The following is a 61,418-nucleotide window of genomic DNA, read 5'->3' as shown; positions in this document are numbered from 1 at the left end:
TTTGTCACCATCGTGGCAGGTGACACAGGCTGAGCTCTTGGCTCAGGGTGGGGCTGGACCCACACCAGGACATTGCTCAGAGCAGGGACACCTTCCTTGAGAGCATTTCTGGATCAAATGGAAATTAATGGGCACGTTGTGGGGGAGGAACACCATGTGCTGCTACCGGTGCAATACAAGGAGCAGCCCCAAGATCCAAAGTGTTCCCATCAGATCTGCAAGAGCAGGGTTTCCAGCCAGACACCCAGGGAAACTCCCAGCAGCAAGGAAGAATGTTATCACCTGGATTTAACAGACTTTGCATTGAGCCTGGTTCAGACTGTTGTTCCTTGTTTCTCAGTCATTAAATTGAAAACAAATATGAAGTAGAAATTTACTTCTAAAATAGATCTCTCTTCCTTAGGAATTTGCTTCAGTGAGGACTGTGAGATATTCTCTCTGTAATCATTTATATTACAAAAATAGCTCTGTCCTATGTCTGGAAAGAGAAATGTGAGCCTGGAACAGAAATCTAGCAGCTAACTCAGCCCTACAGCTTGAAAAACCCAGTCACAAACAGAACGAATTACAAAAGCAACTGAAGAACTAAACTTCCCTATAAATACAACGTTCTCTCCTCGGAAGTCTGAAAATGCTCTGGGCTTTTTAGGCTGACCCAAAGCCTGCTGTGTCCAGGCTGTTCTGGGCTGGGTGCAGGGGGGGTTCCAGAGCAGCAGGGTCTCAGTGGGCTGTGCCCCCCCGGGCTCTGTCCCCCTGCTGGGGCTCTGCTGTGACTCACAGGTCACAGAGGTCCCATTTCATTGCAGAACGAGGTTGTTGAGAGAGCACGACCTCAAATGTGTATTTATAAAATCTGCCCCAGCAGCCCCCGAGCCCCTTCAGCACGTTCTGCAGGTGACACAGCTCACAGTGACACTGTGTGCAGCACCCAGGGCTCTGCTGAGCCAGACCAGTGCTGTGCTCTGTGCTGGAATGGAGCATGACCTCTCTGGGCTCGGCAGCTCTCTCCAGGACAGCTTTCCTGTGAGCAGAGCTGGGACTGGAGTGCTTGGTACAATAACACACGGTGCTTGCTTCCTCTGAGCCTGCATGCCCTTTGGCTGTGCCTTTATCTCTGTTTACTATAGAAAAAGCTTTAACAGATTATGCTGTGTCATTCAGTTCCCTGCCAGAGTGTATGTTAAAGAGAAACTAGAAAGTGTGTGAGTGCAAAAAAAGTAGCTGTAATTTTTTGTGGTATAGGCAAGGTCATTACAAATTATATAAGGCAAGGAGGATGTAAGGATCTTAGATCAAATTTAACTGCTTTATCTGGAGACTTGAGAGAAAAATGTGCTTTTACTGATATTGCCAATTAGGGAGCTGCCAGGTGGCCAGTTAATAACCCAGAGGTGCTGCAGGATGCAGAATCAGCAGAGGCTGTTTGTGAAGTGAAGCAGAGGAGAGTTTTCCAGGGCACAGCACCAGCCAGTTCCTCCTGGGTCTGGGAGAGGTGACAAGAGGGAGAGCCTGGGGTAGGTAATGCCAATCCATAAAAGGATAAGAGCTGAGGAGAAATGGAGAGAGGAAGGAGGGAAATGCAATGAAATCTAAAGAGCACTGACCACTGGCAAGGCAGAAGCCTGGAAATGGTGCTGTGACTCCGCCTCAGGCAGATGCACGGCTGTCCCTGGCGTGGATGGGCTGATTTAGAGGCAGCTGAGACCAAAGGCTGGGTGAGTCATGGAAATGGGTTGTAGCACCTTCCCTTTTTGTCAATAGCTGGAATCTGTGTCTGTCACACTGATGTCAGCCCAGTTCCTGCTGGAAACTGCATCATCACTGGCACAAGATCAGTTTGCTGTGACTCTCTCATGCCTCAAGGGACCAGAGCCTGAGACAGAGCTGCTGGAGCCCAGGCTTCTTGCTGATCCCTGAAGTACACCAGGAATGATGTAGAAGAAGGGGGTAACCTTTCTCTACTCCAAACTGAGCTGTCTGGGCATGATGCCCAGTGGGAATTTGGGAGAAAGGATTGAAGGGAACAGCACGTGAGCCTGGGAGGCAGCTGGCAGGGTGAGCTTGCAGCTTTGCCATCAGCTGGAAGCAGAGCTCAGCTCAGCTCAGCTCAGCTCAGCTCAGCTCAGGCATTCCCTGCCACTGCCCCTGCCACTGAGTCAGGCACAGAGCTAGAATAAATACAGGTCCCTATGGCAAAGTCAAAGCTAATCCTTCCTGCTGAAGGACTGGGGGGCTGCTCTCCTGGGTACAGGTTGTAGGAAGCAGTTCTGCTCCTGGCTGCCCAGAATAAACCTCCTGGACTTGCCTCTTCAGGGTACAAACCCAAGGCAGAAAAAAGCCTGAAAATCACACAGGGAAAGAAACTGAATTTCCACAAAGCCTGTAAAGGGAGAAACATTGCCAGAGATGGTTCTGAAGAGTTAATGGCAGATACCTTTATCAGAGGGATGCTGCTGTGAGGAACTGAAGGCAATTCTGTAATGACAAGAGAAGCTGGACCTTTACCAGCTGCCAACAGCAGTGGGGAAGCACCAGCTACAGTGGCTTGCCATTTATAAAAACATCTGGAGATAAGAAGCTTATTTTTAGGCAGAGTGGTAGCTGTCAATTCCAGCAGGCTCAAGTGTTGATAATAAGTATTTGGCAAAAGAGCAGCAGAGGAAGACACTTCATCTTGCCTTGTACAGCCTCTGCTCTTCTTGCTTCCCCCTTGCAGCAGAAAGAACTGTCAGCTTAGTGGGATTCAAATGAAAATGCTCTGCAATAGCCATCAGGTTGCCTGCCTTTGCTTTCTTTACCTTTTTCAGAGTGATGTGCTTTTCTCTTAACTTCAAGGCACAAGGAGACTGAAAGTCTTTGGGTAGGTTTGAGCATGGCATTTTGAGTATCAGTATGCCTGGTTTGGTTTGTCTGAGAAGCTGCTGAACTGATTTGCTGTGCTGGAGGTAGATTCTGCTACTTGCTGGGCTGCTTGTAATGATTTGAGTGCATGCTTTGGATGTAGCTGATGTTATTCCCAGTGTGTATTAGTAAGAATAGAAATCTGCCATAAAATCACATTCTGCAAAAGCAGTATTCATTTCCTAATTTTCTGCTCAAAAAACCCAGCATTTGCAAGCCTCTCCTCTGCACCACAGCCATTGCATGTGGGAAGTATGGAATGTGTCTTATCACACACAGAGCGTGCACAGCAAAGGACATCCAAAGGTTATGTTGTCATCATGTCAAATGGATCTGTTTATTCTGAGTGCTGGAGAAGCAGAGCTTAATCAGAGCATCAGCCATATGCAGATTTGAAATTAGATTTTACAATAACCACCTGTCTGCTGTTTTGAATCCTTGTCATATTCCTTGGGTTAGAGCTGTGCTTGCTTTGTGAATGTGTGTGCTGGGAGAAAATCAGCTAAAAGCCTTCAGGCCATGATGTAAAAAGCACTTAAATGCATGTATATGTATGAGTGTGCAAGGGGAGCACAAGTATCTTATGGCTTTGTGCTACAAGCTGCTACCAAGGCATGTGAAAGGGGAAAGAGGTCTTTCCTTTCATGGAAAAATCAACAGTATTGGCAGCTCCCCATATCAACTTCGTTTGCTCTTCTTTTTTTTGGCTCATAATTTTTATGTGTGTCAGCCAAAAAAGTCACTGTGAATTGATGCAGCATTTGATCTTTCTCTTCTGTAAAAGTTTTTAAAGGAGCAAGTGCAAACATGCACATAATGTTTGTGTAGTGCCTGCCACAGTTTTGTGACTCACAGCATTCTGCCTTTAAGGAGTCAAAAAAAAAAATCTGTCAGAAAGCTTAAGCCTCTCTCCTCATTATGTTTCAACACGAAAAAAAGAAAAGAAAATCTGTGTGTTTGGTTATTGCAAGCTGCATCAAGGCAATGGGGAAAAGAGCAACAATATTCAAAGTATAGGTTGACATTTTAAACACTGGCACTTGGAAAGAAGTGTAATTAAAGAGCAAAAATTGACAAATAACTTATACCACCACTTAATCACATGCTCAAAACTGCCTGAAACAAGTAAGCACTACAGGCTTTTTCTTGCTTATCATCTCCACTGTGATAATTATTCTTCTAAAGCAGTAGCTGCTCTCCCTGGGGAAAAAGAGAGTTCATTTTTTAAAAAATTCAGAGTATGGCCCTTCCCACGGAAGTCAAGGCAGGTTTTCATTGAATCCAATGAGAATTTAAATGGGCCATTAAACGAGATCAGTAATGCACGAGCTTTCCAAAGACATCCTGGCCCTGATGCTCCCTCCTTACCACAGGGAGCAGCAGTCACCAGTGTTCTCAGGCTGGCCAATATCTGAAGCTGTAGTGTCCCCTTCTCCAGAGCAGATGTTTCCACCACTCACCCCAGGAAACTGGAATGTGGTGAGTCAGAGCTGAGTGAGTCAGGGAGCTGCCCTGACCGTCCAGCTCGGCTGAGCTGAAAGCTGCTGCCCCTCTGCCTCTGTGCAGGGTTTAGTGTGAGTCAATGTCCCAGGAAGGTGCCAGAAGTGCAGCCTGAGAGCTGCCTGCAAAACCGAGGGCAGGAGCCTTTGTTTACACCGGGATGCTGGGAAGCCTCCAATTTGCGTGGCACCCAGGTAGTGACCCAGAGAAAAAAAGCTCCACCTTTCCTGTGCTTTCCCTTTCAAGAGTTTGACCTCAGCAGTGTTTTGCTACTCGAGTTCTCCAGTTCCAAGCACCCCGTGGTGGGATTTGCCCATTGCTGGACCACGTTCCCTCCCACCCTGCCTGCGGCTGGACCCAGCGCACCAGCGCAGGGCCAGGATGCTCAGTGTGCTCTGTGGGTTACAGGCTCACTCCTCGCTCCAGCTCGGCTCGGCTGGGAAGGTGTGAGTCTGTATGTTTTGTTCATCCAAGCTCACAAACCGGCCGCATCTGTCTCGAAACTCAGGTGCATCTTCCCATCCAGCGAACTGTCCGCGGGAAAGCGCTGCCGTGAAATCGCTTCATCGCCACCTCGCACCTGCCCAGCCGCCCCTCGCCGTGTCCCGAGGGCCAGGAGGGGCTCGCATCCCTGAATTTCCGCGGCGGGCCCTCTGGAGGTCAGTGTTCGCCCGCGCTGCGGCGGACCTGTTGCGGGCCCGCGGAGGCTCCGCGGGCAGGGCCGGGCCGGGGGGAGCCGCCCGCCCGCTCCGAGCCCGGCCCCATCGCCCCATCGCCCCATCGCCCGCGGAGCCGGAGCGGTGCCGGTGCCGGTACCGGTGCCGGTGCCCGCGGAGCCGCCCCCGTCCCCCGCCCGGGGCGGTGCCGCGCTGCGCTGCGGCGGGCGCGGCCGGGCGGCGGCGGGAGGTGCCCGCGGAGCCCCGCGGAGCCCCGCGGAGCCATGGCGTACATCCAGGTGCGTGCGGGCCGCGGTCCCCGCGGCATGGGGGGGCTCCGGGATGGGTGCCGAGCCCCCCGTGCTCCGCGCCGGGGGCGGGTGCGCAACTTCGGGTTAACTTCTGGGGAGGAGTTCCCGGCGGAGACAGCAGCCCCCGGCGAGGGGCCGGGGCAGGAGCGCGGCCGGCAGCTGTTGCTGGCGAGACCCCGGGGCAGGAGAGCATCCCCGCGGGGATGGCGAGCAGCCCGCGGGCCTCTCTTTGCCGGGAGAGCGGGATGGCCCCGGGGACGTGGAAGCGCGTCCCGATCCCGCACAAGGACTGGCTGGAGGGAGAGGATGCTGAAGCCCGCGGGCAGACCGGGATGCGGGCACGCTCCGGCGGGTGGGGGGCACCGGCGCCCCGGCTGCGCCGTGACGGATGGGCTCTGCCAGCGTTGTGGGGCTCAATTTCTGTCGGGCTGGTTCAGAGCCGGAGCGAGCCCCGAGCCGCCCTTCCCAGCCATTGCTCCGAGCGCAGCCGCCCGGTTCGCGATGAACCCGAGCGCGGGGGCATCTCCAGACCCCGCGAGCGATGCCACCCGTCCCGCGGGGCCGTGTCCCCCCGCCGTGTCCCCGCCGTGCCCTCCCGCTGGGGCTGAGCCGCGGATGGGAGCGGGGATGCTGCGGGAGCCGGGCTGGATGGACCCCGCCCCAGGTGTCCTGCGGGGCTCGGGGGTCTCCGGTGGGGCCGGGCCTTCAGCAGCACGGCCGTCGGGGTACGAGGTGCGGGTACCCGGGTGCGGAGCAGGACATCAGCGCCCCGTTATCCCCGCTCCGGCATCTCAGTCACGGTGGGATGTTGGGGGATGTGAGGCTGAGGGTGTCCGCTGCCCATGGAGCTTGTGAGCCTTGCCTGGGGTGGAACTGCGGGGGCAGAAGGCGGTGTGTGACCAGCGGGGACCCCACCCTGTTGCAGCATCCCTGGGGTACACGGCGGTCTGCTGTCGCTGCTCTGAGGAGCTGGCCGGGATTGGCGGCTCTGCTAACTCGGAGCAGCTCTCCCCCTCCCAGGGTCCCTGCAGCAGCTTGTGGCGATGGAGCCCTGCCCCAGCCTCGCCTTGCTGAGGGCTCACTGGTGGCTGGAGGCTCCCATCTGCTTGTTCCGTGCTCGGGATGACGTGGCAGAGCAGGATGGTGCCTCCCTGACCCTGGGGCTGAGCCCTTCTCCGGGGGGTGCTGAGCACATGGCAGCCGCTGTGCCGCGGGATCCCCCCTGTGCAGCCTGCCCTAAAACCCTTCCCTAGAGCCCTGCCCTAAAACCCTTCCCTAGAGCCCTGCCCTAAAACCCTTCCCTAGAGCCCTGCCCTGCCCCTGGTGCCTGCTGTGAGCGAGGTGTGTGGACAGGTGCTCGTGTTTGTTTTCCTTTCACGGGCCCCTGCATTCAGCCCTAGAGGTGCTGTTGACTTGTTTACCTCTCCAGCACTCCGACACTCCTGTCTGGTCCCTGCCCTGCCCTTTGGGCGGCCACAGCTGGCTCTGTCACTCGGGATGCTGTGCGTGCCTGGGGCTGGTGGCACTGGTGGCACTGGTGGCACTGGTGGCCGTGAGCGGTGGTGGCAGGAGCTGCCGTGTGTCCCTGTGCTCCTTTGGAAAAGCCCTCTCTGCATGACGTGCTCCAGCCTTCCTTCTTTCGTGTGGCACCGATCCAGCCGCCTTGTTTCAGAGCAATTTAAATCCCCTCCTTGCAGCTCTGCTAAACCGCTGTAGCTTTGGCTGCAACTTTGTATTAATAAGGAATGATAAAGCCCTTTTAACCATTTAGCATTTTCTTAAACAGTTGGCCCATGGGTATCTGTAATCACTGTCTTGTCTCATTGCACTGCAGCTCTTCTGGTTTTTTAACTGCTCCTAAGAAGTGGTAGCTTTTTTGACAAGCACTGGCTTCCAAGAAGTTTTAAAGGAAGGCTTGCACCAAATTGTGGTCCATAGGAGAGCTCTTGGAACTAAAGGCAACTTCTGCATCCCAGCTTCTTTAGAGAAAGCTGCTGGTATCATGTCATGAACATGAAGCTGGAACCAGTTTCTACATTTGGAAGACTAGGATGGATTTTTTTTGGTGTTGTTTTGTTATGTGGTTTTGTATTGGTTTGGGTTTTGTTAAAGATATTCCCCATATACAAAGGCAGCCAGGACAAATAAAGGAAGCTTTCAGACATTATCAAGGGAATGCAATAGGTAAGGCATTTCAGCAGGTATCAGAAGTGCTAGTGAGTCTCCAAAGGAAATGGGTCTATTATATCTATCTATATATATATATATAGATATATGTATATTGTTCCAAGGGTGGCTTTGTGAATAAAAAACTGGTTTGTGATGCCTTCTTCCTTTGCTGTAGATTTTCTCAGTGGGGAGGTGGCTGCAGTGCAGATTTTTGCATGGGAGCATGGAACTCAAGCCTTTAACTTCTATCTTTGTGCTCTTCAAGTCACATCTGAGGATGAGGCTGAAGGTGCCCAGAGATGTGGGTTTAATGGAGAGTATTCAGTCTGTACCCCTTCCTAGAAATGTTGCTTTGAAGAGTTGGCATTGGAACCACGTTGATATGGGCTGAATGTGGAGAAAAGCCTTTTTTCCCACTGAAAAATTTGGGTATGGTTTACTGTCAGCAGCAAGTATTTGCTGCAATTAGAGGCAGGTTACCAAAGAAAACAAAATAAGTGGTTGCATATGATACCCATCAGCAAGGAGCAATGAGCAGGATTTTCATGCTTCAGAGTGGGTTTGGGAGTTTTGCTTGTGGGAAAGGAGGAGTAGAAGGAGCTTTGTAGGAAGGATTGGAAATGGCAAAAGCTGATGCCTGGTCAGACCTCTCCCTCCTCCAACATCTACAGGTACTGTAATACCAGAACTTCAAACTCATCCCAGGCTGGGGCATGTCATGGCAGAAAATGTAAAGTTGTTTGAGCATTGCTAACTTGTTTTTGTCTTTTTATTTTGTTCCCCTTTGCTTCATCCTGAATGTCTAAAAGGACAGTTGGAACCAATAAATGAGGTGAGTTAATCTGATGATTCACTCCCCGTTCTGTCTCCTTGCTCCATCCTGAGGGGATTGTCTCGTGTTTTCTGTCTCTTTACTGATGTCCTAGATATAAGTAATGTACTGCATTTTGGGCTGGTGATTTTTTGGTTTGCAGTGCCCAGATTTTGTTTATGGAAAAAAAATGTGTGTTTTGCTGTAGCAAAAAGCCATGTTCCAATGTCTTCTCTGCAGAGCAGTTTCCTCTGAGCATGGTCCACACATGAATACTGCAAATATCTCAAGTATTTTGGGGAAATTACTGTGGAGGATCTCTCAAATACTTTATTTCTTCAGTTTCTCAGGAGCATTTCAAAGTCACACACGGTTGTAGAGCAGTGTGACCTGGGTGCAGGTGCTGGGATTCCCTGTTCCCTCCATGTCTTAATGAGCCCTCCCACGAAGGGCAGGAGCTGGGGCTGGTGTGGGTGGGAAATGAGCTGGGGTTTGGCTCTGCTCCTCTCAAAGCAGAGCTCTGCAGTGGGGAAAGGCTGTGGGCATGGCATGGAAGTGGGACCATGGGGTGCTGCTGGCACAGCACTGGTACAAGTGGTGCTACCTAAGAAATGCAAGACTTTTCTGGGTCAACTATTCTTCTAAAAAATATAATTGGAGGTTCTTCAATTAATTAATCATGGTAGCAGAGCAGAAGCATGAGGATAGTGTGCTCTGGCTAATCCATTTTAGTATGAGTTTGTTGGGCTGTAAATGCTCCATGTGCATGGATGGTACAAATACTGCTGGTACATCCCCAGGGATGAAGTGTGTTCACATAGCTGTGCTAGTTAAATAGATCCTTGCTGGGTTAAACTGAAGCTTTCACTTACCTTCTGTTTTTAATTCCTTCTGTTGTGTGTTTGCTGATCTGTTAGATTGTTGATGTGTGTGGAGGAATATGCATGTTTCCACTCCAGCACATTGTTGTGCCATAGTGCTTTGCAAATCACCCTCCTGCCAACCTACATAATAATACATTGCTACTAGAAGGGAAAACACCTGCAGAGAATGCTTATTTTCCTGCCTTGTTATGGCATCAGTGGGGTTGGGCTGGTGACTGCAGAGCACTTGTCTGTTGGTATAGATGAAATAAATACAGTTCTTAATGTTCTGTTGCAGAAACACAAATACAGCTGAGTGTTTTTTCTCAATAGCTGTTGATGGGTTGCAATCTTTGCTCTGGTTTGGCTGCAGGGTCTGCTCGCTCGGATCTCGGATCTCTTGCTGTGCCGGTGGACTTGCAGGAATTGTTGTCAGAAGTGTTTTGACTGTAGCTGTTGTCAGACAAATGAAGATGAAGTTGAAATCCTGGGACCATTTCCTGCTCCAACTCCAGCCTGGCTGTAAGTTTGGATGCACGATTTCCTGGCTGTAACCAAGGGGTAGGACTGCTCAGCTGTGATGGAGTATTGATGTGAATTGCAATGGGACAGGCAGAGGATGAATTAGAGAGAGCATTCCTGGGGGTGAGAATGCAGACTACTCCTGGCATGGTGAAGAAGGGCAGCTCTGTTAAATATCAAGGTCAGTCTTTGTAAAAACCTTTCCTGATGGGTAAGACAGAAGTTGTTCTGTAAGCTGGCATAACAAGCTGATAACTGGTTTAGCTGTGCCCCCTTCTCTAGAGATGCCCTTTCATCTTCAGTCCTATTTCCTCCTGAAATGGACCAACCCTTTGGAGCACTTCAACTTGGCTGCAGTGCTGATGAGGTTGTTTTGAAATACTTATCCTAGTGTGAAGGTGGTTATCATACAGGCAGATGAAAGGCAAAGCTCCTATGAGTTCTGAAGGGGAAATTCATCTAAAGTTTCATTTAGCAGAACTTGATCTCCTGCATCACCACAGTACTCTTCAGAGTTTCTTCTCAAATCATGAAAGAACCACAGCACAGGTCTTATCTGGAGCTTTGACTGGTGTGTTTGCAAATCCACTAGAAAGGAAGTCAGTGAAGTCTTGCCTGTTTTACTCCCTCTCAGCCAGGAACCTGCAGCACAGAGGGGACCTGTGGAGGGAGCAGAGCTCAGAGGTGACTGTGGAGCAGCAGTGAAACCAGGGAGGGAGCAGAGCTCAGGGGTGACTGTGGAGCAGCAGTGAAACCAGGGAGGGAGCAGAGCTCAGAGGTGACTGTGGAGCAGCAGTGAAACCAGGGAGGGAGCAGAGCTCAGAGGTGACTGTGGAGCAGCAGTGAAACCAGGGAGGGAGCAGAGCTCCCTGGTGTTTCAGTGGTTGCCTTGCCAGCTGGGCAGGGCTGGCTTTGTGGAACAGACCATTGGATGGACACAGATTCAGTGTGTCCAGTTCAGTGCATCTTGTGATGCTCAGACTTTGGTACCTGGGCACTGAGGCTCTCAGGTTATTTTATCTACTCCTGTGAGTATGTGCTGTTATTCTGTCAGCTCTGTCAGTCTTGGTGCTGCAGGAAATAAATTTTTTCACCTTTAAACCACAGTCTTGTCCATGCAGTCTTTTGAATTCAGGTAGAACAGGATGGTAATGAATACTGAAGCAATAAAAATGGAGCTGTTCAAGATGTGTTAGAGTGGTTTTTAAATGTGGAGCAGCATATTTGAGAGTCTGATATATGCTCAGAAACTGATTCACCTGCAATTAACGGGGAATGGAAACAAAATCAATGCTAAATAGGAAAGCATCAGGCACAGGAGAGCACAGTGATGAGGCTGCAGTATTGGACATGGAAGGATTGGTGCAGGAGCAGCTACATCTTGGGAACAAGGAGCTGGGCTGCTGAGAGGCTGATCCAGAGCTTGCCTGGTGTGCTGGCAGTGGTGTGTTTTGGGGGCTGGAGTGGTTGTACCAGGTGAAGTTTTTGACTCTTGGACTCTTCTGTCTGGCTAAAGGGGTGATGTGAGCACTGGAGCTCTGTTCTTATTCTCTCAGATCTCAGATGTATGGTGGCTTTGCAGATGAGGGGGACTTTGCCTCAGGCAGAGAGCTTGGAGACCTTTGGACTTGTAAAATGCTCTCCAGCCTGTATTGCTTCCCCTGGTCCTGCTGCATCTGAAAGCCCCTGCAGTAACCTCTTGGAATGGCCAGAAGCAGAGGACAACACTCAGGTAAAACCAGCCCTGTGGCACTTTATGCTTCACCTGCAGATGCTCACAGCCCAGAGGGGCCCCTGTGACCCCAGGCCAGGCCATTCATCCATCTTTCCCTCCAGCTCTGGATGGTTTGGTGCAGCTTGGGAAGAGGAAAAGAAGGTTAAAAGCAAGAGCCAGATTTGGTATATTCTGTTTGCTGGGAAACCCAAGTTAGGAGACCAACCTTTTTTTGTGCATGTTTAAGGTGGAAATGATCCCATGTTGATTCAGAGTTCAGAAACCAAAGAATTCTGTTTTCATTGTGTTGACCTTATGTTTTTATGTCTCTATATGCATTTTTGGATGTAGGGAATAGGGAATGATCTCTGGAGTTAGATGTGTCAGCACAGTAAGAGTTTGGACTTGTTCTGTTGAACCTTTATTTTTTTTCTCCTATTTTTGAAGACAAGGCTTTTGCACTTAGTGGAAACCCCTACAATGAAAATCAGGTTTGATGTCACCTTATTTTGCATTTAGATGCATGCATTGAATTTGGGAGCAAATCAATTTATTGTATTCCCTGATTGCAACCTGAAAGTGTCTTAAAAATAGATCTATGTTTTCAGCTGAGATCTTTCCACCTTGCCTATTCTCCATGGGCTGAGACACTGGTGTAATGCAGAATGCATTTTGTGCCTTCCTGCCCTCTCCCCAGGAGAAAACTGTTTTTGTGCTCTGCATTGGTGAATGAGCAAACATTTAAATGCCCGTGGTTAATTACCCATCCTTTATATTTTGGCCCCAGGTTTTCCCTTTTGGCAGCTCTGAGACACCTTATTGTCCTGGAAATTAAGGAGTGGATGATAAAGCTGCAAGTTTAAGCCTTTCCTCTGGGAGAATATATATTTTTCTCATTTTCTGAATTTTTTGCAGTGGCAGCTTAGGGAAAAAAACCCTCTTCCTGCAGTGAGTCCAGTTGCATTGACCTGAGTGCATGGTAACTTCTTGTTATTTCCTGGGAACATTTGCACCCTGGTCCTTGCAGAAAGGGCCTGGGAATGAGGGTGGATGTTTGAGCTGCTTGTTATGGAATATTCTACACAAACCCCAAAGATAAACAGTGCACACTGTGAGGCTGAATTGAGATCAGGACACGACTCCTCCTTCCAAAGGTTTGGATTAAACAGAAACAGAGCTGCTTTAACCAGAGCCAAAGTTTATTTGAGGAAAAATTATTGTGGCTCAGTAGCAATTTCCTTACTAAAGGTCATCTGTATGTTATTAACTCACTATTACGTTTACCCATTGTGGAACATCCTTAATGCCTCTCTTCCTGATTCCCTTTTCACCCTGCCTGGTTCTGTGCATTTGCTTCTCAAACACAAGCATATCCAAATGCCACCTGTGATTGTGTGGACCTGCATTTAGGCATGAAAAAGCTATTTGTGTTCCAAGTACTGATTATATATCAAACTATGGTTTGGGCTGCCTTTAATGGGCTGCAGAGCTGTGCAAATATTGTGCACCTCTTTTAGCAGAGGGTTTGGTTTTGATTATTAACAGATTTTTTTTTTTTTTAGTGTGGATGAGTTGTGTGAGTGTGACCTGGTGAAATTTGCATGGATCCTGCTGTGAATTTTATGGGCTTGGATAAGAATTTCCAGTTGGTTTTGGGGGTTTGTTTGTTTTTTTTAATGCTTGTTGGGTTTTTGCTGCTTTTTGCAGAATATATCAATTGCTCTGCTCCAGTCATTGGTTACTAATGGAAATGATTCAATATATTTCATTTATATCCAGCTGAGTTGTGCACACAGAAAGGGTGGCTTGGAAGCAGAATTCCCCTTTGGTTTGCTGGTCTTGTGCTGATGTTTCCTTGTGATCTGCTGCTGTTTCCTGCCTGGTGGCCTGGCTGCTTTGCAGGATGCACCACGCTGCAGCCCTTGTGTGATTCCATGTCCAGCAGCAGCTTCACCTCCTGCAGCTGCTGCCTGCTCCTGCCCTTCTCCAGCCAAACCTGGCAGGTGCTCACTGCTTCCAGGGGAAATGCCCTGGGGGGAATGGTGCCTTGGGTTTAGTGTGTGACTCTGAAACTTCATATTAGGGGTTAGTGAGTTCTCTTCACAGGTGTTTAGACAAAACAATCCCTTCCCAGCTGGAGAATCAAGGAAAACTGTTTCCCAAAAAGCAGAAACAACAGCAAAGGGAAGGGGGCAAGCCAGGGGCAGAGATCTCACAGCCTGGGACTGTGGTTGGAGTAGGCCCCAAGATTGAGATGAACCAAAATTTATAAAAGTGTAAAAACTCATGGTCAGGATCCATCTGGGATTTAATTTGGGTGTAGCCCCAGCTGGGCTCTTGCACTGCCCAAGGTGTGTCCTTTCAATAAATTCCTATTTCATCCCTCTTGCTCTCTCTAGTCTCTGTTCCAGGTCAGCCTTTCCAGGCATCACCAACTTCCCTGCTCCCACCAAGATCACTGTCAGTAAAATTATTTCTGCTGAGAATCACATCTGGTTTGTAGAGTGGATAAAAAGCAGACAAATATTTAAAAAGTCATGCCAATAAATAGCAAATAATTGTGTCTGTAAGTTGAAGTTTTGAAACTTTATGGCAAACCTGCAATATTTTACCAGGAGGTGTGTGGTGGGTTGGGATATCTGAGCATGGTGATTTTCTGTGCTTGTTCATTCCTAGTGAAGTCTGTGCTCCCAAAGTGCAGCTGTGAATTACAGCAGGAAGCTACTGCTTGAGGTTTGTGGAGTTTTGATTTTTTCTTTCCTTAGAGAGAAGTATAATATTTCTGATCAACATCTGAGTTATATGTGCCTATGTCATGCTGTAATAATGATAAAACTGTTTGAGAGGCAGGCAGAAAGGTGAAGAATCTGGTTTTTACATAGGTCTGACAGCCTTTTATTGCCAGGTAGAAGAGGAGGTAGCCCAGAGGATGGAGGGATGAGCACCAGGATTAACCCCTGAATGCCAGAACAGCTGTTATTCTGCATCCACTCCTTGCATGGGCTGACTCATCCCCAGGTCTCTCATTCTAACAGGATAAGCAGCCAGAATGAGGACAAGGATGGAGACTCTGACAATGCACTGGGTGAGCTGCCTGCCCCTCTCCAGGACGTGTCCCCTGACAGGAGGAGCTCGTCCTCAGACACGCCGCGCTCCGCGCCCGGCCTCGCGCGCCGCATCTCAAGTAAGGTCACCCAGCACTGCTGCACTCCAGCTCCTGTGGGGGAGAAAATCAAACTCTTTTGTCTTTTAGACAGGGAACCGAGTCAAGTTGAAGGCACATTGATTAAAATCCTGTTTTGCAGGAGCACAGCCCTGTTTTTTCTTGCTGAGCGTGGTTATTGCACGTGCAAAGGGACAGGGAGGGGAAAAGGCAGGAGAGCTTTGCTTCAGTGCTGGTACAAAAAAAAAAGCCCCACTGTGGAGCTGTGCTGGCATTGCACACACACAGAATGTGCCCAAAGAAGCACCTTAGCTGCTGCAGTGGACTTTCTAACAACCACATTTGTGTGTTTCTCTTGTCAGGTCTGGAGTCGAGGAGGCCGAGCTCTCCACTGATTGACATCAAACCCATCGAGTTTGGGGTAATAGGAGCTAAGAAAGAAATAGTTCAGCCAACTATCCTGCGGAAAACCTACACCCCAGATGACTATTTTAGAAAATTTGAACCAAGGCTGTACTCTCTTGACTCCAATAGTGACGACATGGACTCCTTGACAGATGAGGAGATCTTGTCCAAGTACCAGCTGGGCATGCTGCACTTCAGCACTCAGTATGACCTGCTGCACAATTACCTGATAGTGAGAGTCATCGAGGCCAAGGATCTGCCTCCTCCCATCTCTTACGATGGCTCAAGGCAGGACATGGCTCACTCCAACCCCTATGTGAAGATCTGCCTCCTGCCTGACCAGAAGAACTCCAAGCAGACCGGAGTGAAGCGCAAGACGCAGAGCCCGGTGTTTGAGGAGAGGTACACATTTGAAATCCCCTTTTTGGAAGCCCAGAGGAGGACTCTGCTTTTGACTGTAGTGGATTTTGACAAATTCTCACGCCACTGTGTTATTGGCAAAGTGTCAATGCCCTTGGGTGATGTAGACCTTGTGAAAGGTGGACACTGGTGGAAAGCCCTTGTGCCTAGTTCTCAGGTAACAGAATTTATCAAACTATTGCCACAGTTCTGCTGTTTTGGGGGTTTTTGTGTACGTGTGGTTCCTTTGCCTGTTGGCAAGTAATGCTGCTTCTAATTAGTGATTGTCATCTTGTTAACACAGCATCTGCTGGGTTGGGATTATGTGGGCCTGTGCCTGGTTTTATAACTAACAGCATGAGGTAGAGGAGCTGTCTTTTATAGTCATGAGCAAAAATCCTATGCCAGCTTAAATGAGAACAACTCAAGACTGCCCTGGAAGTCTGCACCTTTGGGAAGGTGTTTCTGTCACTGCAGTGACCTGCACCCATTCCCAGGAATGCTGTGACACTGTCCCACCAGGTCACTGCTGTGCTCTGAGGACATGAGGGGAGCAGCTGGTGCCAGTTCAGCAGGGATTTGACTCAATAAAACATGTGGAAGATGAAATCTTTCTGTGGCATAATGCATGAGCAACAACCTGCACAAGAGTGGTAGACTGATTTTCATCAGATCCCTGAGGGAACTAAATTTGCCATAAATATTTGTCTGATGCAAGTGGGGTGTTGCATTTTGGGCATTTCAGCCATCCAGTGGGATGGGAAGAGGAGATGCAGAGTGTGTGTGCTCTCCCCTCTGTTCTCTGGAAAGGGCCAGCTCCTTGCAGCCAGGTGAAGGAAGGGCTGTTCCGTGGGCAGATCTGAGCTGGGCAGCCAGGAGTGGTGCTGACCTACCAAACTTGCCTCTAGTGGTGTCACACACACAGCCAGAGGCACAGAAATGAAAAACCAAGAACACAGTGTGAACAGCATCTCAGATGGTTTTTACTCAGGACAGGAATATCAGGTTGGTGTAACAAACTTGCCTCTCCCAATTCCTTTCCAGCTCACAAACTGCAGTTTCCAAGGAGTCTTTGCTGAATGAAACCCTGTTGGGTGTGTCACTTCTCCTTTGATTTTTGGGGTGCCACAGCCAGAGATACTGGATGAAATTAGCATGATCATTTGCATGAAAATGAAATGAATGAAATGATCACTGTTTTACCTTGTGGGTTTGAGTCTGTTTGGAGTGGACACTTGTGATCAGCCACTTGTGGAAGGGAAATAGCCCAGGCAGTGTTTGGAGGTGCACAGCTGGGCTGTGACTCTGCTTTGCCCCCTCCGTGTGTGCTGGGAGCTCTTTGTTCTGCTCAGCCCTGCTTCTCTATCAGGGGCAGGAGAGCAACCTGGATTTCCTCTAACAGAATAGGAGTGTTGTGGGATCAGCTTGAATGATGTTCAGACCAGAAAGGGAAGTCTGGAAGTTGGCACAAGTCAGAATCCTGTGTCCCTGAGTGTGTGTTTCTGATGTCTTTGCATCCCTTTATCTCCTGTGGTTCCCACCATGCAGTTTTGCTTCTCTCCCCTCTCCCAGCTTTTGTGTGATAAATACTTCTCTGTATTTTGCATCTCTTTGAGTGGCATGGACTCATTCCACAGCTAATACAGCCCTTGATTAGAGAAGATCATCTCTGCCTTGGTGTGCCAAGCTTGGAGCCAGCTCTTCCTTTCCCCCTCTCCAAAGTTTCATTGAGAGCTGCTGCTGTTTTCAGCAGTGCTGTCTGCCTCACCAGCATTCAAGATAAATTATTTATGCAGAAGTTGGCTTTTCTGATATTTATAAAAGGAAGGAGAAAGACAAAACTCCATTTGAATGCACACGCTTAAAAGTCTTTTGCATTCATCCCCTTTCTATCAGATGGAAAAACTTAGGCAGAAATTCCTCCACATTTTGATCAGGAAAGTGATCCTTTCACACCTTTTTGCTGTTTTTACCTCAGCTGGCAGACTGCAGCTGTAAAGGGAACAACAGGACATCCAGGGATGATGTTTGGCATCATCTTCCCATGTTTTCTCAATGATAACATTTTAAAAGTTCATTGAGTAAGGCATATTTCATCCTAGTGGTGATTAAATTCATTGATAAAAGGATTAAGATAAATCCTGGAAGAAGTAAAACAATTAAGCTTATTGCTTAGAAAAAATACATTTTTGTGTCTTTTGATAACTGATGTTTGTGCTAGAAATTTCGGAGGGGTTTTTTAATACTAGTTGGAACCTTCTGCCTGTGGAATGATAGATTTGACGTGTTGACAATTTTTTTTACACTTCTCACTTTTTCGTTTGATTAGCTCAGGGACAGACAGCCTTTATCAGTTTCTTGTTGGATTGAACCTGAGCCTGCTGAGGAGTGCTTTGTGTTGAGAGATGGTGATAGACAGGGACAAAAAAAAAAAAATATCTACATGCAGTTTCATTTTATTTTGCAGAAGGTGTCCTTGGATCCTGCAGAGCACCACAAAGTGCTGTGGGGCAGTTCTGTGGTTCATTGCCAGCCTGGGCTGGCTGCCCTGGGGCTGTGACACAGAGCAGCAGCTGGCAGCACCCCACAGAAGAGAAGAGAAGGCTGAAACAGGTGGAAAAGCAGTAACAGGAGAGGGAGAAACACAGACAGCCATAGACATGAAATGTGCAGACGAAAGACACAAAATATGTGATTTTTTAATTTTTTTTTTTTTAAGCTGGAATTTATAGACAGAAACATCATGAGCTGGAGGGAGATGGAGGAAAGTGAATCCAGATGGCAGGAGCTGTGGAGAAGTTTTCTCTTCGTGCTGGTGGGAGTGGGAGGAGAGCAGGCATTGTGGAAGAGCAGAGAAAGGGGCCAGATGACACGAGCTGAGATGAATGTTCTGCACTTGCTGTCTCCCCCTGGAAGCATTGACTCAGTGCTGGTGCACTCAGGTGCTCTGTCCTTGTGCCACTGAGCTCCCTCATCCCAGAGCTGGAGCTCTGCCCCAGGGCAGGGTGGGGAAACCAGGAGTCCTCTGGTGTGTGCAGTGTCACTGGGGCTGGGAGCTGCCCCCAGGAGAGGCAGGTCCAGCTTCTACAGCCAGCAGCTCTGTGGAGGGGATGGATGTACATCTCATTGCTGGAGGATTTCATCACTCTGAGCTTGGATCACACATTCTGTGTTTGGGGGGCTGAGCCCAAAGTGGAGGCACAGGGGAGCTGCTGCCCAGGGCATCACCAGAGCCAGCAGCTAAGCAGAATAATTCCTTATTCCTGGTGGAAAATGTCAGTGCAGGTATTGCCAAATCCTCCATCCTTGCTAGTTCTGGGAGGTTTTCTCTTGCAGGGTAATTAATGCCTTTCTAAAGTGCAGGAGCTGCTCATGGAAAGGCTCTGGAGTCCAGTCCCCACAGGAACACTCTGCACTCCTTAAATATCCCCTGAAATGTGTGTGGCTCTGCTTAATTACCATGAATGAAGTTGGCAGGGCTCAGATTCCCATATTTCCCTGCTAAAGCTAATTCTGAAGCACATGTTCAGGACCCCAAGTTTTATTGACATATGATTCATTTCTCTTTTGGCAGATTTGAGTGGGCAGGAATAAATGTTTTGGACCAGCAGTAATGAGAGCTTGGAGATCATTCTGCAAAAGAAAAAAAAAATTGCCTAGTTGTGGTGGGAAAATAGCATGAAATTCCTTCTTCCCTCAAATTAAGCCATTTTTATAGTAGAGGGAGTGTGGACTTGCTTTTTTAAGTTCATACTATGAGTGCACTAGGATGCCCTGTCAGTTCTGGTGTTCAGGGTGGTGTGAGGTGTTAATGGGGCTGTGTTTGCTCATCAGCTGGATGTTAAGGTCACCCTGAAATTTTACCTGTGATGGCCTGGGCAGGGCCTGGCAGAGGGCAGGACACCCACCCTGTAGGGTTAGAGCTGTGGTGGGATGCTGTGATGGATGCTTGTCCATCATGGGAACATTTTTAGCTCTTAACTTGTGCCTTGTTTTCATATTTTGGCTTGTGTGGTTCTGCTGCCTTTTCTTTCACTCTGTATGTTTATTTTTCCTCAGTTCCATTTCAGTAGTTTTTTTTTCCCACTTTCCTTTTTGATTCTTTAAAACTCCAGCACTGAAAATTTTTCTTCTTGACTATTCTCTCTTTATCATTGTCTGTCTTCTTGGTCACCTCATCCTTTCCCCTCAGTGCTGTTCACTCCTTGCCCTTCCTGCAGGGAGCTGGGGTGCTGTGGGGTGTATTTTGTGGAGGAGGAGCTCAGAGGAGAGGCTGGTGGGGTCCAGGAGCAGAACCTCTCCATAGGATCTCTTCTTCCCAAAGCTTTTTGCACAACAGGGGCTTTGCCATGGCCTTTCAAACTGATGCAAAGAAGGGAATTTGTGACTCCATCATACAGCCAGGTGATGTCAGTTATGTAGGAAACACTGCTCCTGTTCATTGGTAAGTCTGTTTTTTCTCAGGTTCTGGTCCTTAACAGCTCAACCTTCCAAAAACAATGCTGTGTCACAGGGTGCTGTAGAAAACCTGTTAGAGCAAACTATCCTAACCCATCAGTTTTCTAATGTGCCTGGAGCTACCACCACAGATAACCCTGAGGAGGAAAATCAATCTGAAACTTCATTAGGAGAGATGTCAGTGCTGGTGTCATGTGCTCTGGCTCCTGTTGGGAAGGGTTTCAGCTCCAGAATTTTGCTGGTGGTGGAGCAATGCACAGGAGCAGTCTGGGGGCTGTGAGGAAGGAATTACCTGGTCAAACAGGATGAGTGAATGGCATTAATTAAAAGCTCATCTTCCTTTGGGGAGCCTCTTTGTGTTTTAGAGATGACAGAAAGGAACAGAAAAAAAAAGTTCAAGTTCAAAACTTCTGGGTTCAGCCCAGGCAGTACCTGGAGAAGGTTCTGGATGACAGGGGAGCCAAGGCTGCAAATCCAGCCTGGCAGGGTAATACAGCTGGGAGTGAAATGTTAATCAGGGCTTCAGGAGAGGCTCAGACATCCCAGGCTTGGTGTCACTCCGGCTCCTCATCAAACAGGAAATTGCTTTTCCAGGGTCATCTGGGAGCTCGGCAGGAATCTCAGCATCATCAGCATAACAATGGCAGCTGAAACGATGCCTTGCCTGCCCTGAGCAAAACACTGAAGGCAAAGCCAAGAGCACTGTAGTTTCCTGATGGAGAGACCTGGGAAAGCTCAGATTGAGGCACCTCCTTGCCCTGCAGTGAGCAGGGGGCTGGTGGCACCTCCTGTGCCTGAGCTCAGGGGCTGAACCCTCCTGCCTGTCCCTCCTGCCTGTCCCTGCTGCCTTGTCCCCCTGCCTGTCCCTGCTGCCTTGTCCCTGCTGCCTTGTCCCTGCTGCCTGTCCCTGCTGCCTGTCCCTGCTGCCTTGTCCCCCTGCCTTGTCCCTCCTGCCTGTCCCTGCTGCCTTGTCCTCCTGCCTGTCCCTCCTGCCTTGTCCCCCTGCCTGTCCCTCCTGCCTTGTCCCCCTGCCTGTCCCTCCTGCCTTGTCCCCGCTGCCTTGTCCTCCTGCCTGTCCCTCCTGCCTTGTCCCTGCTGCCTGTCCCTGCTGCCTTGTCCTCCTGCCTTGTCCTCCTGCCTGTCCCTGCTGCCTTGTCCCCCTGCCTTGTCCCCCTGCCTGTCCCTCCTGCTGCTTGCAGCACCCTGTGAATTCTCTGCTGTTTAATTCCAGCAGGTGCCTGAGGCACAGGGAGAGCTGGTGGGTGTGGTGGGGCAGTGCCAGCCTGGGTCCCTGCCAGCCACTGTTCATTTTCTGTGTCTGACATCCCCTGGGGCCCCAGGCAGCATTTGGAGTGTGTTTCCCTGCTCCTCGTGGCTCAGCCAGCAGTAATGCATTTAGAACATCAGGGGCAGCTGGCTGTGGCACTCAGTGCCTTGGCAAGGCTGAGTCACTTGTCAGGGAGGTGAATCTGGGCTGCAAACACCTGCTGGTGCTGCTGCAGATGCTGCTCCTCCCTGCCTCTGAGCATCCTGCCATGGCCCTCCCCAAAATAATTAACACCACTGTGGGCACTCTGGAAAAGCATGAGGTGCTGCTGAGATTTGTGAGATCTTGGTCTGAGACTGAGACTGCCTGCTGTCTTTGGTGTGTCACACAGAATATAGCATTTTGTATTTCTTCTTATGCAGATTTAGCCAAAAAGATTTTTCTAGAGGTGCCAAAATCTCTGTTAGGTGAGATCCTACAGAAAAGCTTTGCCTGTGGAAGGCTGGGTGGGTTGGGCAGCAGTGTGATGGTGCCATGTAGTGAATCCTTCCATAATCTCTGCAGGGATGGGGGCACCTGGTTCTCCTGCCAGTGCCTAAGTGGGTGCTCCAGATCCAGCCTGACACTGTCAGTGTACAACATCAGGCTTTTGTTTGTGAATGGATCATAAATGCAAATTATTGGAAGGATGGGGATCTGCTCTCCCTTGCTGAGCTCCTCTCTGGCCCAGGGAAAAGCCTTATTTCCTGCAGTTCTGGGATAAGGCCAGCAGCTTCCATCAATGGGCAGCTCCACAAGTGGTTATCCCAAATCTTAACACAGATTTTCAGCTCTCTGAGCCTGAGGTGACTGGGTAGGTCCTGCACCACTTCCCCATGCCAGCCTGGCACCTGGCTGTGCCAGAAGTTTGGTATTTGCAGCTGGAGCTGTTTGTCTTTCCCAGCAGGTAATAAAATCCCCCATCAGTTTCCTGATTTGTACTGTCCAAATGCACCTGAATTTCTAGGGATTAAAGCTTGAATTGAGCCAGACCAGCAGTGGAAGTGGCAGTAGGACTGTGTCTGTTGAAAATGTTGTGAAAATGTTGTTTATGTGTTATAAAAAATGAGCTGGGGTGGAGGGCTGACTCGTGTGGCTCCTGTTGAGGGTGGTGTGGGCTCTGTGCTGCTTCCACCCTGTCCTGGTAATAGGATTAAAAATCACTGACTGTTCTTGATGATGAATGTGTCTGCAGGCTGTTCCAGCCACAGGCCTGAGAGGAGCATTTTTTTGGCAAAATGAGATGAAAGATGGTGGTTTAAATCAATTAGGTGGTGTTTAGACCATCTTGGATGTGAAACTCTCAGATCCTTACATTGTGCAGCCACAGGTGTGTGCAGGTATGGCTTGGCTTTGCACAGCTGTGAGTATTGTGTGCATGTTGGGTCAGGCTTGTGTTGGGGAGTGACTTTCTGATGGAAAAAACTTCAAACATCATAATTGAACAGCACAGTGATGTGGGAGCTGGCCCAGGCTGATGGAAGAGAGGTGCCTTGTGGATGAGGCAGGAATATTGCAGCAACAAAAGAAAATGCATGTGGTAAATGTGAGTGTGTGTGCTCTGGAGTCACCAAACTGCCCCCAGTGTGACCACAAGATGCTGTGACAAAAGGAGTTTGAATTAAGAAATCAGATTTTCCTGGTTGGGTTTCCCAGCAGCCCAGCCTCAGTTTCCCTGAGCCACTGATGTCCTGGCCAGGATTGTGGCAGGTGTGAGGAAGGAATTACCTGGTCAAACAGGATGTGTGAATGGCATTAATTAAAAGCTCATCTTCCTTTGGGGAGCCTCTTTGTGTTTTAGAGATGACAGAAAGGAACAGAAAAAAAAGGTTCAAGTTCAAAACTTCTGGGTTCAGCCCAGGCAGTACCTGGAGAAGGTTCTGGATGACACAGGTGTGCCCTTCTGCTGGTGACAGCTCAGGCTGTGACTGCTCTGAGAGCCTTTTACTTTACTGTCCACCCATAGTCCCTGCTTTCTGTAATCCAACACTGGGGCCATCAGCAGAGGTTTGTTATGGCTGCAATACCACCACAGCTCCTTTTCCTCTGGGGAATGGGCTCTGGCTCCTGATCTAGGTTGGTTTTGGACTCTTTGGCTGAGTGGGATGAGGCACTAGCACCTGGCACTGGCAGGTGGATCCATTCCCTGCCTGCACTGGCTGATATTTCCAGTCCCCAGAGTTTCAGTGTGTGTACTTTGCACCTGGCAGCAAGAGCCTCTCAGAGCCAGGTCATGGCAAAGGGGCAGAGGTTATTTTGAGCCCTCCCATCTGAGGAGCAGTGATGTGAGCTCTCCAATTGCTAGTTTTAAACATGATAAAATGAAAGGAGAAGGGGTGGTGGCTGGAGGCTGTGCTGGTGAGCAGGGGCACAGGCAGGCTGTGCCATGCTCCTGCTGGATGCCAGGGGGATCTGAACTGCCTTGCTGACCCAGGGGTGCATTAACCACTGCATGTCTGAGCTTCCCAAGTGCCTGGGAGGAAGGAGAGTGTCTGTGTTCTGCACATAAGGTCAGAACTGCCTGGAGCCACTAAAAACAGAGCAGGTGGGATCTGCTGGCCTTGTACCCCTGCCAGGTCCTGTTTGCATGGCTGCTGGGGGCTGGGGGGGAATGGTGATCAGGAAAGATCTTCATCTGGATGGTTTCTTGTTTCTGCTGAGCACGAGGTACCACCAGATGGTTCTTGGTTGCAGCTCAGAGCGTGACTAAAATTCATTTTTCAGGCACTTAGACAAATGGGATTTATTTAATTTCTCTGCTTTCTCTTCCCCTCTGAGCTCTGTTCTAAGTCTCCACATTCTCTTTTCCCTGCAGAATGAAGTGGAGCTGGGAGAGCTGCTGCTGTCACTAAACTACCTACCCAGTGCAGGAAGACTGAACGTGGACATCATTAGAGCAAAACAGCTTCTTCAGACAGACATGAGCCAAGGCTCAGGTAAGGGAGTGCATTTCTCACATTACCCATGCACTGGCTGTGTGTGCCTCTAAAGCAGATCAGTGGGGCTGCAGCTTGTGGGGGACCCAGGGGGATTTGATGCTCAGTTCCTGTTCGTGCAAGGATGTCTGTCTTGTATGTATAGACAACAAAAATGAAAGTATTTGGAGCACTTACCCTGAGATAGGATGGTTTGACAAATGTAAAGGTCTCTGGGCCAGGCTGGGGTGAGGAAACAAGAGTTGTGGTGCCCTGTGAGCAGCTTGTGGCACTGCTCCCTGCTGGATCTGGGAATTCTGCTTTGTGTCCTCAGGTGCCTTTCCCATGTTCCAGTACTGCCACAGTACTGGCATTTTCCAGAAAGAACAGTATGCTTGGCCTCTGTCAAGGCTGACATTAACTGTGGTGTTTTTAATCCAACTGCCTGACTTTTGTCCCTGGGGGTGCAAATCCCAGCCATGTCCAAAGGCATTTCCCAGCACAGCCTCATGAGCTGCTGACTTGTGATCCCCTTGTGCTTTTTGCCAGATCCCTTTGTGAAAATTCAGCTTGTTCAGGGATTAAAGTTAACCAAAACCAAGAAGACCTCCTGCATGAGGGGCACCATAGATCCCTTCTACAACGAGTCCTTCAGCTTCAAGGTTCCCCAGGAAGAGCTGGAGAATGCCAGCCTGGTGTTCACAGGTAACTGTGGTGCTGGTCCTGCCTGGGCAGGGTTGTGGTTGGCTCTGAGGTGAACAAAGCACCATCTTCTTTTAATTTATTTTAATATGCTTCTGAAAGCAAGTGTTTTGAAGTATTTTTTAGTTTTGCTTTTTACATGGAAGATACAAGTGCCAAAGCTGGTTCAAGGAGCTATTCCAACCCATTAGTTTGTTTTCAAACATGTTATAACAAAAAGTGATGCTGATTAGCAATTTAAATTTTGCCCTTCATGCTCAGAAATTTCCTCAGCAGAACACCTGTAATTCATTACTGCTTTGCATGGATGTCACCCTGACTGCACCTTGCATGTGCAGTGATGGATTTGGAAGCTTCTACCAGGTGATCCAGTGACAGGTGTGAATCACTGGGTTCCTTGTTTTCCCCTTTTCCTGCTGGAAGCAGAGAAGGCAGAGAGAGCAGGAGGGTGAGGGGAGCCCTCTGCTCCTCTCCACAGTGAATGAGGTTAGGATTAAAGAGTGGATCTGGGTATTTTTTCTGCTGTGCAAAGGGTGTGTTCCCAGGTGGGCCACTGGGAATCTGGTGATCCATCACCCCGTGTCACACAGTCAGATTTCAGCACTGAGGCCTCATTTTCTGAGTGGCACATTGCTTGATTTGAACATTGCAATGGGCAATCCCAGCAGAAGTGTCCCCAGCAGCTCCAGAGCTGGGAAGGAGCTCTGGGGGGAGCAGAGGGGCTGGGCTGCCCTGGTGCCCTTGGGCTGAGGGGTGGGTGCAGCTGGAGCTGCTGCTGGGTCACCCTGGGGTGGGATTGTGCCTGGTGCAGGCAGCAGAGCTGGGCCAGGGCTGCTGGGCATGTTTGTGTGGACATGCACTGTCTGCTGTGGGGTCAGGGGCTGTGCTGAGCCACCTTCCCTTCATCCAAGTGAACAGGTCTGCTCCTGATTGTCAGCAAAATTAATCACAAACACCAGGGGTTTATGTCCAAAAAGGAGACAGAGGAGTCCTCTTTGCTTTATTCCAATAAAGGGACAGGCCATGGGGCATTCCCCTGGGATCTCTCCAATTTTTGGAGGATGCAGCCTCCCTTTTTTGTCCCATCTTCCCATCCCCATTTCCTTCTCTCCCCATTGTCTGAAAGCTTGAGAGGCACAAACACCTGATACCTGAAATTCCCCTCTAATGTACAACCCTCCCTTTTGATTTTTAATTCCTACATAATTCATAGTTTTTCCCCATTGCTCCTTTCATCTTCCAATATCCAATTCCATTTCTCAGCAAACCTGCAGTTTGTTTGTAAAGGCAAATCTCTTTTTCCATTCATCCATCAGTGGAACCCATCCCATTGTTTCTTTAGCCTTATCTCCCAGCAGATCCACAGCTGGTTTGTAAAGACACATCTGACATTCCTCTCCTGATGTTGGTGGAGGTGTCCCACAGTTCATTCCTGTGTGCATCTGTGGGTTCTGCTGAAAGGAGTTTCTGAAGTTCTGGGAAGGGGGTTGTGGTTCTCCCCACAGCTCTGTTTTGTATCTCTGCATAGCTGGGGTGTAGTTTTGTGGGTTTTTTTTTTAACTTAGGTGCTTTGGGTTTATTTTTTGCTGCATTGTGGTTCTTTCTATTGTGTGTTTTGTTTGGAATTGTTTTTTGTTTCTTTTCTCTTCGAATCCCCATCTCTAGTCCATTAGGTCAGTTAATTAAATTTGCTGTTGAGTCAAAGTCCAGTTGAAAAGCAGAATAATTCTGCTTGAAGGGTGGGTGATGATGCTTTGAATGGAGAGAGAGAGAGCTGTAAAAGCAGTCCTGGGAGCCAGGAGTGAGTAAGTCATCAATAATTTAAAGGAACCTTTATTGTGGGTTCATATTTTGGACCCAGTCTGCAGCTGTCTTTGCATTGGCTTGGCTTCCCTGGACAGCCCTGGAGCTCTGCCAGTTCCCATCAGCTGGGGCTCCCAGAGGGGCTGGCACCCCTGCAAAGTCAGGCACTACCCAGACAATCTGAGATTAATTTTGTTTTCCCCCAGTGTGTTTTTCTCTGTGCATCTTGAATCCAGCTGTGTTCAGTGCACTCTGTATGGATTTCTCCCCTGTCTTGCTGTGATTCAGCAAGGACTAAATCACTGTCCCTGCTTTTCTGGGGGTTCTCTGAGAGATGAACTCCAGACCAGACTCAGGGCTGGAGCACAGCTGGATTTGGGGAGGGGCTGGAGCACAGCTGGATTGGGGAGGGGCTGGAGCACAGCTGGATTTGGGGAGGGGCTGGAGCACAGCTGGATTGGGGAGGGGCTGGAGCACAGCTGGATTTGGGGAGGGGCTGGAGCACAGCTGGATTGGGGAGGGGCTGGAGCACAGCTGGATTTGGGGAGGGGCCCTGGGTGCCTCCAGCTGGTGTGCACAGAAGAATTCTGCATTAGCCAGCATTGGAGGAAGGGGTGTTTGGGCTGGTTCTCTGATTTTTCCCCTCCTTAGGCACACAAGGATTCAACACTGTAAATTTTTGGCATTTACAGACCAAAATGCTTCTCCTTCCACACTGGTGCAGGGCACCTTGTACTAGCTGCCTTCCTGCCTTCCCCTCTGTCCCTTCCTCAGCTTTTACTAACTCACATGTCCCAGTTCAGTGCCCAAAATGAGGTGGGATGAGCTCTGGTGGAAATGTCCTCTCCAGGAAAAAGCATCCAGGGTGGCAGTTGCAAGTATTGTCTGTTAAAGCTTCTCCCCAAAAGAGACTGAAACCAGGAAAGACACTGATACTCATAACAACAAGTCTAATGTCCTGACACAAAAAAAAAAAAAAAAAAAAAAAAAAGACAAAAAACAAAGACAAAAAAAAAAAAAAGAGATGAGTGAGGCAACAGCTGGTGGAGAGGATGTTTGATTTTCATTTAGTTCATCAAACATGTTGTCTAGGTAATGAGCAGCCATACACATATTGTAACAGAAATGCACTCTTTGGGCTGCTTCTTTTTTCCACTTTCTGGGGCTTTTTTGGCAACCTGACAGGTATCCCCCATGTGCCATCTTCTGGGTGTTCTCTGTTGTACTCCTGTGGACAAAGCTGTTAGTCACTCTGCTGGCAAGGGAAAGGTGGAGCACTGGCAGCTGCTGCCCTAGGTCATTTCCATGAATTAAAAAGAATATTTGAGATGAAGTGCAGCCCCTGTGCTTGGGAGGGCTGGGTGATGGGCACCAGAGACCCTGTGCTGTCCCCACTGGGGATTTTGGGCTGTCCTCTAAATCTCAGCCTGTCACAAGCTTGGGCTGTGCAGCAGGAGGGCAGGCAGCACCTGGAACCTGAGCACTGTAGTATTTTGTTAATGATTATAATGTTGTTAATGAGGGTTGTCAGTAATGCTGTTTGCAGTGCAGTAAAGCCCAGATGGCCCAATAAAAAGCAGCAGCACTCCAGGGCAAGCTGTGTCTGTGACTCCTTGCCACCTTTTCATCCCTCACCATAGAGACAACCTGCAGCACTCACAGCTGGGGCTGTTTGTGTCCCCGAGGTCCTTCTGGTGACTCTGTGTCTTTCTCCATTTCCATGAGTGTTTGCATGGCAGGGTCTTTAGGGCTTGTGACACAAGAGGGTCCCCAAAGAGGGAGAAATCATCTCCATGCTCTGGGTACTCTCTGTGCAGTTGTAGAGGTAAAATCTGCTTTGCCTTCTGCCCTGGCTGAGTGTGGCTGAGCTGGGGCTGCACTGGGATGGGTGGGATGCAGGGATGGGGCAGCACTGGGATGGGTGGGATGCAGAGCAGAGCTGGGGCAGCACTGGGATGGGTGGGATGCAGAGCAGAGCTGGGGCTGCACTGGGATGGGTGGGATGCAGAGCTGGGGCAGCACTGGGATGGGTGGGATGCAGAGCAGGGCTGGGGCAGCACTGGGATGGGTGGGATGCAGAGCAGAGCTGGGGCTGCACTGGGATGGGTGGGATGCAGAGCTGGGGCAGCACTGGGATGGGTGGGATGCAGAGCTGGGGCAGCACTGGGATGGGTGGGATGCAGAGCAGAGCTGGGGCAGCACTGGGATGGGTGGGATGCAGAGCAGGGCTGGGGCAGCACTGGGATGGGTGGGATGCAGGGATGGGGCTGCACTGGGATGGGTGGGATGCAGAGCTGGGGCAGCACTGGGATGGGTGGGATGCAGGGATGGGGCTGCACTGGGATGGGTGGGATGCAGAGCTGGGGCTGCACTGGGATGGGTGGGATGCAGAGCTGGGGCAGCACTGGGATGCAGAGCAGAGCTGGGGCAGCACTGGGATGGGTGGGATGCAGAGCAGGGATGGGGCAGCACTGGGATGGGTGGGATGCAGAGCAGGGGCAGCACTGGGATGGGTGGGATGCAGAGCAGGGCTGGGGCAGCACTGGGATGGGTGGGATGCAGAGCAGGGCTGGGGCAGCACTGGGATGGGTGGGATGCAGAGCAGGGCTGGGGCTGCACTGGGATGGGTGGGATGCAGAGCTGGGGCAGCACTGGGATGGGTGGGATGCAGGGCTGGGGCAGCACTGGGATGGGTGGGATGCAGGGCTGGGGCTGCACTGGGATGGGTGGGATGCAGGGCTGGGGCAGCACTGGGATGGGTGGGATGCAGGGCTGGGGCAGCACTGGGATGGGTGGGATGCAGGGATGGGGCTGCACTGGGATGGGTGGGATGCAGAGCTGGGGCAGCACTGGGATGGGTGGGATGCAGAGCTGGGGCTGCACTGGGATGGGTGGGATGCAGAGCTGGGGCTGCACTGGGATGGGTGGGATGCAGAGCTGGGGCAGCACTGGGATGCAGAGCAGAGCTGGGGCAGCACTGGGATGGGTGGGATGCAGAGCAGGGATGGGGCAGCACTGGGATGGGTGGGATGCAGAGCAGAGCTGGGGCAGCACTGGGATGGGTGGGATGCAGAGCAGGGCTGGGGCAGCACTGGGATGGGTGGGATGCAGAGCAGGGATGGGGCAGCACTGGGATGGGTGGGATGCAGAGCAGGGGCAGCACTGGGATGGGTGGGATGCAGAGCAGGGCTGGGGCAGCACTGGGATGGGTGGGATGCAGAGCAGGGCTGGGGCTGCACTGGGATGGGTGGGATGCAGAGCTGGGGCAGCACTGGGATGGGTGGGATGCAGAGCTGGGGCAGCACTGGGATGGGTGGGATGCAGGGCTGGGGCTGCACTGGGATGGGTGGGATGCAGGGCTGGGGCAGCACTGGGATGGGTGGGATGCAGGGCTGGGGCAGCACTGGGATGGGTGGGATGCAGGGATGGGGCTGCACTGGGATGGGTGGGATGCAGAGCTGGGGCAGCACTGGGATGGGTGGGATGCAGAGCAGGGCTGGGGCAGCACTGGGATGGGTGGGATGCAGGGCTGGGGCTGCACTGGGATGCTGTGGGATGCAGAGCAGGGCTGGGGCTGCACTGGGATGGGTGGGATGCAGGGATGGGGCTGCACTGGGATGGGTGGGATGCAGAGCAGGGCTGCACTGGGATGGGTGGGATGCAGAGCAGGGCTGGGGCAGCACTGGGATGGGTGGGATGCAGGGCTGGGGCTGCACTGGGATGCTGTGGGATGCAGAGCAGGGCTGGGGCTGCACTGGGATGGGTGGGATGCAGAGCAGAGCTGGGGCAGCACTGGGATGGGTGGGATGCAGAGCTGGGGCTGCACTGGGATGGGTGGGATGCAGGGCTGGGGCAGCACTGGGATGGGTGGGATGCAGAGCAGAGCTGGGGCAGCACTGGGATGGGTGGGATGCAGAGCAGGGCTGGGGCAGCACTGGGATGGGTGGGATGCAGAGCTGGGGCTGCACTGGGATGGGTGGGATGCAGAGCTGGGGCTGCACTGGGATGGGTGGGATGCAGAGCAGGGCTGGGGCAGCACTGGGATGGGTGGGATGCAGAGCTGGGGCTGCACTGGGATGGGTGGGATGCAGAGCTGGGGCAGCACTGGGATGGGTGGGATGCAGAGCAGGGCTGGGGCAGCACTGGGATGGGTGGGATGCAGGGATGGGGCTGCACTGGGATGGGGTGGGATGCAGAGCAGAGCTGGGGCTGCACTGGGATGGGTGGGATGCAGAGCAGGGCTGCACTGGGATGGGTGGGATGCAGGGATGGGGCAGCACTGGGATGGGTGGGATGCAGAGCAGGGCTGGGGCTCATCCCCTGCTCTGTTCCTCACTGCAGGGTGGGCAGGATCTGTGCTGGCACAGGGCAGCAGGCTGGGCCAGGCTCTGCTGCTTGGTGGGGAGATTGACCTTGGTAGGATTTGGTGAGACTCCTGACTTCTCAATATGTTTTAAAAAATTGGCAATGTCTCTTTTCTGTAAAGATTTAGGACCAATTTTTCCTTTTTTTTTTTTTTTTTTTTTTTTAATATTTTTATTCCTGAGAGTGTTGAGGCTTTGCAGACCTGTACATGGTTTCAAAGGCTGCAGCAGAGGGACCCTGGCAATGCCATCAGCCACCTCCATGGCCCAAGTGCTGTAACAATGTGTGTCTCCAGGCCCCTGGATAACTTTAATTTTTTATTCCAGGGCTCTAATTAGCTTCCAGTTCATAGGCAGCACTTGATTAAAATGACAGATTGCTGTTCTATTGCTGTATACCTGGTTCCTTTGTTGGCTCATTTTCAGTTGGCCTTTAGGAAAATATGGGGACCATTTAATGAAGTTTGTATTTTGAAAGGAGGAAAAAATTTGTTGGTGTGTATTGATAATGATGTAGTTCTGGGTGTTGGGTTGCTTTCACTGAAATGTTTTATTTTTGAAGCAGTGCTGCCTGTTTCAACAAGATGCTAGTGGGGCTTTTTAGTGGTATTTTTTTAAATTAACAGACTGATTTCCAAATGTCCCAATTAGCTGAGCAGGTTGAAGGCTGATAAAGTTTTTGTCCTGAGGCTTCCTCCAGAAATGTCTGAATTTTGATTTCCCTGGCTGTGTGGAAGCATGACCTTGAGACACCAGCATCAGCTCTAGCTGCTGTTGGCAGGGATGGAAACCACCACACATCCACATTCTGACTTGCTCATCTCTCCTTCTCCTCTTCCTTTTCCCACAGGGAAATCCAGCAAACATTCAGGCACTTTTGCACACAGATATAGGGAAGAAATCTCCAATATATGAGTCAAGTTAAACTGGTATTTCCCATGCTGGAGTGCAGGAGGAGGAAGTGGTTTCTCTTTTGAAATACTATCATGTCAGCACCATAACATCTCTTAGATGGATGGATAATTAGGCAACTCACTGCTAGAAAATGGTTTCTTGTCATCTATTAGACATGTCTTTTGGAAGTGTTGGGCTGTCTGGATATTTCCCATATCTGGAGCTCAGAAGCAAAATCTAATCCCTGATTAAATCCTATCTTAGCCAAAGGAGGAAAAAAAAGGGAAAAAAGCCACTGATGTCAGCACTGTGTTTTCTGGGGATTTATACCTGTTTAATTTAGATCAGAGTTTGGCCTTTGTGTCTGGTGTTCTAAAAGACTTCATTGATTTATGCAGCAGACACCAGATGGTCCCTGGGCAGAGCAGGGAGCTCCTGGCTGGGAGGACACAGGGAGAGGGGCTCAGGGAGGAGCCCCTGAAGCCCAGCCTGCCTGGCAGAGCCTCCCAGTGGCATTTCCAGATGTGCAAACCCCTTTGGCAGGAGGAGGGGCAGCTCTGCTCTCCATCCCCAGTCCCCTCTGTGACTTGCTGGTCCCCAGGGCAGGTGGCAGCAGGTCAGGGATGCTGAGTGGGGCCCTGCAGGCTCAGTCCTGTTTTGGGGTCACTCAGGAAAGATGCTCTGGGGTTGGCTTTGGCTTTTTTGCAGCAGACTGACTTTAATGAGGAGGAGTGAAATGCCATTAATCAGGGTGAGAGCAACAAGATGCTGATGCTTCCTGATCTGATCTGTTGCTTGCTTAGCAGGCAAAATTAGATTCATCAAGTGGCCTGACTTCAGTTAATAAATGTACTACATCTGATGTGGCAGAAACTGCCTGTCCTGGAGTTCTCTGGAATCTTTTGAAAATCTTTTTCTCCTAAAGAAAGGAGCAAACCCTCCTCTCTCCAGGCTGATGGGGGTGCCTGCTCCTTTTACCTTCATTTCAGCAGTGTCCTGGCTCTCCTGCCCTCAGCCCTTCATCTGTTTGGCTCACTGGAGTGAAAGGAGTTGCTCAAACATCTTGCAAGGCCACAATCTGGCTGTGTATGGAGAGCAGTCAGGGTGGCAGGAGCTGCTGTGGGCACAGAGCAGTCTCTGGAAGTGGAATGCCTGTGCCTGGAGGTGGATGGTGATGCAGGCAGAGCCTGCAAACACAGAGCTGTCCCTGCCTGTGTTTGCAGAGCTGCTGGAGCCTCTTCTGTGAGGTGTGTAAATATGCATGGAGTCATCTGTGGGCTTTGTGGGACCTGGGAGTGCAGAGATTTAAGATGCAGTTTTTATTAAAGGGGAATTGGAAGAGGAAAAAACCAGCCACAGACACTCCTTTCCAGTATCTGCTGGGCTGTTGTGATAGATGCATGCAGCCCATTCTCCACTTTCTCCTGGTGAGGTAATTCCATGAGGGGTCATCCCTGCATGCCCCTGACTCTCTGTAGACACCCTTGTGCCTTTGCCCCTTGCCTGCAGCTGGATCCCTGTCTGAGGGCAGCCTGTGCTCTGGCAAACAGCTGGTTTGGGGTGCAGGAGCACAGGGGATGCCCTTGGGGGGTCCAGAGTCTCTCCCTGTGGGTCTGCAGCAGTTCCAGCTCCCTCTGGGGCTGGGCAGGTGCAGCCACTGCAGGGAGTGTTTGCACAGAGGAAGGCTGGAAAGGGTTTAATGTGCCCATCAGACCCTGATGGAGATTAAATGGATAAAGAGAAGCCTTGGCATCCTTCTCTCCTCTCTGCTAAATATGACAGGCCAGGCTGGAGGAGCAAGGGGTGGGACTGGGGCCATGCCTGTGACCTTCTCAGTGAGCATCATTAGCACAGCTGCTGCTGCTCCCCACAGCTCCTCTTCGTGCTAAACAGCCTTTCAATATTGATGTCAAGCAGTTCAGGAGCAGTTTGCAGTCCCACTTAACCTGGCTGAGGCACAGAAAGGGCTGCTGGCCCCTGGCTGGTGAAAGGGGCACTTAGAGACTTAGAGATGGGTCAGTGCCAGCAGGGCTGTGGCTCTGCCAGAGACACACCCAGTGCCATGAGATCTGTGTGCTCAGGGGGACTCGTGTTTCTGCTGCTTTTGCTTTTCTCTGAGTTAAAAGGTTTTATTTGCATTGCAGGTGGCTGAAGCAGAGTTAGTTGTTTGTGTTGGGCTCTCAGCTGTTGCAGCACGCTGAGATTCCCCTGCTGCTCCTCCAGGAGAGGCAGCAGCAGGGGCACTGTGTGGCCATGGAGTAACTGCTGAGTAACTGCTGAGTAACTGCTCAGCACAGCTGGCACGGGGTTTGCAGGATGTGCAGATGGCTCCTGGCCCAGCTGCAGAGCTCAGGCTTGTCCCCATCCTGTAGATGGTACTGCCAGCCTTGAGGTTAGCTTAGGAAGTTTTCTCAGTGCTCCTCCCTGGCCATTCCAGGGGTGCTAATATGTTCAGTCAGAGGATGAGCTAGTTTCTGAAATCCAGCTTGGATGTCACCACTGCACACAGCTCATAGATGGCAGAGACCTGCAGTGTGCCCTGCACAAGTGCTCAGTTTGCAGGTCTCAGTGCAGAGGCAAAGGAAAGGTGGAAGATGTTTTGGCTGGATCTGGTGCCAGGGCTGTAAACACAATTTTCTTCTGTTTTTCAGCATTTCTATTATAAAGAATGTCTTTTTAAGAAGCCTGTTACCAAATGTGTCCCTCTGAAGAGCAGCTGCAGAAGGAATTGGTTTGACCTCTGCCTCTTTAATTGCTTTTTGCTCTGTTGGCCTAGAAATGGATGTTGCTATTGTGTAAATTACTGTGACAGTGGGAAAAGAGCTCATGAGATCAGGTGTGTAGTTTCTGTCAGGAAAATATGCTTCTTAAATGGAAAGCAGCATTTCCCCCTTCATAACCAGAGTCTGGGTCAGTCTGAAAATCCCAAATGTTAATTACTTAATTTTCTGCTACTAAGCAGCTCCACGCTGTCACTGTTTTCATGGCCAAAGGCAGATTGAATCTGAAATTTACTGTGAGCTCCTTTCAGACTCTGTCAGGGGATGTTCAGATATCAGGGAACACAGCTCAGTCCACTTGAACAGTCCCCTGGGCTCAGTGAGAGGCAAGTGCTCAGCTGCCCATGGAGCTCCTTCACCTTCACCTGTTGTGGAACAAGCCAGGGCAGTGAAACACTCATCTTAGAAAATCAGAATTTTAGTTACCTTACTGAAAATAATTCAAAGTTAGAAGTGAGTAGTTATCTGAAACTTAAATAATTGACTGTCTGTCATTTCATGTTTGCTCAGCTGTGCTTACAATGGGAAAAGATGAAACCAGTGAGCAGATCCAAAGGAACATGGACAATGCAACCAGAAACACATGCTTTGGAAAACTGGACTGTCCCAGAAATCATTTGTATTGTCATTGATAGAAAAGGTCAAGAGTTCAGGGTGAGGAAGACTCCCCTTACTTCCTCCTTTTAAGACCCCTCCCCACGAAAACGACTCCAGGCTTAATTTAAGAAGTCAATCAATGCTTAATAGCCATTCAAGCTAATTACCATAATTAGTGAGGATGGGAGGGGCTGTTATTATGAATATGTATTTGTTTAAATCCTTTGCCAATAAACAGACTCTGTGACCACCTGTGATTGTGCAGTGTGTATCAGAGGATTACCTCACACTGAATAAACACACACTTTCTAACTTTAAATTGTTAGAGAGTCTTTTGTCCATCACAGCTGAGTATGAGTATTAGACCAACACTCTTATTTTGAGAAAGCTGCTGTGGAGAAGCTGTGAGTTTGTAAACCTGAGCTCAGTCTAGTGCTACCTCTTATGGTCTGTGTGAGAATAAGCATTTGGCCTTGGAAAATGTCTCCACTTTGCCTCAGCAGTAAATCTCTGTGCTATCTACAGTAGTTCATGATAGAAGCAACAGTGCTTGTATAATTAGCCCATTAATACCCCCAAGGACTCAGCATGCTAATTACCTGACACAATGAGATTAGCAAGTTGCATTACAAGAATTCAAAGTACTTGGATCAGCAGTAGAATAACAGGTGCCCTTAGTTAGCACACCTGCTTGTTTTGTAGTCCTGGCATGGAGTGTTTTGGAAGAATTGGTATGCCTGGGGTACTTCTCCACTGTTAATTTATCCTGTGATTAATTGATGGCCTGTAAGGCTTCTTGATTTAAATTACTTGGTAAAGTCTCCCAGGATTAGGCTTCATCTTCCTTCATTTTACCAAACCAAAAAAAGCCAAACAAAACAAAACAAAACAAAACAAAAACCACCAAAAAAAAAAAAAAAAACCCAAAAACCTCCACAAACCAAAACCCTGAAAAAAAGAAAAAAAATCATATTTAAAATTTGGAGGTATTTTTATGTTGTTTTATCACAATATTTGCTTTCTGTAGGCTAATAAATCATAGCAAAACATTCAGTATAGTCCTGTTAGCTACACCTGTGATCCATTGCCTTGTAGGAGAGCTCATTAATAACCCTGACAAGCTGTGTATTAGCTGGAGATGGATGGCTTGGAATTCCTGACTGTGTCCTCAGAAGGTGGCCTTTCCAAAAAACACCAGCCTGGCCTCTTGGCAGGGACACTTGCTTGGCATCCTGATGGCACCAGCCCCAGATAACTGATGGGACAGGCAGAAGAGATGCAGTCTTCCTGCTGGGGTGGTGGACCCCAGATCATTTCTAAATGCCAGTGGAAGACAGACTTACAGGCTCTGAGTTGCAGGGTAGATTTTTTAGAGCAATTATTTGAACAAATTACTTGGGCATCTGAAGGTTTGCTGTCACCTAAAATATCCACAGGTGATTAGGGTGAGCAGAACCATCTCTGCCCATCAGCTGTGTGTGTCAGAGCTGTCAGAAGGGATAAAGTGAGATGTAATCTGGCACTGCTCGATTTCAGGGCTGCACTGGCAGTGCAGGTGGTGCCTGAGTCACCCAGAGCAGGTCCCAGGCTGGGGCAGAGGTGAGGAACCAGCCTGTGCAGGTGGCAGAGGGGCAGGTCCAAGCAGTGCTGACCACCTGGGGGTGTTGGGATGGGAAATGCACAGCCTTGACAGAGGTGTGTGGTTGAGGTGAGGGTCAGTGTGCTGTGCCTGGTGTCCTGCCTGCCTGTGCACACAGCATCTGGTGCCATGGGGGCTCCCAGATGCTGTTTTGCTGCCAGTGCTGGTTTCCAGCAGCCCTGGAGAGCTGGTGCTGCTGGCAGGGGCTCCATGCCAGGCTGAACATGCTCTGCCTGCACCAGCCCAGCTGGATTTGGAGCTCCTGTAGACATTTGTCCTTAAAAACCCCTCTCTTTCCTGAGGAGATTTTTTAATCACTAATATTCCAGGCAGTGCCTGTGGATATCCTGGCTTTAGCTTGCAAAGACTTTGTTTCAGCTTTCTAATGAGTTGAGACAAAAAAAAAAACCTAAATAATTTTATGAATCTACTTTAGCTATTCATGGTAAATACCCTGGTAACTGTGCATTTGTCTCTTACTTGAATTATATTTCAGTCCATAGCACAGCTGATTTTATTCCTTCCAAGCTCCTGTTTCTCTAACATTTTTCAGAGTTACATACCCAAAATGCTGCCATCTGGCACCTGGACAGGTAGGAGCTGGTGGTTGATGGTGGTCAGGACAAACTCAGGCACTCTGTATTCTGGTGTTGAAGTTTGCAGTTTATTACAGTGGGTGTGGGTGAGCAGGGCTGAGCTGGGAGCTGCCAGACACAGCTCAAACAGAGGAGTGAAATAACAAAGGGGATAAAACAAGGGTGAGGGGTGCAGGGACAAGAGCAAGGGAGCCAGAGGGTGTCTGAGGGTGTGAGAGCAAGAGAGAGTGGTGTCCTTTTACAAAGTCTTAAATCTCCTGTGTTGAATATTCTAATTTCCACTAACCAATCTAGCTACAAATTCTCTAACATTTACATACAACCTATAGGAATGGCTACATTACCATGTTTTACTGCTTTCTTATCTCTAAGCCTTATCTTGGACCCTTCCTGCCATGCCAGGAGAGGGTCTCTGCTGCTCTTTGGTATTTGCAGCAACTGGTGTTATCTTAAAGGGAGAAGATCTTACATTGCTGCTCTCCAGCCACTCAGTGAACACTGCTTTCATTTCAACCTCACCTCCAGTTTCTATATTCTTAGCATCTTTTGCTAGGCAATCGTATCTCTAGGGCATTCCTATTTCTTCCTCCCCTACATGGACATTTGTAGTGTTATAAATGAGAAATAAAGTCTCTGTATTCAGTAAAATTTAGATTGGTTTATTTTATATAGACAGAGCAAGCAGAGCTGGGGAAATGAGAACTTGGTTTGCAGTTCCCTTTTTATAGGACGGTTTTCCTTGTAGTAATCAATAATTATTGTTTTGTTGTTGTAATTCTGCAAGGTAAGCAGTGGTCGTCAGAGAAACTTCCAAACTCCACGGGACAGCTCTTGGGACAATTGGTCATGTAACCATCTGGTCTTGGTAGATAAAAAACAGGAGTGGGAAGTCTGATCTTTAGCAGATAATTTGTGATTGATCACACAAAGGCAGAAAATCTGATTCTGAAAAAAAATCTTTCAGACTATGGAAAACCCCCTTTTTTTTTTTTTCTCTTTTACAAACTGGTATACACAATATTCATAACAGGGGGATTTCAACAGAGTGGGTTTAATCTTATATTTCCCTTTATCTAGGTCCATGCTCTTTTCTTGTTTTAAGTATTCTGGTGTGGGAGTCCAGGGTGTTCCCCTGGCTTCCCTGGATGCTTCTAGACCGGGGCAAGGGGCTCAGAGGGCTTGGCACAATGCCCAAGACCCCTGTGGGTTTGATCTCAGTCCTTGGGAAAAATTACCATCATTAAGGGAAAGAATTACAAGTCACAAAAAATAAGTAGAGCATAAATTAGATTGTTAGAAAACTGAATTTATAGTATTGTTTATAATAAGAGATTTAGAGGTAAGATGGAGGATTTTGGGTGTGGTATTGGTCTTTCTTTCTCCTTCTTTGTGGAGTCCATCTTTTGGGCCAGAATGGCACTTCTGGATTGGTTTGGGAGAAAACTGGACAGTGCAGTGTAAGGGTCATGTACTGGAAAGTAATTGTAAACATCGTGTATGTAATTTATAGTATAAAAGGTAAGACCTGCCTTCTGGGCAGACAGTGCACCTCCGATTGTGCTGGACCGACCTTTGCTAGTCAGAGAAGGAATTCCTTAGATAAGAAAGAATAAAGAACCTTGAAAACCTCAGAAAACAGCTGGGAAAAACACGCACTCCAAAACCCCCGACCGTCGTGCTGTGAGCGATCTCAGGATCACAGAGCCCACCACCGGGAGTTCGCACAAACTCCAAAACGTCCACGATGAACGCGGATCATTTCTCAATCCCCGCAGCGGCGCGTTTGTGTTCCCGGGGCTCTGGGCGGGCGGGCGAGCTGTTCCCTGTGCTGACCGTGCCGTTCCTCTCCCGCAGTGTTCGGGCACAACGTGAAGAGCAGCAATGATTTCATCGGGCGCATCGTGCTGGGGCGGTTCGCCACGGGCGCGCCCGAGTCCGGGCACTGGCGCCGCATGCTGGGCGCGCCCCGCACGGCCGTGGAGCAGTGGCACAGCCTGCGCTCCCGCCAGGACTGCGACCGCGTGTCCCCCGCCTCCCTGGAGGCCACCTGAGCCGCGGTGGCACCGGCAGAGCGGGCGGAGGGAGAAGAGCCAGCGAGCGAAACGCCCCTCCTCACACCCCCGGGTTAAAGGCGGCCGTGTCCCACCTCCCTGCGCATCTGGCTGCAGCTGTTCCCTGGGGCTGCACATCTGGCTGTGCGCAGGGACCAGCCCTGGGAAGCATGGATGGATGGATGGATGGATGGATGGATGGATGGATGGATGGATGGATGGATGGATGGATGGAGGAGCTGCCCCTGCTGTCCCTCCACTCCGAACCTCATCCTCTCGGAGATACAAGTACCCGTGTGCTCTCGTTGGTGAACGTGGTAATTAGGCTAATTTTTTAAACCTGTGGTGAAGTCGATTCTGACTGCGGTTTTGTCCTCGTTCTAGTTTCACCAGAATTCAGCTGCTGTTGGTGTGTGTATGTGTGTTCGTGTGGCCCCGCGTCAGAGGGCCCCGTGTCCCCCCAGTGGTGACCTGCCAGTCTCGATAGCAGTCTGTGTGCGTAGTAGATTCCGTGCTGATATAGCAAAATAAACATTTCCAGTAGCATTTGTCCTGGGAAAACCAGCTCGCATCCTTTCAAATGTGCTGTGCAAAAATAAAAATAAAAAATCCTGCTCCAGGGATTTTGGCGGTTAAGACCCAGAAAAGACAATTTTAATTCTCTCACAGACTGCAGTGGCTCTTTCTGTGTTGTGTGTGTTTACCCAGGTAGTTCTTCAGGTCACCAAGTGAACTTAGCTACGGTCAAGCTGTCCTGTCAGTTGCTTCTGTATATTTTATTTTTCCACAGTGTATTGTCTGGTATGATGCAGATTGTATATTTATTGAAAATAAAATTCTATTGAATTGTGCCACATAGATTGGGGTGATACTTGTTGAATTCACCTTTGTGCTGAGCTGCTTCAGTTATGCTTAGGGCAGAGGGAAATCCAAAATTACTCACTGCAGATAAACTGGGAGCAGTTTGAGAGAACCTGGGCACCTGCTGCTGGAGGTCAGTCTGGATGCCTTGCTCTGGCCATGGTGGTTCCCAGCCAGACCCCACACAACACCCTGGGGTTGGATGTGTCAGACTCCAGAGATGGCACTTGGCAGGAAGGGCAGCACTCATATCCCTCCTGTATTCATTAAATGAAGCCCAAAATGAAACCCCAGTACCTCCTGCACTTTTAATATTTTGATTTTTAAAAAGGAAAAAACAACACATACAAGCCTATTTCACACCTGTTTGTTATTTAGCTGCTACAGGTGAGTCTTAAAAAGCAAAGCAAAGAAAAGCCTAACCACACCAAAACAACCCAAACCAAAAAAAGCTCATTGCTTGCTTTGGCAGGTGTCAGTGTGTGGGTCAATAATCGCTGCTGCTGTGCAGGTTTTGCTGCCCCAGGGCAGGTCTGTGTTGTGGCTCTGGTATCAGCATCCCTCCAGCACTGTGCCCGTGGCTGCTGGCTCCCTGCTGCTGTGTGTCAGCAGCACAGGGCAGAGGGGCAGTGCTGCCTGCAGGGCTGTCCTGGGCCATCCTCTCTCAGAGCACACTGTGGATGCTGGGCATCGATTCTAACCTGCCTCTGCAGCATGGAATTTCTCCTCTGTCCTGCAGTGAGGTTGATGGCAAATCTCTGTTCTCTGGCTTCCTCCTGGTTTGTCTCATCAGAAATCAGAGTGCAGAGGGACCCCAGGGGCAGTCCTGGGCAAACGTGCTGTAGGAGGCTGATCTCTTCCTGCAACTCCTGAAGGGTCAGGCAAGGGGCTGTGGTTTCAGCAGTTACTGTGGTTGACATTAATGTTCTCCCACGTGGGCTGCAGAATGAGCTCAGGATGTCCATGAGAGCAGACACATGCTCTGCTCAGCACTGGGGATGAAATGTGAACAGAAGATAACCTGACCTGAGTCTGTCCTTGAAGCCATGAGGTATCTGTCCCACAGTGAGGAACAGTCATGTACAGAGGATAAAAAATTGGTGAGGGTGCCCAGAGGGAAGGTCAGTAAGAGCAGAACAGAACAGACTGGGGAGCTGCTGGCCTGCAGAGCACACAGAACTGGAGGGATGGACTGTGGCCATGCTCCTGGCTCTGCAGACAGCAGGTGAGGTGCATCTCATGTTTGGAGAAGCTGGAAGGTGACCCAAAGTGCAGCTGCAGCAGTCACTGCGTGCCATGGGGCTGGTTGGTAGAAACCAGCATGAAAACTATTCAGGATCTCTGCTCCCTCTTTAAATATGAATATTTGTGCTTTGGGAGTAGATTAATATGCTCAAAGATTTCTGTTCCATAGTTTGTTAAAAGTTGTTTATAGCATTGGCTTTATCTGAGGATGGCACACAGGAAAGAAGGGAAGAGACATGGAGTCATGTCTTGACTTCTAATAATCTAAATTTCTTCCTTTTTAGTGTTCTGCTGTAGCAGTAGGCTTTTCCTTGAGCCAGTTAATTTCAGATCAATGCATGGAAGGGGGGAGGTGTTCTTAAAAGGCTTTATTTAATACAAAGTAAATTTAATATAAAAAAGTTGATTGAATGAGTTGCTGTCTCTGGAGTAAGTCTGGATGATTTACTGTACTGAATGCTTGGTGTCACCCCAAATTGTTTATATTTGAATCTCTAAAAATGGGTCCAAAATGTAGAAAAGTTTAATCTGTAGCTAAGAATAAAAAGGGAACAGCATTGAGAGTGTTCCTAAGCAGCTCCTTCAGTGCTGATTTAAGACATAAGCTGGAAATTGAACAGGACTACAAAATTGTACAGTATTTGTGGCTGTACTATTTCCCTTATGAATGCAACAGTTAGAATTTTATACATTGTTTTTAAAAATCTGAAGTTTATGTCTAACAAAACGCTGACCACAGGAAGGAGACACGCTGGATTATACTGGTACAGACTGCTGCATCATATCGGGTTTTCCTGTTACATGAGGGCACGGACCCAGCACAGACCCGGCAGATGAGCACCGAGTGAATTCCTGAAGCAGCCTTGGAGCCCCGGGCACAGCTGGGGGAATTCTCCTCCCAGGCTGTTTGAGTGTTTAAGTGTGTCAGCCCATTGCCTTGCTCTGGGAAAAAATCCCGAATCAAACACAGGGAAAAAAAAAAAAAAAAAGATAAAACAACAAACCACACCTCCCTCTCGAAACTAAATCAAAACGGAGGGAAAAAAAAGCACAATGGGGCACGGACGTGTTAAACCTCAGTGCTCTGGGAGCCCTTCCCTGCTTCCCTCCCGGGTGCCCCGGTGCAATCACGGGTCTCGCTCGTTCCCTGCCCTGTCCCTGCCCTGTCCCTGCCCGTTCCCTGCCCTGTCCCTGCCCTGTCCCTGCCCATTCCCTGCCCGTTCCCTTCCCTGTCCCTGCCCGATCCCTGCTCTGTCCCTGCCCGTTCCCTGCCGGGTCCCTGTCCGGTCCCTGCCCGGTCTGTCACCCCGAAGGGACGGGCTCCTCCCGCTCGGGAGCCCCGAGCCTCCTCCGCTCCTCCGGGCGGCTCTGCGGGATGGGGACACTGAGAACCGCTTGGGATGCACCTGGAGGGCCGGGAGGGATGCTGCTGATGTCCTTACTGCCCTTGCTGTCCTTACTGCCCTTACTGCCCTTACTGTCCTTGCTGCCCTTACTGCCCGCGGGGACAGCAGCGCTGTGCGAGCCGCGCACGGGACCCCGGCCCGGTCCCGGTGCCGGTCCGGATGCGCTGAGCGGGGCCGGGGGCAGGGCTGCGAGGAGTCAGCGCTCGGGGGAGGGGGCAGCTCGGCCCCGATATCCGCCCCTATATCCGCCCCTATATCCGCCCACAACCCGCGGGGCTCGGCCCGAGCGACCCCCGCCGCCGGAGGGACCCGCACGCCGGCCGGACCGACCCGGGACCCGGCGGGACATCCGAGACCTGCGGGACCCCAAGCCCCGCACACCCCGAGCCCTGCGGAAGCCCCGAGCCCCGCACACCCCAAACCCCGCACACCCCGAACCCCGCAGATCCCGAGCGAGCCCCGCGCACCCCGATCCCCGCACACCCCGATCCCCGCACACCCCGATCCCCGCACACCCCAAACCCCGCACACCCCGAGCCCCGCACATCCCGATCCCCGCACACCCCGATCCCCGCACACCCCGATCCCCGCACACCCCAAACCCCGCACGCCCCCAGCCCCGCACACCCCGAGCCCCGCACACCCCGAGCCCTGCGGAAGCCCCGAACCCCGCACACCCCAGCCCCGCACACCCCGAACCCCGCACGCCCCAAACCCCGCACACCCCAAACCCCGCACACCCCAAACCCCGCACACCCCAAACCCCGCACTCCCCGATCCCCGCACACCCCAAACCCCGCACTCCCCGATCCCCGCACACCCCAAACCCCGCACACCCCAAACCCCGCACACCCCAAACCCCGCACGCCCCGATCCCCGCACACCCCAAACCCCGCACACCCCAAACCCCGCACGCCCCGATCCCCGCGCACCCCAAACCCTGCACGCCCCCAGCCCCGCACTCCCCGATCTCCGCACGCCCCCAGCCCCGCACGCCCCCGGCGGACCGGAGCGAGCCCGGGCTCCGGCCATGGGCAGCGGGCGGGCGCTGTGGCTGCTGCTGTTCGCCGCCCTGCTGGGCGCGCAGGGATTCCCCCAGACCAACATCAAGATCAGCCAAGGTGAGCTGGGGCTGAGGGCGGTGGTGGCGGGGAAGGACCGTGTGTGTGTGTGTGTGTGTTTGTGAGTGTGTGTGTGTGTGTGCCTCCCGCGGGCTGGCAGCTGCTTTCACCCTGCTCCAGAAATCCCGGGCTTGCTTTGGAACCAGCTTCGTTCTTCACCATATGGACAGCCCCGGTCCTTGTTTCGGGGTGGCAGAGGTCCCTGTGCTGGCTCTGAGCGCCATCAGGTCCCTGGTTTATTCACACTTACTGCATGTGAAACAAATTCGGGGTTCTCCTTATTCCCCTTCTTTGCTCTGAGCTGCCGCTGGCTCCTGAATGTCACCTCGATTTCTTCCGAACTTTTCCGCACAGGGGGGTGCAAGTGAGAGTTTGAACCCTGTTAGGTTTATTGGGATGTGAGTGGAGAGGGACTCCGTTAGTGCTGCTTGGTGAGATCATGAGAAAAGGGATCGATGCAAGCCTGGCTTTCCTGCCAGACGCCTAATCCGTGGGAGCTTTGCCAAAACCAATTAAGGAGGAAAAAACTCTGCAAGATAACTTCTATCTGTCAGTGCCAGCTGCAGGAGCGTTGCTGCCGGTATTGGCTGTAGCCTCAACTCCAAACATACCTGGCAGAGGATTGGAAGCTGTAGAACCAGCTTGGTTTCATGAAAGAGTTTTAAAAAGCAACACCCTCGGCGTGAGAGGATGTCCCTCCCAATGTGCTGCAACTGATGTTTAATATTTTACTTGAAAACTTTGTGACATGTGCCTGAAAAACACTTCAGGGTGTGTAAAATATTGCCCAGTAATGAGATTCATGTCCATCAGTGGATGCAGCTCCATACAACCCCCAGAGACACTGAGACCAAGGTCCCTCCCCAGATCACTTCTTTGGAAGGTGGATGCTCAGTGTGAGACTCTTTCATCCCTTAAGGAAAAACAAATATTGCAAGTAACATGAAGGTGTCATTGTTGTCATGGTCACTATAATGTCAGGACTTAATGCTGAGGCATCCCAACATCACACAGCAGCACTGTTGTAGTCCTGCCCTCCTGTTTAAATGTCATTCTGTGGGTTCACCCAATAAAGAGGATGTGCTGGGAAGGACACCTGGCTCAGCTGGCACCCCCAGCTCAGCCACAGGCAGTTTCTGCTGGAGTCATCCAGGGGTGGGTTCTTGGGGTCCCCTGTGCCAGCCCTGCTGTCTCCCCCATCCCCTCTAACTCCCCAGAGCTGCAGCAGTGCTGAGCCTGGGCAAAGCCCTGCTGCTGCCCCAGGATCCTGGGCAAAGCCCCAGCTCAGCCAGTGGGACCCCTGCCCAGCCCTCAGGTTCTGCTGGAGGGGCTCTGCCCTGGGAAGGACCCAGAGCTCCAGAGGGCAGGGATCCCCTCAGCCCTTCCCTGTTGACATTCACTTCAGACAAGCCTCTGAGTGTTGATGGACACTCTCCAAAGCCAGCTGCTTGCCAAGACCTGAAGAGCTTCACTTGCCTTTTGAGGTCAGATGGCAGCATTAGCTTGTGGATGTGCCGATGGGGGTGTCTCCTAGCTCCTCTAAGTTTTGAGGAAAGCTGTCAGCTGTTGATGAAATGGAATTCTTTGATTCTCTGCAACAAGAAGAGCATCTGCTGCCAGCACTGACCTGGGCTGGTCTGCTGTCCAAAACCCTTTGGTGGAGCTGCAGCCCCTCAGGAATCTTCCTTGCCTGGGCATCTCTTGCCAGCCTGGTCCTAGCCTCAGATTTCACATCCCAAACCCACAGGTCCCTGGAAGGCACCATTGCTCCTTGGGATGAAGTTTTCAGGAGCAAACCTGCTCTTCACCAGCTGAGTGCAGGGGATTCATGCAGCTGGTGGTAGGTTTTTTCCCAGTAGCACCCTGAAGTGAAGAGAAACCCCTGTGGAACTGGCTAGGATTTTCTCAGTTAATTATTTCTAGCTGGAAATAGGCCAGCTGGGGAAGGGAAACTTTTTTTGGCAAAGCAGTGCCAGCTTCTGTATGATTTTGATAAGTGATTTTCCTGGTAATTCTACAGTGGGGCTCAGCTAGCAAATAAATAAAAAGGCTCCAATTTGGCACTGACATAAATGCAGAGAGCACAAAACTTTATTTCTGACCCCAAATATTTGTTTTCCAGCTTTTCTGAGTTAGTAACAGCTGCTTGATCTGAATTTTATCCTCAGCTGAGTCTGGACATCTATTTTGCTGGTGCTGCTTTAAAACATGGTCCTGCCCTTCAAAGTGCTGCATAGTAAATAAAAAAGTGGAGAAAGGATTCTTGCCATCATTTTTCACCAGGAATTTGGGACAAATGGATGGACTGATTTGGGCTGGGGGGAGCCCCCATGCTCAGGCTGTGCTGATCCTGCCCTGTGTGGAGGAGATGATGTTTTGCTGGTGTGCTTAAAAGTGAGGATTGGGTCTAAAAAACCCCCAAATGCTTCCCCTGTCACCTTCTAGATCAAAATACCACACACAGCTGCTGGCTTGGGTTGTGAGGCTTTCCTGCAGAGCCATGAGTAGCTCCCTATGCTCACAACCACCATCAGATTTCTTATGGTCTTTCTGCTACAAATATTCCAAATAAAGCAGCTCCCCTAATTGTTCCTGCCTGAAAAACTGGGACCAGCAGTTCTCCTCCAAAGAGACAGCCAAAGCCTCTGATCCTGACCTAACAGACAAGATGCTAATTAAAAGCTGACCTCCCTTATTTTCCTTTTTTGGTATATTTAACCTTAAATTCCTCCAGGCACCTCTGGTTCACTGAAGCTCGTCACATTAATGCTACCTAATGGGAACCAGTATGGAATAACAAAGAAGGACTGTCTCAATTTCTGACTTGGTTTCAGCTGCTCTGAGCAAACCTGGGGGTGATTTTCCCTGGCTGGGGTCCCCTGGGCTGGCTTTGAGCCAGGACAGTGATGGGATGCTCTCTGCAATTAGCACTCAGGAGTGAAGGCTCCATTTGCTGGGGAGGCTGCTGGGCTCAGCCCTGTGAGTTTTGCCACCACACTGCCAGAGGTGAGGATTTTGTCAAGGCACTGTCATAAAATCCCAATTTCTGGGGCAGCTGGTGGTGCCTGGCCTGGCACAGACCTCTGGCTGTGCTCAGCAGGAAGGAGCAGCAGCCTGGAGTGTCTGCAAGCCAGGAGCCTGTCCCATCCTCAGCTGGGACCTGGTGCTAAAGCTGGAGCTCACACTGAAGGTTTGACCCTCTTCTGCTTTGGTTTTGGTGGAGACAGGGAGCTCTGGCCAGCACCATGAGGGGAGAGGGGCTTGGCTCCCTGGAGTCACATCAGCTTTTGGGGTTTATGGTCCTGCTCCTTTGCTACAGTGAAGGGATTTGCATCTCCTAGGGCTGTTCTGAGGCTTTTCCCAGTGCAGTTATGGCTGAACGTGGATCAGAGAACTGAACTCTGCATTCCCCATGAGCTGTTTTTATCTTACCCACTCTCCCCAGAAGCTGTTTTACTCTTGCAGCCCCTCAGGCCTTATCTGTGTTCCTCCACAGCCCACAATCAGTGCTGATGAGGATTTGTGGCTGCAGGGTGCAGAGCTGCCCCAGCTCTGGAGGGATGCCTGGGGGTCCCAGGCAGGCTGGGGGGTGGCAGGTGACCTGGCCATGCTCAGGGGAAAAAAAGACACTTTGCATTTGTGGTTTGTCACCTGGGGAGAGGACAGACAGCAGGGACCCTGTGGGCTGGCTGGTGGCTGCCTGTAGAGCTCAGAGATCCCCATGAGGAAAGAGCTGATGAAAGATGAAATTATCACCCAGAGCTGCCAGCACTGGCACAGGGAAGGGTTTGGCTCTGTGGATGCTCACACAGCTGCTTTGGATTCACCTTGCCTCTCTTTTTCTCCACACTCTTGGTACAGCCACATCCCTGCTGCTGGCAGGTTTTGCTCTCCCCACCCTCAGGGAAAGCCATTCCCCCAGCCCCTCTGCTCTGACCTCTCAGGGCTTGAGCCTGTTACCTGCTTGGATGGTCTGATGGCATCTGACACCTGCCCTGAGCCCTGCACACCCACCCTGCCCACTGCCCCTCTGCAGCAGCAGCTCTGACCCCAGACCACGATCCCTGGGCATGGGGCTGGCAACTCCCCACTTCACAAACCAGGAGAGTGGAGCCTGTGTGCCCCAGGAGCTGAGGGTGCTGCATCCTCCCCAGGGTGGGAGAGAGCAAGGAGTCAGAGCAGGGTGTTAATGGCACTGCTGTGTTTAGACAGCAGCAGCTACAAAGGCTCCAAAAGGGGCTCCTGCCCCCACAGGGCCTCTTCTGGGGCAACCTCCCCACTGTGCTGGGAAGGAGGGGAGGAGGAGCAGCTCCATGGGCTGGCTGTTGTCTGGTGGGGGCAGATGGGCTGGCAGTGCCTCGCTGGCTGCTCCTGGGGCTGACCCAGTGCAGGGCTGCACCAGGGACAGGGATGGGCACAGGGACAGGGATGGGGCTGTCCTGGAGGGAGCAGCTGCAGGCTGTCCCTGCAGGAGGGCAGAGCACAGCCATTCCCCCCGGCCCTGGCTGTCAGCTCCTGTCCCAGCACTGTGGCCCCAGTGCTGCTGATAGAACCCTTATCTCCATTTTCCCAGTAGCAAACGTCTGTGCCTTTATTTTAAGCATCTCTACCTAAAATGATGTCAAGCTAGCTTGGAATGTCCCTCCTGATTTAGACATGAAGAAACTGAGAAATGCCCAACTTGTTTAAAATGTGTTGTGACTTTTGCACACTTTTGCACGGCTCCTGCAGCAGCTGGGTTTTCCCTGGGTGTGTTGGGAGGTGAATTGCCAGGGTGAGGTGGGACAGCAGGGCTGGGCACTGCTGCCTCCACCACTGCTCGTCTTCCTGGCCAGGCTGGCTCACCAGCAGCTGCTGGGTGTCTCTGCTCTGCCCCCAGCCCTGCCTGAGCCTGTCCATGCCTACTCCTGCCCGCTCTTCTGGACAGAGTACGAGGGGCACTGCTACCGCTACTTCCCCGTCAACAAAACCTGGGCTGAGGCTGATCTCTACTGTGCTGAGTTCTCCATCGGCATCAGGTCAGCCAAGCTGGCCTCCATCCACAGGTGAGGGGTGCAGGAGCAGCCTGGGGAGGAGGGAAACCAGGCCAAAATCCCCTTCCCACATCACATTCCCTGGTGTTCCATCCCTCTGCAGCAGTGCCCCCGTCAAGGCTGATGCACAGGTCACACAAAGGCAATATAGAAAATAAATGCCTTGTCCTGGACTGGAAGGAAGACTGGCATAGTATTCCCTAAATTTCCCCAAACTGTGGTTTTTTTATTCTTGAAGGGATAGAAGTACAATAATATTCCACAAGTTTTTTCCCTTTTCCCTCTCCCACATCTCTCACCAGCACTGTGCTCCTCTTGCACAGACTTTGCAAAGTAACCAACAGCACTAAGGAGCAGGGGACGTGTTTACCCACAGCTCCTGTGGTGGGGTGAAGGTTTAGGGCCACACTTGACCATTTGCTGCCACATCCTCTCGACTGCCCTTTATTGCTGTTTGGCAGCTGGGAAGAAAACGTGTTTGTGTACGACCTGGTGAACAGCCGTGTGCCCGGCATCCCCACGGACATCTGGACAGGACTCAACGACCTGCGGCAGGTGGGAGCTCCTGGGATCACCTGGGGTCAAAATGGCTTTGAAACCTTCATGTCCTGGTGTGAAGGGCAGGTGTCTGCCAGTAAAGGCAGGAGCTTCTCTTTGAAATGGAGAGTGTAAACCCCCTCCATCCAAATTATTGTAATTTGGAAATTAAGGGGCTCTCAGGCAAAGATATGGGAATTAGGAATAACAGTTCTTTACTAGGAAAATTAAAATAGCAATGCAGTATTACACAGAACAATCCCAGCCCTGCCAGAGTCAGAATCCAAGCTGACACCCATCAGTCAGTCAGGGTGTTGGCACAGTCCCATTCAATGGTGGCTGCATCCTCCTGCAGGGGCAGATGTGGTTCAGCTGGAGCAGTGCTCCTGGAGAAGGTGCAGTTTCCTCTGAAGCTCCAGGAATGATGTGGAAAGGTCTGGTTTTCCTCTGGAATCCAGTGGGAAGAAGGTTCCTTGGTGTCCAAAATGTCAGTTTTTATCTGGGTAGGAAAGGCTTGGCTCCTCCCCTGGCTGGAGCATCTCCCAGTGGGATGATGGAATTTTATCAGTCATGCCCTGGGACTCAGTGGCCATGAACAGGAGATATCTCCTGGAGGGAGGATGGGCTGTGGGAAGATAAAGATGATTGCCCAGCTGGTTTAAAGATGGCCCATGAGCAGATAATGTGTGCCAGGAGATCAGGGGCACTGCCCCAGCTGGGTTAACAGATGGGACAGAATTCACATTTCCGGCCACATCAACCCAACACAGTTCACCTCTCTCTGTTCTCCTGCAAAGTCACTTGATTTTCTTCTTTTCCCCTTATACCCCCTTTAATCAGGAGGTGGCATAGAGTCTGTGGTGCATCATGTAGAGAAACTTATTTCACCCATTCCATTCCCATTTTAAAAGAGAAGTGTTACTAGAATTAATAGATTAATCAATAATTACTCATATCACATTTCATTACTGGATTAACAGAGTATTGTGCTAGTGGTCCAAGAAGAGCAAATGAACTGAAAAGGTCTTCAGTGTCAAAAATCACCAGGTTCCATTGCTCTCTTGTGATACTATGTGACTTTTGGAAGCTGACATGTTGGAAATATATAGTCTAATATGTTAGAAAGAAAAATGGAGACCATCAGGAGAGCAGTCTCATGTCAGCAGATTTTTTGTAGATACTGGAAAAGGAACAGAAAATGAAAAGAAATGCAGAACTGGGTGGGGGTGTTAAAAAATATATAGATTTAATTTCTGGGCTCCCCCTGGTGAGAACACTGCAAAATGTGGGGCTGTTCTTGGCAAATTTCCAGTTGTAGAACTCAAATGTGCAGTTTGGACTTTGCTGAGTGGTGTCTGTCTGTGTCCCTGAGAGGTGACAGACTGTCCCCTTGTCCCTGGGGATGGGAAGGGGGAATGCTGAGTGGTGGCAGACTGTCCCCTTGTCCCCTTGTCCCTGGGGATGGGGTGGGGGCTCCACGGGGCTGTGCCTCCCACCCTGAGCACTCTCAGCTCTGTGCTGACCCTTTCTCCCCGTGCCTGCTGTCAGGAGGGTCACTTTGAGTGGACAGATGGCTCCTCCTTCGACTACCACTACTGGGATGGCAGCCAGCCCGACGATGGGATCCACTCCATCCCGGAGGAGGAGGACTGCGTGCAGATCTGGTTCAGGCACAGCAGCGGTGAGCTGAGCGCCCCGGGCACCCCCGGTGCTATTTGCATCTCAATGCATTCAATCACCCTGGCTCCTGCTTTTCTGAAGAGCTTGCTGGCAGGCAGAGGATTTGCATTTTAATTTTTTAGTGTTGTTTTCTTCTTTTTCCTTTACAGTGAGAAGGTGTTTTCCCTTTCACCATCTACATACCTGCTCATTTTCCCTCTGCTCCCTGCCCATCTCCCTCTCCCATAGTAGCAGCAGGACAAGAGCATCAGCTGCTTTGAAGAATTACCAAATTTAGTCAAAGGTCCAGTTTCCCATTTCCCCTCCCAGCTGGGAAACACTCCTTGGCTTGCCAGCTTTTCTCTCCTGTGCTTGGGCCAGGGCATCTTGCTGAAGTGGGACAAGACCCTGCCTGTGCAAAACCCCTCCTCACACCCTCACTGCAGTGAGAGCAGTGCTCCAGGTGTGCCTGAATGTCCTGCCCATGGGCAGCCCATGGGTAACTCTGGGGGAGCAGAGCTGTTGGCAGCTGCCCCTCCACTGCCAAGTCCAAGCTGGGTCCAGGCTGCACATCCCCCAGATGAGGATGCTGGCAGGGAGCATGGCTGTGAATGGCACAAATTGGGCACATCCCACAGTGGCAGGAGGTCCAGGTCCCAAGGGCAGTGCGTGGTTCTCTCCTTTTGCCCTTTTTCAGCTAATTTTGTTTTTTTTTTTTTTGAGGGCAGCCCTGCGCTCCTGGAACGACAACGCCTGTGGCAGAGCCTTCCCCTTCGTCTGCAAGATCCCCTCCCTGGCCCTGGACTGAGGCTCTGGTGCTGCCCACAGCCCCCTCTGCACCCTGGGCCACCTCCCAGCTGTGCCAGGGGACGTGGCAGGGCTGGCAGAGCTGCAGGATCCTCCTGGAGCCGTGGGGATGGACCTGGCACTCAGCACTGGCAGCAGAGGAGCCCCCAAGCCTGGACTGGCTTAGGGCTTCAACCATCACAGTGTGTTAGAGCAAACCCATGGTCTCACCAATGCACCCAAAAGTAGCCCTGTGTAGGAAATGCTTTTGCCTGTTGGTCTGTGAAGAGTGGAGGAAAAGTGTTACTTTCTGTTAAGTTATGCAAAATGCCTCTTGTCCATGTAATTTTTTTTTCTCTGCTAAAATAAATGGCCGGTGCCAAGCTGGCCCCATCTGCCCCTCCCCAGTTTGTTTTCCCTGCTCCTCCTGTGTGTCCCGAGTTCATCACGGCTGGGGACTGGTTTGCCTCCAGCCAAACAACTGTCTTTTCTTCCCTGCAAGTGGTATGAGATGTTTCAAAAGAGAGGTTAAAACCTTCCCTTGGGAAAGCTGTTTGAAGACCCGGGCCCTGCTGTGGTTAAAATATTGCTAATGGGGAGCCCAGTGAAAGCTGTCACCTCCAATTAACATCTTCATTTCCAGGTAAAAAGAACCGAACATGCATGACCTGAAAGTCAGGACCAAAGTTAATAGGGGCTTTGTTTCCCACCCCCCCCTGTCTTTCTTCTTTGGCTCCAGGGTCCTTTCTCAAAAATCAACCCTCTGTCCTTGCCAGTGTCTTCTATTTCACAGCAATCAAATCAAATTCAGGAAACAACAGGAGTTTGCACCTCCTTAATGAAGTTCTGGTGGATCTGGCTCGATGAGAGATGAGCCACGCCCTTTCTGGGTTCCAGGCTCTGCATGGCCTGGAGCAGCTCCAGGCTCAGGGCTGAACTTTTCATTTTTCTGTTCTTCCTGCCCCACAACCCCTCACTCCTTGTTGTGAATTTCTCCCTCCTGGCTCTCCGAGGTGCAGGAGTGGGAAACGTGGCACAGCAGGGCTGGCACCTCCCCTGCACATCACCTGCAGGGACTGATGCCCGAGGGTCTTTCTGTGACACTGATTTTCTTAGGGGTTGAACACCTTCTTTTGTAATGCAGGAGAGCTGGGGTAAGTGTGAGCAGCTGTGATCCATCCTGGGGGTGAACCAAGCTATCTTTGCCCTCCTGTACCCCATTTCTGAGCTGTGGAGGCAGAATTGCCCCCAGCCCTGGCAGAGGGGAGGGATGGCTCTGCCTGCACCTCTGACCTTTTGGTTCCTTTTATTCCTGCTGTGATGATTTCCTGAGAGGTGCTGTGGTGTGGGAGATGGATGTCACAGCTCATGGGCACTGCTGCTGCCCTGGCTCAGCCTGCCCAGGGTTTTCCTCCCCTGTCATTCTCTTGGCTGGGCTGGGCTGGGCTGGGCTGTCCTCTATTAATTCGGTTAAGATTTTTTTCTCCCATAACTGACTGGGAGAATAAGGGCTGCACGGCTGAATCATGAGCTTTATCTTGTGCATTTCCCTGGGATTTAATTGCCTGAGCAGTGGCTCAGCTCCTGCCCTGAGGCCAGGATGCCACAGAGTGGTTCCCTTTGACAGAGAGCAAAAATATCTTGGGACCAAAAAACATGCTTTGAGCAGCTCAGAGAGTGCATTACAGACTGGCTGCAGCACCAAAAAAACCCCAAACCACAAACCCCTGATGAATGAGGTTACCCTCTGTGCAGTGGGGTTCAACCCCACAGCTTTAGTGCATCCCAACATCTGCAGCAGGAGGGATGGAGCAGTGGGGCACAGGGAAGGTGAGCAGGGCTGTGTGGGTCCCAGTGGATGTTGGCTTAGCTGAGATGCTCCTGCAGGAGTGTTTCCCATCCCACCCTGTGCCCTCTGCTCCCTGCTGCTGCCAGGGAATGAGGGGACAGTGGGGACAAACCTGCTGGGAATGTATCCCCTTCTGGGCAGCCCCAGGGCTCAGCTGCAGCAGCCATGGCTCCTGAAAGAGGCAGGATCAGGCTGGGTTTGTAGGAGGATGGGTGTACTGGCACCTGGACTAATTGTAAAAGCTCAGTGAAACTTCCAGAGAGACTCACAGCTGCCATGGGCTCCTCCAGGCTGGGGGACCCTGGGATGGGGCTGGCTCATGCCAGGGCCCACTGTGCTTTTATTGTTCCCTTTTGGTACCCCAAAGTCTCCTCCTCTTCTGTGGCCAAGGATTTCCAGGAAACTGAGGAAACTGCCTTGGTGGGGAGAGCTGGCTGGGCCATACCCCTGTCCCTGTCTGGCACAGCCACCTAAAAAGAGTGGTTATATTCTTCATTAGCCACTTTTGCTTTGCTGGGGCTCAGCAACTTGGCTGGAAACTTTCATTCCTGGGTGCAAATTGCCAGAGGTAAGGCACAGATCTGATGGGAGCACAATTCCCACTGCAGTCCCTGCTCAGAACAGCCTTGGAGGACACAGACCAAACACAGGTGACATGAGGAGGAAGGGCCCACAGCTGGCACTGGGATGAGGGTGCCTGGGGCTGCTCAGGGCTGCTGCTGATGCTGCAAGAGCTGGTGCTGCTCAGCACTCCTGGCTGCTGTCCCCAGGCAGGGTCCTGGGCACAGGAAAAATGTAGCTGTATTTGGGAATCCACCAAAAAAGTCTAGTCCAGCTCTCAGGGTTACCATGGCAACTAGATATTTGCTCATTTGTATTTCTTGAAAATTATACTGGGCTGCTGATTGCCTCGTTTGTGAGGCTCTTTGTCAGGATGCCAGCAAATCCCTGTTTGTCAGGGCTGGGAGGGAGAGAGTGCTGCTGTTGTTGAGCAGATTTCTGAATGGAACTCTGCTGGAGTGTGGGTGTGTCATGACAGCATCCTTCCCACAGACACCCAGGAGCACACACTGGCCCAGGGAGAGGGTGCTTGCTCTGCTCATCCTCTCACCTCCATTTGTACTTGTGCCATTGGGTTAACACAAAACCTGAGTGACTTGTCATGGGAGACCACACTCAGGATGGGATGGGGCAAGGCTTGGCAGGAAATGTCTCCTTACATGGAAAGGACTCAAATAAAACATCCTTCTCTAGCTGTTCTTGAGAACCAGCCACAGGGCAGGAAGGCAGGAGGTTTAACTTTTATCTGTGTCCCATGTGTTCAGGGAGGAGCTGAGAGTGGAGGGGCCCCAGCAGCAGCCACCAGCTGGGATGGGATGGCTGTGATCCTGCTCCCAGGGAATAACCACCATCCCCTGCTTCCAGAGAGCACAGGCACTCTGAGGCTTGGAAGAATGCCAGCTCAGATTAAATGCTCACTGGGTTTTGGTATTGCAGAGCTGGCACTGTGGAGCAGAGGGGAAGGAGGATGCTGCAGGGCTGGCTGGAACTTGCAGAGGTGGCTGTAGAAGAGGATAGGGCAGGCTTCTCTTTTCATCCTGAAGGAAAAATTGATTTGGTTTGAATGCTGTTTAGGTTCTACAGCCCTGGGTTCCTGAAAGTCAATTGACTCAACCCAGCAGCTGTTTAAGTGCTCAGCATTCCTTGTCAAGTGTTTGCTTAGCAGCAAAAAGCCACTTGCCATGAGCCTCCTTTGTCTTGTTGAGATAATTAAATTAGGAGCTTGTCCACATGAGGATGTAAGACCTTCCTGGGGTCCCACTCAGCTCAGCTGCTCTGTCCTCATACCACCAGCATGGGCTGCACTCCACACTGAATGTGGAGATCCCAGGCAGAGGGAGAGGAAGGAAACAGCAGCAGTATGGCTTAAAGCAATTAAATGTGGTATTTAGGAAACAGCCATACAAGACAGCAAATGCCTGTCAGGGTGGGATTTTTAACCCCAAAATGACAGTGCAGACTCTCACTGCTCATGTGGTCTGGCAGCTGCAGCCACCACATTTTCTCTCCCATTACTTTCTATTTTTCTGGTTTAAACTGGGCAAACCCCAAAAAAACCCTTGCTATTTTGTTTGAAGAGTTCAGTGCAGTGAATGACCCATTTTTCTTCTTGGATGAGTCATGGATCCTCCTTTGAAAGGTCTCATTATTAATATGCCATTTGTGGGATATGTCTGAATTTTCCAGCAGTGGCAGCAGCCTTGCCTGTGCTCACCAAGGAGCCCTCACAATGAATGGCATATGCCAAATGGCTTCATGCAAAAGATTTAGTGTCTGTGTACCTTTAAAGGATATTGCTTTCATGCTTAACACTTTTCCCATATTAGAGATGTGTTGAAATTCTTCTCATAAGCAGGAGAAGGGGATCCCTCCCCAGATGGTGCTTCTCACAAAAAAGAAGCAGAAGAGGAGAAGGAAGGTTTTTTATTGATGCAGAGGCAGTCTCATGTACAGCTTCATCAAAGAGAAAGTTATGTCAGATTTGATGAAGAGATGGGACAGAGAGGGAGAAATGAATCACCCTCTGTGGCATTCATCACCCTGGAAAGCCAGTGCTGGCACTTTGCATCTCTGGTGCCTCCTGGAGTGCCCAGCAGAGATGGACAGCACTTTTCCATGGCAGGCTTCAGGGGTGGAATTTTGGCCTGATAACTGGGAAATCCCTTCCAGCTGCTCTGTGCTCCAGCAGTTTCTGGAGCCCTGGAGAGCTCTGGGGTCGGGGGCTCAGCTGGCACAAGCCTGAGTCTCATTCTCAGAGAGGCTGGGACTGCTCTGGGCTGCTGTCATCATGCAGACACTGCAGCACATCTCCACTGCATCCCTGGCAATCTGACATCAGTGTGATTTCCCCTGCTCTCTTTTACAACACGAATTTGAACAATCAGCTTGTGATGCTGCAATAAGAATGCTAATTACATGGCACAGCCACAGGGTTAAATTGGTTTCAGCCATCACCAAGGACTTGCTGAACGTTTGTATTCCTGCACAGTTATTGTGATTTTCTTTAAATGATTTAGTCCTGAATCCAGAGGGGTTCCCTTTAAACAAGATTTGCCCCAGCTTGTGTTCATGTTGCAGTAGAGCTCACGGTGGTGGTGCTGAGCTGGAGCCCAGAGTGTTACAAATGCAGCCTCAAAATAAGTCATTAAAATATGTAGCAATAATTCCTGAATTGCTTAAAAAAAAGAAAAAAATAAAGGGAGGAGAAGAAGGCAGACACAATGATATATTGATAATTCATCTATCCCTGCCTGCACCAGGCTCTCATTTCTAGTGTGCTGGAATGAACCCAGAATACCACCATTAATGGCACTGGAATTGCTTCTTGATTTATGTCTTCACAGTCTGTAGTTTGGGCTAAATCACCTTTGGTGTTTGAGAAATGAGACCATCCAGAAAAAGAAAAGGAGCCACACAAATACTTCTGGCAAGGTGGAATCTGATCTCTCTCAGTTAACCAAAGGATGGTTTTCTGTGGGTATTTCTGGCTTGCAGTCCCCATTAGAAGCCAGGCAGGCTGGGTGTGAGCAGTGCAGCTCACACAGGTGAGGCAGTGAGGGAGGGATGCTGGGGTGCAGGACAGCCACCAGCGCTTCCCTGGGCTTCACCTGTCCCCTCCAGGCACACAGGGGTGCAGGAGCCCTTCTGCAGCCACACCCCAGCTTTGTCATCAAGAGACCCTCCTGCCTGGTTTGGCACATGCTGTGTCTCCCTCTTTGCATCCCAAATTTCTGAAAATGCGTTGCCATATGTTGTATGAGCTATAGACCATTGGGGGATGAATCACAGCTCCCGCTGCTGAAATCCTCTCCCACCAGGATCTTGTTGTTATTGATGACACAACTATTTAGGGTGAGGATGGTGGGTGAGCAGTGCTGTGGGGCTGTGGTCAGGCTGGGAAGGTAACCCCAAGGAGCTGGGTGCCTCCCCTGCTGGGGCACTGGGAATGCTCAGCCCTGCCTTGGACCTTAGTGCACAGATGAGATTGTCCTAAGGCAGGGCAGCTCCTGGTGAGCTGCTGAGATTGTCCTAAGGCAGGGCAGCTCCTGGTGAGCTGCTGTCCCTGCCACCCAAGGGCTTCCTCTGGTGCACCCACGGCAGGGCACTGCTGCCACCCAGAGCCTTTCCTCCTGTGAGCTGCTGTGCCACCTGAATCCACCTGCAGCGCTTTGCCCTGCTCAGTCCCTTCTGTTTTCACGGGGATTATACAGCACAGTCTTGCATCTGAAAGCAAACTTCAGGTTCTGGTGTTTACAAAGTGCTGGGCTGAAGCTGTGATCTCAGCCTGGTGGGGTCCCGTGGGAAGTGAGCCATGCTGGAGCACAGCAGCTCCTGGGATGCACCCCAAAGAGCAAAGCCAGGCAAGAAACAGGGATAGAGCAGGGGAAAAGCAAATGGAAGCAATCATGTGATGTTTATTATTTTGGGAGAGGCAAACAGTAAGACTGAGGCTTTTCTCTGAGTTTCACTGCTCGAGCTCTGATGGTGCACTCAAAGGAGAGGTTGTGCCCTGGGGGCACTGGCAGCAGCACTGTGCAGGGACAGGGGAAGGGACAGTCATTCCAGACACACAGTTGGACAAAGGATGCTGTTAACTCATTTCTTCCTCCCCTGAGCAACCCTCAGAAGATGCAGAACCGGGCACTGACACTCAGCAAACACTGGGATGAGCAGCCCATCATCACCTGCTCAGGAGGGGATGACCGTGTGTCCAAAGTGTCCAAAACCATTCCTGCCGTGTCCTCCGTGGGTGGCACTGCTCAGAGGGGACCGGGGCTGCACCAGGGATGCACCAGGGATGCACCAGGGATGCACCAGGGACTCACTAAGGCTGGACCAGGGATGGACCAGGGATGGACCAGGGATGCACCAGGGATGTGCCAGGGATGTACCAGGGACTCACTAAGGCTGGACCAGGAATGCACCAGGGTTGCACCAGGAATTCACTAAACCTGCACCAGGGCTGTACCAGTGCAGGGATGCACCAGGGATTCACTAAGGCTGGACCAGGGATGGACCAGGGATGCACCAGGGATGTACAAGGGATGGACCAGGGTTGCACCAGGAATTCACTAAAGCTGCACCAGGGATGCAGCAGGGATGCACAGGGGCTGCACCAGGGCTGCCCCAGCACCCTCCCTGCCGCCCTGGCCGTGTGTGACGGTGGCCGGGCACGGCGATGTCCCTGCCGCCCTGGCCGTGTGTGACAGTGGCCGGGCACGGCGATGTCCCTGCCGCTCGCAGGGAGCGCTCCCGGCCGCGCATCCGTGAAAAGCTGCTGCCATCTCCCGGCCGGCAAACCGGGAGGCACAGCCGGTCACAGCGTGCAGCTCCATCGCCGGGGAAAATGTCCCTCGGGCACTGCTCTGTGCTCTGAGTGTGTTCCGCTATTCCCTGCACCTGTGGAGTGACCCTGGGTGCGAGGGGAGAGCCCTGACAGCCCAGGCTGAGCACCCAGGAGACCTCACTGTGCAGCCCTGCCTTCCACACGTCATACTCCAGTGGCTGTCTTTAGTGTTTAAACCCAACACAGATAAAGATTTTCTGTGAGTTTGAAAATTATTTACTGAAAGTAATGGAAAGTCTCAGGCTCACCTGTTTGCTTCAGGGACATGCTGCAATATCTGGAGCCACATAATGAGCCCTTTCCTGGGCTTAAAAATGGAGTTTATAAGCAGCAAAGATGTGAGCATTTCTATTTTATATATAGTGTTTAGTCTGTGTGTGGTTCAAGATGAATGGTAACTACTACAACCAGGCACAAGAGGTTTCAGAAATGAACTTCAGAAAGTAGAATATCTGATCCCTCTCTGGTGAGCCCCATCCAGAGCTAAGTATGACTCCATCCATCCATCCATCCATCCATCCATCCATCCATCCATCCATCCATCCATCCCCTCAAAATCTACCACTGTGATTTCCTTCAAAACAAACAGATTATGCTCTGACAGCTCCAGGGTACCAGCAGCTCTAGAGGTTATTTGTTGGAAAGACAGCCCTTCTTTTTCATTTGTGTGAGACCATACAGCTCATCTGTGGTCCTTTGAAAAGGAAAAGAGAAAAAGGAAATTATTGGGAAAATATAAGTGAGTGGTGGCTGCTGAGGCTGATGTAGGAAATGGAACCTGACAGCTCACCTCCCACAGCAGGCTGGAGCTGGGCTGCCACCCACACTGCAGAGGCATTTCTGAGCCCCTGGCTGCTCTGTGCTGTGTGAGCCCTTCTCCAGCGGGGAGAGCCCACCCACCACTGGCACTTCAGCTCCACCAGGGGTTTGGCTGCAGCTGCAGCAGGACTGAAACACCTCCTGAGGGCTCACCCCGAGTTAAACTCTCTTTTGGGAGAGCAGCCCAGTGGTAGTCATCCTGATAGTCATGAACAAGTTCTCTACAGGTTCCTCCTATCCTTCCCATGCTGATAAAGCACACGTTTGAGCAGCCATTAAAAAAAAAAAAATAGGATTGCCTGGGGAGATTATCAAGTCAAAGTCTGTCAGGTATTTGGTGATGCAGATGTGATCCATTTGTATGTGATGTCTCTGGTAGTGATGTAAGCTGGTTTCTCAAATATAAGGCTCTCAATAAATCACTTTTCCAATATTGAAAAATAAATTTAAATTATGCAGCACTGAAAGGTGGTGGTGGGGGGGAGCACGGGTTGAGGACCTGCTCTGAGCTAATAGCCCATCGCTGAGAAGAAGAAGGTTAAATGGGTGCAGTTCAGGCAGTTTTTCTCGCCTGTGCCCGGATCACCAGCAGTGAGTCATGCCGGCAGCTCGCAGGCTGCCCAGACCTGCTGCTCCCCCTGCTCCGGCAGGAGCGGCTGGTCCCGGCCACCCTCAGCACCGAAACAAAACACCATCACTCCATGGAAACCAGCTCTAGGAGCCAGACACCCCGAGCTTTGTTTGCAGTGCCCCGTGCTGGGGGGAGGCTGGGAAGGCTCCAGCTGATGGATGCTTTGGAAGAGGAGCCAGGAGATGGGTGGCTCACTGCTGCTGCCTGGCCAGTGCCACAGAGGCAGCCCTGAGCTTAACAGTTGGGTTAAATCGTCTTGAAGGTCTTCTGTAAGCTAAATTATTCTATGATTCCACGGTGAGTGGCCAAGGCTCACCATGGCACTGCAGGTAGGAGGCACCACCACTGCCCACCCCAGAACCTCCAGGCAGGAGGAGAGCAAAGTGCTCAGCAGGGCACAGTGGGCATCCTGGGGCAGTGCCACTCTCCCACATCTGAGCACACATGGCCAGAGACTGGGGAGCACCTGCATTTATCCAGGAGAGCTGCAGGAGTGCGCACGGAGCAGCTTCTGCTGAGCAGCTTGACATGGTTTAGAAAGGAAG

At 50.9% G+C, this 61,418-nt stretch overlaps 2 protein-coding genes across 2 annotated transcripts; both read left to right on the top strand.

Moving 5' to 3' along the window:
- The first annotated feature begins 5,278 nt into the window (after positions 1-5,278).
- Positions 5,279-40,377, top strand: SYT17 (synaptotagmin 17). Its single transcript, XM_056503722.1, has 8 exons — positions 5,279-5,356; positions 8,352-8,369; positions 9,585-9,733; positions 14,483-14,631; positions 14,973-15,592; positions 23,994-24,114; positions 24,643-24,798; positions 39,323-40,377. Exons 1-8 carry the CDS (start codon positions 5,342-5,344, stop codon positions 39,517-39,519), a joined length of 1,425 nt encoding a protein of 474 aa, XP_056359697.1. The 5' UTR covers positions 5,279-5,341; the 3' UTR covers positions 39,520-40,377.
- A 3,684-nt stretch (positions 40,378-44,061) lies between these two features.
- CLEC19A (C-type lectin domain containing 19A) lies at positions 44,062-52,207 on the top strand. The gene is made up of 5 exons (XM_056503659.1): positions 44,062-44,152; positions 49,032-49,197; positions 49,647-49,740; positions 51,271-51,403; positions 52,110-52,207. Exons 1-5 carry the CDS (start codon positions 44,062-44,064, stop codon positions 52,187-52,189), a joined length of 564 nt encoding a protein of 187 aa, XP_056359634.1. The 3' UTR covers positions 52,190-52,207.
- The last annotated feature ends 9,211 nt before the right edge of the window (positions 52,208-61,418 follow it).

This window comes from Oenanthe melanoleuca, chromosome 14 (assembly GCF_029582105.1).
Source record: "Oenanthe melanoleuca isolate GR-GAL-2019-014 chromosome 14, OMel1.0, whole genome shotgun sequence".
Lineage (NCBI taxonomy): Eukaryota > Metazoa > Chordata > Aves > Passeriformes > Muscicapidae > Oenanthe > Oenanthe melanoleuca.
The sequence above is the reverse complement of the archived record's forward strand: the minus strand, read 5'-3'. Positions and strand labels throughout refer to the sequence as shown.

What these genes read in the sequence shown, in the direction of transcription:
- SYT17 (XM_056503722.1), top strand. An exon ending in GCTCCAACTCCAGCCTGGCT is followed by an intron (nt 9,734 to 14,482) that starts GTAAGTTTGGAT and finishes TCATTCTAACAG; the next exon opens with GATAAGCAGCCAGAATGAGG. An exon ending in CCCTTGTGCCTAGTTCTCAG is followed by an intron (nt 15,593 to 23,993) that starts GTAACAGAATTT and finishes TTTTCCCTGCAG; the next exon opens with AATGAAGTGGAGCTGGGAGA.
- CLEC19A (XM_056503659.1), top strand. Translation starts at nt 44,062, where the DNA reads ATGGGCAGCGGGCGGGCGCTGTGGCTGCTGCTGTTCGCCGCCCTGCTG. An exon ending in CAACATCAAGATCAGCCAAG is followed by an intron (nt 44,153 to 49,031) that starts GTGAGCTGGGGC and finishes CTCTGCCCCCAG; the next exon opens with CCCTGCCTGAGCCTGTCCAT. An exon ending in CTGGTTCAGGCACAGCAGCG is followed by an intron (nt 51,404 to 52,109) that starts GTGAGCTGAGCG and finishes TTTTGAGGGCAG; the next exon opens with CCCTGCGCTCCTGGAACGAC.